General features: G+C 43.2%; 2 protein-coding genes across 5 annotated transcripts; one reads left to right on the top strand and one right to left on the bottom strand.

The window, feature by feature from the left end:
* Positions 1 to 7602: 7602 nt before the first annotated feature.
* LOC135577080 (uncharacterized) lies at positions 7603 to 34751 on the bottom strand. 4 transcript variants are annotated; one of them, XM_065044760.1, is made up of 4 exons: positions 33226 to 34743; positions 13519 to 23697; positions 8996 to 11996; positions 7603 to 8904 (listed from the first exon to the last, which is right to left on the bottom strand). In XM_065044760.1, exons 3-4 carry the CDS (start codon positions 11832 to 11834, stop codon positions 8837 to 8839), a joined length of 2907 nt encoding a protein of 968 aa, XP_064900832.1. In that variant the 5' UTR covers positions 11835 to 11996; positions 13519 to 23697; positions 33226 to 34743; the 3' UTR covers positions 7603 to 8836. The 4 variants fall into 4 exon arrangements, with proteins under 4 accessions (XP_064900832.1, XP_064900831.1, XP_064900829.1 ...); XM_065044759.1 differs by having other exon boundaries at positions 8996 to 23697; positions 34656 to 34751; XM_065044757.1 differs by having other exon boundaries at positions 8996 to 23697.
* Positions 34752 to 39866: 5115 nt separating this feature from the next.
* LOC135577079 (uncharacterized) lies at positions 39867 to 45905 on the top strand. The gene is given in 2 exon segments (XM_065044756.1): positions 39867 to 45619; positions 45683 to 45905. A coding segment is annotated over 1 exon segment (2016 nt). The 5' UTR covers positions 39867 to 41470; the 3' UTR covers positions 43487 to 45619; positions 45683 to 45905.
* The last annotated feature ends 11419 nt before the right edge of the window (positions 45906 to 57324 follow it).

Genomic DNA, 57324 nt, shown 5'->3' with positions numbered 1-57324 from the left:
TGCTTTCTCCATAGTAAGCACATAGCACTTGACATTTCAAGTTTCTGGGAGTGTAATACAGTCAATTTGCCAGGCCTCCCCATATTTATGCTTTAGGCATCAACCCCATACCACACAGGCTTTAACTGCTTGGCTTGCTTGAGCGTAGTGCATGTTTCACAATCGTGAATAACCTGTGCAGTAGTGTCCATGGTCAAGTCCACCCCTCGATCATGAGCCCATCTATATGTTGCATCTCTTCCTTGATGACCTGAGGCATCATGGGCCCACCGAGCTATAAATAATTCGCCTTTGTGTTGCCAGTCCAAATCTACCTGAGCCACTTAAATCTCGGCAGCTTGGTCCACCTGCTGTTTGTTTTGATGTTCTTCAGTGGACCGACTTTTAGGCACATGGGCATCTATGTGGCGCAGGCAGGTTCTCAAGCCAGGCAGCAATATCTCACCACAGTTCAGCAGCCCTAATGGGTTTGCCTCTGTGCTGCCAGTTACTCCTCTTCCATTGCTGTAACCACCCACACAGAGCATTTGCCACCATCCATGAGTCAGTATAAAGCCCCAGCCACTTCTCTCATTCAGCAATGTCTAAAGCCAGCTGGGTTGTTTTTACCTCCACAAACTGACTCGATTCACCCTGTCCTTCAGTGGCTTCTGTGACTCGCCATGTGGGACTCCACAAAGCAGCTTTCTACCTCCGATCCTTTCCCACAATAAGACAGGACCCATCAGTGAACAGGGCATATCGCTTCTCATTCTCGGGTAACTTATTATATGGTGGGGCCTCTTCACAGAATGGCTGTGGTTGGAAGGGACCTCTGGAGATCATCTAGTCCAACCCACCTGCTAAAGCAGGTTCACCTAGAGTAGATTGCACAGAAATGTGTCCAGGAAGGTTTTGAATGTCTCCAGAGAAGGAGACTCCACAACCTCTCTGGACAGCCTGTTCCAGTGCTCTGTCACCCTCAAAGTAAAGAAGTTTCTTCTCATGTTTAGATGGAACCACCTATGCTTCAGTCTGTGCCCATTACCCCTCATCCTATCATTACGCACCACTGAAAAGAGTCACTCTTAAGATATTTATAAGCATTGGTAAGATCCCCTCTCAGCCTTCTCCAGGCTGAACAGACCCAGCTATCTCAATTTCTCCTTGTAATAAAGATGCTTCAGACCCCTTATCATCTTTGTAGCCCACCTGGCCACAAGGCCACAGTGCTGGCTCATGGTCATCCTGCTGTCCACCAGGACCCCCAGGTCCCTTTCCCCTACACTGCTCTCTAATAGGTCATTCCCCAACTTATACTGGAACCTGGGGTTGTTCCTACCCAGATGTAAGACTCTACACTTGCCCTTGTTATATTTCATTAAAATTTTCCCTGCCCAAATCTCCAGCCTGTCCAGGTCTTGCTGGATGGCAGCACAGCCTTCTGACATGTCAGCCACTCCTCCCAGTTTGGTGTCATCAGCAAACTTGCTGACAGTGCACTCTGTTCCCTCATCCAAGTCATTGATGAATATATTGAAAAGTACTGGTCGCAGTACTCACCCTTGAGGCACTCCACTGATACAGGGAATTGACAACTAATTTATTAACACTTAATAACTAACACTTAAAGAACTAACCCTACCCCACATCACTAAAGACACTGAGAGAGCTAACCCTTTAACCCACATCACTATTGCCTAGCCTTGCTTAGCTCTGTGTAACTTATTATACAAAAACCAAGACTTCACTGACGCCTTGCAAAAATAATAATCCTTGGTGCATCCTTGGGTGAACTAGATAACAGAAACTTGGGCACAGGACAGGAGATATGCCAGTTATAACCAACTCAGCAGTCTGAGACCTAACCAACTCATCACACTGGACCAAAGGTGACCGTGTACAGAGAAAGAGGACCCGGGTTCACGATCACTGCGCAGCTGCAACCAGGAGGAGCCAGAGGTGGAGACAATGGAAATGGTCTCCCGGAACTCATTGTAATAAGAACCGCCTTCTCAGGGACAGGTTATGAATATGTATAGGCGTTCCTAAAACTTTCATGAATATGTAACACTTTACTGCATTTAACCAAACTCACGGCTACTGTAATTTTACATGCGCATTAGATGAAATGATTCCCCATGTGTCCCCATGCGTCGTAAATAAATGCATACCTTCCTTATAACTTCAAGGGTTGTAAGGTCATTCCGCGCCTCATTTTGGCGAGCCAGCCAGGAGGGTGTTCTGCTTGCCTTTTTGAACAATTCGGAAGGGATGTCTTAGGCGCACCCCAAAGATTTTTTTTGGAAAGATCTCCAGTCCCCGTTGTTCATTGCAGGAGCAGACAAAAGACCTCCATCCACGATAGCGGATAAGGTATGTTGTAATAAATTTAATTGAAATGCATTTAATTGCATTTGGCGGCGAGCCAGTAAGGCGTGGAGAGACGTCTCACGCGTGGCCACAGTTCCGCAGTGGGAAGAGGTACCTGGAAAATGGGGGGAGTTGCTGTCTGGGGTACAGCTGCTAGCGATCTTGGGGGTAGATCGAGCAACTCCGCAATTTCTGCGTCTCGATTCCGAGAGCCAGGATGGACTTTTGCTAATGACTAGTTTAGCAAGAGTGAAGGGTAATGCAGAAATCTTTATTTCAGCTGCTGAAAAAGGTAATGGTGAAAAAGGAATAATTGGTCTATAACTGCGTGTTATCTTTTGTAAGTGCCCGGGCATTCCATGCATTCCATTCTAAATCGTAAAGTAACTCGTAAATCCTAAGACCAACCAGCCGTGTCTGTGTGAGCTGTGTGAGTGTGTGCTACTTACAGTAATTGCTGTTTATGGTGGTACGCTTTAGCATGTGATCTGTATAAAGCAGAATATGAGCTTAAAACACATTGATTTAAGTCACGTGACATACGAGTTAAAATTACAGTGCGCACAATGTAAGAAAGCATATGCAGATATGTTTTTCACCCTCTGAAATTGGGGATGTAATAACAAAATGGGAACCGGTTCCGTTAAAATACTAAAATACCGTCTTGCTCTTTTTAGGATGCATTCTTACACATTAGAGTAACTTAGTGGGGAAACCTGATAAAAGAAAGTTTGAAACAATATTGTATTCTCTTGTGGTTTGAATGTGGGGTTATATCAATTAGTGGCAATTAAATGTTGTTCTGCAGAACTTGGAAAATAGGACGAGATACAGTACTTTAAGATAATTTGCTTTTATTGTTATCTAATAATTTTGGGACCAGGAAAGGATTTAAGTTGTGAAACTCTGATCCGTATTGAATTTATGTGCTAGTCGGAGATATGGAAAAAGAACAAACTAAATGTTATGATGGATGTGAGCTGGAGAGTTTGTATTTAAGAGTGGTTTTAAAGTGGCTAGAATATGAACTGAATCGGATCTAGTAAAACAGAAATAATGGACTTATGTTTAATATGTTGTTTTTCTGACATCTGCAAAAGGTAAATGGGACTGAGGAACGTAACTATCGCTGAGCTAATTGGAATTGCATATGAAGTGTATTATGACTGGAATTAAATGGAAAAACAAGAAAGCGAAATATCCCAGGCCTGTGTTGTAACATAAATCACAAGCCTGTGCTAAGCTATAAGATAAACTTAACCTCCCCCGTCTGCGTGGCCTTGCCTGTGTCTAAACTGCAGCAAGGGGAGAAAGAAAAATACAGAGAAAAAAAAAAAAAGAAAAAAACGTTGCTAGAAGCGGTGGAGGGGGAAGGAGGGGGGGGAGGACAAGCCCCTCGGGGTAGCCTGACACCTGAAATGGTGCGAGCTCCCCTAGAGAAGTTATAGAAACTGAGGGCAACAGAAAGTAGAGAGGGCAACGGAAAGTAGAAATTTGGAAATGTTGTTAGATGAAGCTTGGAGAGTATTCAGGAACAGGGAAAAGGAAGATTGTTGAAAGGATAAGAAAGTATGGAACTGAAGAGGTTGGAAGGCTTTGGAAGCCTTTAAAGAGAGGTCAGTATATATATTGGAAAAATGCATGTTGGGAATGGTACAGAGGAAGTAGGCAGAGAGAAACGGACAGTAGCAAGTTTTGAAAAAGACTGATGGGAACCTGGAATGAACAGAAACAAGTGGAATTTTTGATGAATGGACAATAAGTAACAATTACATAGTAGGTAAAGGGAGTCACTGGCCAAAGTGAAAGGGCTTATTTTTGTGAACCTTTGAAATACAAATTGGGTAAACAAGTAGGTATTGATAAATTTCTATATATATCCAATTCCTTGAAACCTTTTTGGGAGAAATTTGTTGGAACAAATGGGTGCAGTAATCAGATTCAAAAAAAGGAGAAATTACTCTGGAGGTAAATGATCAGCAATATATGAAAATAATGGGCTTGCTTTTAGCAACTGTTCCCACAGAAGGCAAGATTAATGAAGAAGTCGTGAACCAAGTGTATCCCGGGATATAGACTACTGATGTACCTGGAAGGGCAAAAATGCTGTACCCGTCAAGGTAAAAATCAAGGAAGGAGAAAAGCCGTTACGGATAAAACAATACCCTTAGAAAAGGGAGGACAGGGAAGGAATTCAGCAAGTAATAGAGAAATTCATACAAATCAGGTTATAAACAGAATAACAAAGGACCTCTACCAGTGGTAGCAAACACTTTTCTGACTGTATTAACTCTAATTTGATTTGGTTTACTGTTTTAGATTTAAAAGATGCTGTTTTGCCTCTCTCTCTGTGAAGCCAACCAGACAATATTTACGTAAAACCCAGCTCACATGGACGGTGTTGCCACAAGGATTTAAAAACAGCCCAACAATATTTGGAAATCAGCTCGCTAAAGATCTTGAATCTTGGGAAGCCCCATTTGAAGAAGGGCAGATGCAACAATATGTGGATGATCGCTACCAGGACACAGAAGACGTGCATAACCAGAACTGTAAGTTTATTGAACTTTTGGGGGCTCCAAGGATACCGGGTATCACAGAAGAAAGTCCAGATGATACAGCAACAAGTAACTTATTTGGGCTATGAAATTAGTGCAGGGCAGAGGACCCTGGGACAGGCTCGAAAGGAGGCTGTATGCCTAACTCCAAAGCCTCAAACTATAAAAGAATTACGGACCCTTTTTGGGCATGACAAGGTGGTGCCGGTTGTGGATTTATAATTATGGATTGTTTGTCAAGCCATTGTATGTACTAGCAGCCACAGATCAGGAATACCTGCAATGGAATAAAGGAGCTACACGAGCCTTTGAAGAACTTGGTGAGGCTTTCATGACAGTGCCTGCTTTAGGACTCCCAGATGTGAGTAAACCATTTTTTTTCTATTCTCTCACGAGAAGCAGGGAACAGTCTTGGGTATACTGGCACAGGATCTTGGCCCGTACCGACGATCAGCGGCCTATTTCTCCAAACAATTAGATGCAACTGCAAAAGGGTGGCCTGGATGCCTGCGGGCAGTTGCAACAGTGGTACTGAACATACAGGAGGCCCGGAAATTTACCATGGGTCAGAAAATGACTGTGCTAGTATCCCGCACTGTGTCTACAGTTCTAAAAGAAAAAGGGGGACACTGGCTTTCCCCACAAAGATTTCTCAAATATCAAGCTAAATCATCGTCACTAACATTGTCAATCCAGCTTCTTTCCTCAGTGATAACATTGGAAAACCAGTTCATCATAATTCCCTGGAAACCATCGAAGCAACATACTCCAGCCGACCGGATCTAAACGACAATCCTATGGAGAACACTGAGAACTGTTTTACGGACAAAAGCAGCAATATTCTGAACGGTGAAAGGCATGCTGGTTATGCTATAACTACTAGCCATGAAGTGATGGAATCTGGACCTCTGTCTAAAAGTACTTCAGTGAAAAAGGCAGAAATAATCGCCCTTACTTGTGCTCTGGAACTAGCTGAAGGTAAAACTGTGAACGTTTATACGGACTCTAAGTATGCTTTCAGGGTTGTGCATGCGCACGGAACAATTTGGAAAGAAGAAGGACTCTTGAACTCTCAAGGCAAACGTGTCAAACATGCAGAAGAAATATTGGCAGATCAACTTCCTAAGAAGGTGGCAACCTTGCATATAAAGGCGCACCAGAAAGTGAGCTCGGAATTGAAAAAAAAAAAGGAAATGAGCTGGTGGACAGAGAGGCAAAACTGGTGCCTAAGCAAAAGGTAAAAGTGAAAAGTGCCCTAGTCCCCGACGGGCAGGTTATTTTAGAAGGTAAGCCAGAATATACTAAGGAAGACCAGAAACTTATTACAAATTTAGATGAATCATGTAATGAAGAAGGGTGGGCTCACACCCCACAAGGGAAAACTTATTGTTACCCCCTATTTAGTTTGGCCTTTAGTAGCAGAAGCATTATATAAACATTTGATCAAAAATAGTAACTACAAATTTGTATACTACTGAAAGACAGGTGACACAGTGTCCTGGTTTTGCTAAAAACAAGTTTCTCTTTTAGTGAATTTGCCTGTCAGCTAAAGCCTTCATATTAACTGCATTTTACTGGAGAACCAGACACATGTTTTGGTAAACCTAGCAATGGAATGCAAACTTATTGATAAGCACGGATGGACATGTCGCGAGAGGGGCGACGAGAAACAAGTGAGCAAGAAACTGACCAACTGTGTATAACATTCCATTCACATGAATACTTCATATAAAAGTGGGAGATCACGAGGATCTCGTGTGCTTTTCCCTTTTCCCTTCTGCTTATGGCCGACATTAGGAGAGGACCTTGCTAGTCATCCCTGCGAACTGAGGCCTAGTGAGAGACTGAATCCAGCTCCGATTGGCTGCAGAGTCTAATCCAGGACTTCGGTTGCCGGCTCTGCAGTTGCTGAAACTTTCAAGATTGGTTTTGTATATTTCGTATTATTTTCTCTATTCTTATTAGTAGCATTAGTAAAACATCTTTAATTTTTTTTTTCCAACTCTCTTCACTCTGTGCTTCTTTTCCTCCCAATCGCCTCTCCTTAGTGAAAAGGGGGGAGAGGGAGGGGGAAGTGTGGGGGGAGAGGGGGTTAACAATACATTTGCCAGGGTTTTATTGTCACCCCGCAATCTTAACCCTCGACACACAGCAATGTGATTTTTGCCTCCAGACTAATCCTAAGAATATACCTGAAAAAAGGTCGTAGGTAGGCACTGGATAGAGACTCAAACTCTTGTGGGTTACTCTGAGCAGTATTTATTGTAGAAGATTCGCAGGAACAGCAGCGTTGCGTCACCTCCTCAGAGAGTGACAATCATACAGCAGTATAACTAGTCATTATATAGGGTTCTAACAGGTATTATGCAACTAAGCAAAATTTATCACTGTCTATCACTGTCGATATCTATCACTGTCAATATCCTCAGGTTCCTTCCGTTCCAGTGGTCTGCGGGTTCCACTTCTTCTTTCTTGGCAAGTACCGAATGAAACGTCATCAGGTTGCAGGGCTAGCTTCTTTTGAAGTTCCACCTGTCTCATTTGTTATCCATATTTCATCAGTCTAGCATAGAAATCAGCAACCCTAAGAATAGCATTTATCAATGTCTTAACTAAGGGTACAAAGCAAGCATAAGGTAACTGAAAAAAAGGTCGTAGGTAGGCGCTGGGTAGAGACTCGAACTCTTGTGGGTTACTCTGAGCAGTATTTATTGTAGAAGATTCACAGGAACAGCAGCGTTGGGTCACCTCCTCAGAGAGTGACAATCATACAGCAGTATAACTAGTCATTATATAGGGTTCTAACAGGTATTATGCAACTAAACGAAATCTATCACTGTCTATCACTGTCGATATCTATCACTGTCGATATCCTCAGGTTCCTTCCGTTCCAGTGGTCTGCAGGTTCCACTTCTTCTTTCTTGGCAAGTACAGAACGACAGGTCATCAGTCGCAGGGCTGGCTTCTTTTGAAGTTCCACCTGTCTCATTTGTTATCCATAGTTCACCAGTCTAGCATAGAAATCAGCAACCCTAAGAATAGCATTTATCAATGTCTTAACTAAGGGTACAAAGCAAGCATAAGGTAACCACGCTCGTGGTTCTGGGTAAGGACTGTACAGGGGACAAGCTGAGACTTTCAGCTTTAGCAGCACAGCTTATAACACTGATATAGGCCTAAAATCCTAATTTCCTATTTCCCTACAACAGTCCCCCATTTTCTCTTTAAAATTTCCCAATTTACTGATAACGATAATAAAGCTTCTGTTGATTCAAGACATTACAGCAACAATTACAAAACATTGACATACATTGAATCAAAACAAAAATGATCACAAAGACAATTACAATGACAATGACAATCATCAAAATCTTCTTCACTAAGTTCCGAGATCAGGAAACCAGGAAGTCATCCATTGCCACAGGTCTGCGACACCCCAGTTAGCGTCATCTCGTTGAATTTGCTGCATAACATGACTAACTTTCCAGATTTTATCCACTTCAGTAATCAATTGCTTACTCTGATCGATATACATACAGCAACTGGAGTTTAGCATGGTACAGACGCCTCCTTGCAAAGCTAACAGGATGTCTAAAGCCATTCGATTCTGTAAAACAATCTGAGATAGGTTACGCAATTCTTGAATTTCTGGTGTCACTCCTTGATACCAATGCATATAATTTCTGATCTGAGTAAAACTGTTTTGCAGATAGAGCAAGTACTGCGTTACTGCCTCGTCCCCTTCCAGGAGGGCAGTTTTGGCAGACATAAAGGTAAACGGAACTGCCAAAACTCGCCCGAACAAAACTTCAGCAGGGCTGAGTTTAGTAGTAGCATGAGGAGTTGTACGAAGATCCCATAAAACAAGCGGTAATGCTTTAGGCCATTTGAGACCTGTGTCTGCAGTGACTTTTGCCAAACGATCTTTAATAGTGCGATTCATCCGCTCTACCTGACCAGAAGATTGTGGATGGTAGGGCATGTGAAAGGCAGCCTGTATATCAAGAGCAACATAAACTTGCATTAGAACAGCAGCAGTAAAGTGCGGTCCCCTATCAGAATCAATAATTTCAGGGATACCGTACCTCGGAATGATATCACGAAGCAGGTCTTAACCACAATTTTCGAATCGTTCTTGCGAGTAGGAAAGGCTTCCACCCAGTGCGAAAGTTGATCAACAATAACAAGAATGTACTTATATCCCATAGAAGGGGGGAGTTCTGTGAAATCAATTTGCAGTTTCTGAAAAGGAAAGTAAGCACGCGGACGCTTGCCAGGGACTGTTGTGACCTTTGTGACCCCATATTTCTTGCAAAGAGTACAAGAGTCAGTCAGGCGTTTCGCAGCACTGTAAACTCCAGGCGCTGCCCACAACTGTTGGATTTTAGAAGCTACAGCTTCAGGCCCCCCATGAGTACGATCGTGAATCCAGCGAGTTAGAGGAAGGACATACCTCATAGGCAATAAGGGTTTATCACCTAGTTTCCAGATGCCGTCCTGTTGCGTTGCTTCCCAGCGTTTCCATTTGTTGAGCTCTTCTTCATCCAGTTCATCATAAAGGGCAGGACCAACGGGAAAAGGAAGAAGGGTAGCAACCACAATTGTAGCAGGAGATGCATCGTGGACTGCTGCCGCTCTCGCCGCGGAGTCGGCCAAGGCGTTGCCATGAGCGAAAGAATCAAGGCGTTTAGTATGAGCAGGAATGTAAATAACAGCAATTTCTCGTGGTTCCTGGATAGCGAGCAGCAAATCATGAATTAATTGTCCATGAGCAATAGTACGACCGGCGGAGGTCAAAAAAACGCGTTCTTTCCAAAGTGCGCCAACAGAATGACAAATGCCAAAAGCGTACTTAGAGTCTGTATAGATATTAACTCGGAGACCTTTAGCAAACGTTGCAGCACGAGTCAAGGCAATTAGTTCTGCGGCTTGTGCTCCAAGTGCTGGAGAGAGAGGTTCAGCAAAAAGTACGCGATTTTCAGTGGCAACAGCAAAACCAGTAAAACGCTTACCATGCAGATAGTAACTTGATCCATCTGTGAACAGGTTAAGGTCAGGGTGGGCGAGAGGAACATCTTGCAAATCTTCTCTGGTTTTAGAATAAGTGGTGACGAATTGCACACAGTCGTGTGGGTCATTGGAAAGGTGCACCTCAGGTAGAAGGGTAGATGGGTTTAAGGGTTTTGACCGTTTTAAAGAGATATTATCAGTCAGTAACAGGATGGCTTCGTATCGATGTGTGCGCTGCGGTGAGAGAGACTTGGTAGCATATCGGGTTAGTAAAAGTTCAACTTCATGAGGCACGGCAACAATCAATTTGTGACCCAGAACAAGTGGGCGAACTTTTTCCACTAATTCCGCAGCTGCTGCTACTGATCTAAGGCAATGTGGCGACCCTTTGATAACTGGGTCAAGAGCAACTGAATAATAACCCACAGGTCTTTCATAGGGTCCATGAGGTTGTACTAGGACCCCCTTTGCAATGCCACCCTTCTCGGTAGCATACAAAGTGAAAGGTTTTGAGTAATTTGGCAGGCCTAAAGCTGGGGCTGTGACTAAGGCTTGCTTCAAAGATGCAAAGGCATCGGACAATTCTGGCGTCCAGACAATTGGCTCTGGAGCTTTGTCCTTTGTAGTTTCAATAAGTGGTCTAGCTAGTTCGCTAAACCCTAAAATCCATGGTCGACAGAACCCAGCTTGGCCAAGGAAAGCTCTCATTTGTTTTTTAGTAACAGGTGGTGTAATTTGAAGAATAGCATTGATTCTGTCGGGATCAATCTTTCGAACTCCTCCTGCTAAAACAAAGCCCAAATATTTTACCTCTGGTTCACAGAATTGTAACTTAGCTAATGAGGCACGATGACCCTTATGATATAGTCGAATGCAAAGGTGCTCTGTATCAATTGCACAGGCCTCCCGAGTTCGGCTAGCAACAAGCAAATCATCAACATATTGAATCAGTGCAGATTTGTTTGGCAATTCAATATCTTGGAGATCATATTTGAGAATTTGCGAAAACAAGGTAGGGGAAGCAGTAAAGCCTTGAGGGAGCCGAGTCCAAGTCAATTGGCGACCTTCCCAAGTGAAGGCAAACAAAGGTTGGCTTTCTTCTGCTACAGGTATGCTAAAGAAAGCTCCTGTCAGATCTAAAACAGTGTACCAGTGCGCCCAAGATGGAATTTCGGTTAAAATTAAACTTGGATCTGGTACAACTGGGTGCGGAGCTTCAACATAACCGTTGATAGCCCGTAAATCTTGTACAAAACGGTACTCAGGATCTCCATCCTCATCTAGTCGATTTTTACTAACTGGAAGAATTGGGGTATTAAATGGACTCATAATAGGTTTTAGAATCCCTTCATCGAGAAAGGTTTGAATTTGTTTTCGCAAACTCGGTAATGCAACAGCTGGTATTGGATATTGCTTAATAGCAGGAGGGGGACCACCTTTAGTTTTAATAACAACCGGCAGCGCAGACTTCAAAAGACCAATATCTTTAGTTGTACGACTCCAAAGTCCAGAAGGGACATTCCTCAATTCCCAGGGAATGGCCACTTCTTTCTTCGGAGTATGATCTAGAGTGAAAACACTTCCAATAAAAATCAATTTAGCTTTACCTTTACCATAGGTCAATTGAGTACCAAACTCTTGTAAGAGATCTCGTCCCAGCAAAGAAGTCGGTGCCCCCGGTGCAACAATAAAGCGAGCCCATGTAACTTTATCGCCTAAAGTAACAGGGAGTGGTTTAGAGAGAGCATGGTTAAGCACAGAGCCTGTAACACCCTTGATAGCAATCATTTCCTGCGATGTTTGTGGCACATCAAAGTTGAGAAGCGAGAGTGTAGCCCCAGTATCTAAGAAAGAGACTGATTTTCCATTAACATCAGCTAAGACATGGCCTGTAGAGGAAATTTCTAAGGTCATTATGCAATGCTTACTGAGAGTAGCTACGACGATATGGAGGCGGCGGAGCAGAAGGGGCGTCAGTAATACCACCAAGTTGACTACCAGCAGTGGCAGCAGGTGCAGGTAGAGTAGCTCCTGGTTGATATTGGGGTCGCAACGGGCATTCACGTTGCATGTGTCCTAAATTACCACACCAAAAACAGGTTAATTGCATTGCGTCATTCGTAGGGTTGGTAACAGCAGGGTTTGTAACAGGGAAAGAACCCCCCATGGGTGGAAAGGAACTTCCCATCCCGATTCCTCTGCCGAGGAGTCCCCGGCCCCGAGGGAAGCGAGCTCGGAATACCCCTCGGACTCCTCGGGGATACCCACGTCCCCGAGTTGCAGAAACCCCCTGAGCTATGGCTACAGCTAGTAAGTTCATATCTTCCTGTCTTTCTCTCCGATACCGTCTACATTCGACCTCACGTTCTTTCTCCTGCCGAAGGCGCTCAGCCTCCCTTTCTAATTGTAGCTTACGCTGTTGCTCTTCTGTACGGCCATTATACACAAAATTAGCAACAGAGAGAACTTTTTGTAAATTCTCTGCTTGCCAGCCAGGCATATGTTTTTGAAAATGTTTTCGAATATCAGGGGCTGACTGATTGACAAAAATGCTAATAGCCAATGGTTCCTGAAAATTATCTTCGGTCATTCCTCCATACTGTATTAAAGCTTTTCTCAAGCGGTGCCAAAAGCCTCCCGGGTGTTCATCAGGAGCCTGTTGGCACTCTGTAACTTTTGACCAATTAGTCACTTTTTCATCACACTTTCGAATTGCTTCAATCAGATTATCAATTGCAACTAAATAGGTAGCTTTTTGGTCCTCCTCATGTAAGTTCCAATTTGGATCTTGTTCTGGCCAGGGATTACGTCCCTGTATCTGTTCAGCCAATTCTTTATCTTTGGCCAGGATCTTTTGTTTCTCCTCATGTGTAAATAATTCGGACAAAAGTGTTTGCATATCATTCCAGCTGGGAGAGTAATCTCGGGCAATGGTTCGAATTATTTTAGAACATCGCTCCGCGTCATCACGGAGTCGCGGCATTTTATCATGCCAGAGTAAAAGATCACCTGGTTTCCAGGGGTAATGTGTAGTTACCCCGAGAAGCAGTGGCTGGTTGCCAGCGTTACTATGACCAGCTCTAGGATTAGCCACATAGGATAAAGTCATAGGGAAAATACCTGCAGGTGAATCAGTTTTGGGCTTAGAATTGTCACTTATTTCATCATCCAGATAAGCAAGTAATTGGTGTTTATTCATGCTCTTCTGGAGTTGTTTTCGTTTTCGTATATCAGCATAGTCAAACCACAAATACAAATAGTCCATTTGTTGGGGCTGGCGGTCCTCCAGGATTTTACGGAGAGACTGCAATTTAGTTTCTTCAAATGAGCCATAAATCGGCCACCGATCATCAAGGGAAGCCCCAGCCACTCTGCTTATAAAAGGCCAATCATCTTGGCAGAGGGCAATTAATCTTTTTATGTGCAACCCTGCGGTTCCTGACAATCTTCCCCAATTTGAAATCATTTCAGCCAAAGGAGTATTTTTAGGAACTGAGGGTCCAGCCCCCATCCTTGTAAATATATTTAGAGACTTGAACTCTAATAAAAATATAAAGAAAAGAAACAAATCGGGAGAACAGGAGAGACTCGAACTCACCTGTCCCTGGCCAGGTCCCGTTGTTTCAGTTTATGCTGCAGAGTCCCATCTGTGGGGTGCCAACTGAAAAAAAGGTCGTAGGTAGGCGCTGGGTAGAGACTCGAACTCTTGTGGGTTACTCTGAGCAGTATTTATTGTAGAAGATTCACAGGAACAGCAGCGTTGGGTCACCTCCTCAGAGAGTGACAATCATACAGCAGTATAACTAGTCATTATATAGGGTTCTAACAGGTATTATGCAACTAAACGAAATCTATCACTGTCTATCACTGTCGATATCTATCACTGTCGATATCCTCAGGTTCCTTCCGTTCCAGTGGTCTGCAGGTTCCACTTCTTCTTTCTTGGCAAGTACAGAACGACAGGTCATCAGTCGCAGGGCTGGCTTCTTTTGAAGTTCCACCTGTCTCATTTGTTATCCATAGTTCACCAGTCTAGCATAGAAATCAGCAACCCTAAGAATAGCATTTATCAATGTCTTAACTAAGGGTACAAAGCAAGCATAAGGTAACCACGCTCGTGGTTCTGGGTAAGGACTGTACAGGGGACAAGCTGAGACTTTCAGCTTTAGCAGCACAGCTTATAACACTGATATAGGCCTAAAATCCTAATTTCCTATTTCCCTACAACAGTAACCATGCTCGTGGTTCTGGGTAAGGACTATACAGGGGACAAGCTGAGACTTGCAGCCTTAGCAGCACAGCTTATAACACTGATATAGGCCTAAAATCCTAATTTCCTATTTTCCTACAACAGTCCCCCATTTTCTCTTTAAAATTTCCCAATTTACTGATAAAGATAATAAAGCTTCTGTTGATTCAAGCAACAATTACAAAACATTGACATACATTGAATCAAAACAAAAATGATCACAAAGACAATTACAATGACAATGACAATCATCAAAATCTTCTTCACTAACGTTCCGAGATCAGGAAACCAGGAAGTCATCCATTGCCACAGGTCTGCGACACCCCAGTTAGCGTCATCTCGTTGAATTTGCTGCATAACATGACTAACTTCCCAGATTCTATCCACTTCAGTAATCAATTGCTTACTCTGATCGATATACATACAGCAACTGGAGTTTAGCATGGTACAGACACCTCCTTGCGAAGCTAGCAAAATGTCTAAGGCCATTCGATTCTGTAAAACAATCTGAGATAGGTTATGCAATTCTTGAATTTGTGGTGTCACCCCTTGATACCAATGCATATAATTTCTGATCCGAGCAAAACTGTTTTGCAGATAGAGCAAATACTGCGTTACTGCCTCGTCCCCTTCCAGGAGGGCAGTTTTGGCAGACATAAAGGTAAACGGTACTGCCAAAACTAGCCCGAACAAAACTTCAGCAGGGCTGAGTTTAGTAGTAGCATGAGGAGTTGTACGAAGATCCCATAAAACAAGCGGTAATGCTTCAGGCCATTTGAGACCTGTGTCTGCAGTGACTTTTGCCAAACGATCTTTAATAGTGCGATTCATCCGCTCTACCTGTCCAGAAGATTGTGGATGGTAGGGCGTGTGAAAGGCAGCCTGTATATCAAGAGCAACATAAACTTGCGTTAGAACAGCAGCAGTAAAGTGCAGTCCCCTATCAGAATCAATAATTTCAGGGATACCGTACCTTGGAATGATATCACGAAGCAGGGTCTTAACCACAATTTTCGAATCATTCTTGCGAGTAGGAAAGGCTTCCACCCAGTGCGAAAGTTGATCAACAATAACAAGAATGTACTTATATCCCATAGAAGGAGGGAGTTCTGTGAAATCAATTTGCAGTTTCTGAAAAGGAAAGTAAGCACGCGGACGCTTGCCAGGGACTGTTGTGACCTTTGTGACCCCATATTTCTTGCAAAGAGTACAAGAGTCAGTCAGGCGTTTTGCAGCACTGTAAACTCCAGGCGCTGCCCACAACTGTTGGATTTTAGAGGCTACAGCTTCAGGCCCCCCATGAGTACAATCGTGAATCCAGCGAGTTAGAGGAAGGACATACCTCATAGGCAATAAGGGTTTATCACCTAGTTTCCAAATGCCATCCTGTTGCGTTGCTTCCCAGCGTTTCCATTTGTTGAGCTCTTTTTCATCCAATCATCATAAAGGGCAGGACCAACGGGAAAAGGAAGAAGGGTAGCAACCACAGTCGTAGCAGGAGATACATCGTGGACTGCCGCCGCTCTCGCCGCGGAGTCGGCCAAGGCGTTGCCATGAGCGAAAGAGAAAGAGCGCTGGAGAAAGAGGTTCAGCAAAAAGTACGTGATTTTCAGTGGCAACAGCAAAACCAGTAAAACGCTTACCATGCAGATAGTAACTTGATCCATCTGTGAACAGGTTAAGGTCAGGGTGGGCGAGAGGAACATCTTGCAAATCTTCTCTGGTTTTAGAATAAGTGGTGACAAATTGCACACAGTCGTGTGGGTCATTGGAAAGGTGCACTGTCGGGGATTGGCTCAAGGAGCACGGACATGAGTCCACCAAGCAACTGTACGAGCAGAGCCCATTTTAGTTGACATAAGTAGGCCTTAGTTAGCTTGTCTATTAGGCCGTGGGAAAGGGGGGAACGGAAAAGTACTAAGGCAGGGTCAGGATATCCTTGAAGAGATAAGAGTCAGAAGAATGCGGGATGCGCATAGCTAGCTAAACCCAAGTAGGTGGAGTAAGTAAATGTAACCTTTTAGTGCTTAGCCTATTAGATAGAGACAAGTATGCATAATTATGGTATTTGGTATAAATGCACCTATCTCGGGCAATAAAGTTGAAGTATGCTTTATCACTCATATTGAGTCGGCTGCATTTCTTCCTCCGTCCGCTCAGGTCTGGAACTCTGATGGGATTTCTCTCTGCAGTGCACCTCAGGTAGAAGGGTAGAGGGGTTTAAGGGTTTTGACCGTTTTAAAGAGATATTATCAGTCAGTAACAGGATGGCTTCGTATCGATGTGTGCGCTGCGGTGAGAGAGACTTGGTAGCATATCGGGTTAGTAAAAGTTCAACTTCATGAGGCACGGCAACAATCAATTTGTGACCCAGAACAAGTGGGCGAAATTTTTCCACTAATTCCGCAGCTGCTGCTACTGATCTAAGGCAATGTGGTGACCCTTTAATAACTGGGTCAAGAGCAACTGAATAATAACCCACAGGTCTTTCATAGGGTCCATGAGGTTGTACTAGGACCCCCTTTGCAATGCCACCCTTCTCGGTAGCATACAAAGTGAAAGGTTTAGAGTAATTTGGCAGGCCTAAAGCTGGGGCTGTGACTAAGGCTTGCTTCAAAGATGCAAAGGCATCGGACAATTCTGGCGTCCAGACAATTGGCTCTGGAGCTTTGTCCTTTGTAGTTTCAATAAGTGGTCTAGCTAGTTCGCTAAACCCTAAAATCCATGGTCGACAGAACCCAGCTTGGCCAAGGAAAGCTCTCATTTGTTTTTTAGTAACAGGTGGTGTAATTTGAAGAATAGCGTTGATTCTGTCGGGATCAATCTTTCGAACTCCTCCTGCTAAAACAAAGCCCAGGTATTTTACCTCTGGTTCACAGAATTGTAACTTAGCTAATGAGGCACGATGACCCTTATGATATAGTCGAATGCAAAGGTGCTCTGTATCAATTGCACAGGCCTCCCGAGTTCGGCTAGCAACAAGTAAATCATCAACATATTGAATCAGTGCAGATTTGTTTGGCAATTCAATATCTTGGAGATCATATTTGAGAATTTGCGAAAACAAGGTAGGGGAATCAGTAAAGCCTTGAGGGAGCCGAGTCCAAGTCAATTGGCGACCTTCCCAAGTGAAGGCAAACAAAGGTTGGCTTTCTTCTGCTACAGGTATGCTAAAGAAAGCTCCCGTCAGATCTAAAACAGTGTACCAGTGCGCCCAAGATGGAATCTCAGTTAAAATTAAACTTGGATCTGGTACAACTGGGTTCCGGAGCTTCAACATAATCGTTGATAGCCCATAAATCTTGTACAAAACGGTACTCAGGATCACCATCCTCATCTAGTCGATTTTTACTTACTGGAAGAATTGGGGTATTAAACGGACTCATAACAGGTTTTAGAATCCCTTCATCGAGAAAGGTTTGAATTTGTTTTCGCAAACTCGGTAATGCAACAGCTGGTATTGGATATTGCTTAATAGCAGGAGGGGGACCACCTTTAGTTTTAATAACAACCGGCAGCGCAGACTTCAAAAGACCAATATCTTTAGTTGTACGACTCCAAAGTCCAGAAGGGACATTCCACAATTCCCACGGAATGGCCACTTCTTTCTTCGGAGTATGATCTAGAGTGAAAACACTTCCAATAAAAATCAATTTAGCTTTACCTTTACCATAGGTCAATTGAGTGCCAAACTCTTGTAAGAGATCTCGTCCCAGCAAAGAAGTTGGTGTCCCCGGTGCAATAATAAAGCGAGCCCATGTAACTTTATCGCCTAAAGTAACAGGGAGTGGTTTAGAGAGAGCATGGTTAAGCACAGAGCCTGTAACACCCTTGATAGCAATCATTTCCTGCGATATTTGTGGCACGTCAAAGTTGAGAAGCGAGAGTGTAGCCCCAGTATCTACTAAGAAAGAGACTGATTTTCCATTAACATCAGCTAAGACATGGCCTGTAGAGGAAATTTCTAAGGTCATTATGCAATGCTTACTGAGAGTAGCTACGACGATATGGAGGTGGCGGAGCAGAAGGGGCGTCAGTAATACCACCAAGTTGACTACCAGCAGTGGCAGCAGTTGCAGGTAGAGTAGCTCCTAGTTGATATTGGGGTCGCAACGGACATTCACATTGCATGTGTCCTAAATTACCACACCAAAAACAGGTTAATTGCATTGTGTCATTCGTAGGGTTGGTAACAGCAGGGTTTGTAATTGGGAAAGAACCCCCCATGGGTGGAAAGGAACTTCCCATCCCGATTCCTCTGCCAAGGAGTCCCCGGCCCCGAGGGAAGCGAGCTCAGAATACCCCTCGGACTCCTCGGGGATACTCACGTCCCCGAGTTGCAGAAACCCCCTGAGCTATAGCTACAGCTAGTAAGTTCATATCTTCCTGTCTTTCTCTCCGATACCGTCTACGTTCGACCTCACGTTCTTTCTCCTGCCGAAGGCGCTCAGCCTCCCTTTCTAATTGTAGCTTACGCTGTTGCTCTTCTGTACGGCCATTATACACAAAATTAGCAACAGAGAGAACTTTTTGTAAATTCTCTGCTTGCCAGCCAGGCATATGTTTTTGAAAATGTTTTCAAATATCAGGGGCTGACTGATTGACAAAAATGCTAATAGCCAGTGGTTCTTGAAAATTATCTTCGGTCATTCCTCCATACTGTATTAAAGCTTTTCTCAAGCGGTGCCAAAAGTCTCCCGGGTGTTCATCAGGAGCCTGTTGGCACTCTGTAACTTTTGACCAATTAGTCACTTTTTCATCACACTTTCGAATTGCTTCAATCAGATTATCAATTGCAACTAAATAGGTAGCTTTTTGGTCCTCCTCATGTAAGTTCCAATTTGGATCTTGTTCTGGCCAGGGATTACGTCCCTGTGTCTGTTCAGCCAATTCTTTATCTTTAGCCAGGATCTTTTGTTTCTCCTCATGTGTAAATAATTCGGACAAAAGTGTTTGCATATCATTCCAGCTGGGAGAGTAATCTCGGGCAATAGTTCGAATTATTTTAGAGCATCGCTCCGCGTCATCACGGAGTCGCGGCATTTTATCATGCCAGAGTAAAAGATCACCTGGTTTCCAGGGGTAATGTGTAGTTACCCCGAGAAGCGGTGGCTGGTTGCCAGCATTACTACAACCAGCTCTAGGATTAGCCACATAGGATAAAGTCATAGGGAAAAATACCTGCAGGTGAATCAGTTTTGGGCTTAGAATTGTCACTTATTTCATCATCCAGATAAGCAAGTAATTGGTGTTTATTCATGCTCTTCTGGAGTTGCTTTCGTTTTTGTATATCAGCATAGTCAAACCACAAATACAAATAGTCCATTTGTTGGGGCTGGCGGTCCTCCAGGATTTTACGGAGAGACTGCAATTTAGTTTCTTCAAATGAGCCATAAATCGGCCACCGATCATCAAGGGAAGCCCCAGCCACTCTGCTTATAAAAGGCCAATCATCTTGGCAGAGGGCGATTAATCTTTTTATGTGCAACCCTGCGGTTCCTGACAATCTTCCCCAATTTGAAATCATTTCAGCCAAAGGCGTATTTTTAGGAACTGAGGGTCCAGCCCCCATCCTTGTAAATATATTTAGAGACTTGAACTCTAAAAAAAAATATAAAGAAAAGAAACAAATCAGGAGAACAGGAGAGACTCGAACTCACCTGTCCCTGGACAGGTCCCGTTGTTTCAGTTTGTGCTGCAGAGTCCCATCTGGGGGGTGCCAACTGAAAAAAGGTCATAGGTAGGCGCTGGATAGAGACTCAAACTCTTGTGGGTTACTCTGAGCAGTATTTATTGTAGAAGATTCACAGGAACAGCAGCGTTGGGTCACCTCCTCAGAGAGTGACAATCATACAGCAGTATAACTAGTCATTATATAGGGTTCTAACAGGTATTATGCAACTAAGCAAAATCTATCACTGTCTATCACTGTCGATATCTATCACTGTCGATATCCTCAGGTTCCTTCCGTTCCAGTGGTCTGCGGGTTCCACTTCTTCTTTCTTGGCAAGTACCGAACGAAACGTCATCAGGTTGCAGGGCTAGCTTCTTTTGAAGTTCCACCTGTCTCATTTGTTATCCATAGTTCATCAATCTAGCATAGAAATCAGCAACCTTAAGAATAGCATTTATCAATGTCTTAACTAAGGGTACAAAGCAAGCATAAGGTAACCATGCTCGTGGTTCTGGGTAAGGACTATACAGGGGACAAGCTGAGACTTGCAGCTTTAGCAGCACAGCTTATAACACTGATATAGGCCTAAAATCCTAATTTTCTATGACTTACGCACCGGCCAGATTGGGCTGTTAAAAGGTGAGCGAGTCTTACTGATCACACCCTGGCTTTCCAATTGACGGATCAACTTCTGGATCGGAATCAAAGAGTCTCGGTTTGTGCGATATTGCCGGCGATGCACTGTCGTGGTAGCAATTGGCACCTGCTGATCGTCAACCATCAGCAGTCCTACAACAGAAGGATCATCTGAAAGACCAGGCAAATCAGACAGCTGTTCAATTTTCTCAGTGTCCACAGCTGCTATACCAAATGCCCACCTATACCCTTTTGGGTCCTTAAAATACCCTCTCCTGAGGTAGTCTATGCCAAGGATGCACGGGGCGTCTGGACCAGTCACAATGGGATGCTTTTGCCAGTTTTTTCCACTTAGGCTCATTTCAGCCTCTACAGCAGTCAGTTCCTGGGATCCCCCAGTCACTCCAACAATGTTGATGGATTGCGTTCCTTTATAATTAGAAGGAATTATCGTGCACTGAGCACCAGTGTCCACTAAAGCTTTGTACTCCTGGGGGTGTGTTGTACCAGGCCATCGTATTTGTACAGTCCAATAAACTCTGTTATCCCTTTCCTCCACCTGGTTGGAGGCAGGGCACCTCTAATTTCTGTTTTGCACAGTCTCTGGGTGTGAATTAGAGGTTCCTTCAAGAGCATCAGAATCTCTTCTGCTCCTTTTGTAAACTGGAGCAGCCGCCTTCCTAGGAGTTTTTCTTTTTAGCTCACGTACTCATTCCTGAAGTTCTGAGGTAGGTCTTCCATGCCACTTATTCATGTTTTCTCCCTGCTCATGTAGGAAGAACCACAGTGAACCTCTTTTTGTGGGCTACCTCTGTCCTCTCTCTCGAGATTGGAAACGCCTTTTCCTAATAGCTGAAACATAGGTTTGTGCAGGTCGTGAATGGTACGTGCTTCTCTGAGTTCTTTGATTTCTTGCAACAGCTTTTCAAAACGGTCATCAGATTTTTCACACAGTTTCTCTACAGCAGAGACACAAGCCCGTAGAGAACCAGCAAGGCTGTCCTCAAAGTTCCGGAGCTGCTCAATCACTTCATTAATCTCTTGTAGACCTCTAGCTGACCAGACCATTCCTGCCAATGCCTTGGCATATGCAGGGGGTGCACTTTGTACAAATCTGCACCACAGAGATCATGTACAATTGATTCTATCTGGGTCTGTCCCCTCTTGGTTGTCTGATCCAAAATAGATGATCTCTCGCACAGCTAATTCTCTCAGGAACTGAATACCTCTCTCCATAGTATTCCATTTCCCTAACTTGGATATACAATCTTCCTTGTAGGGAAATCTTACTTTCATAGCTGCCAGGAGTCGGGTCCAGAGGGTAGTGGCATTAGACTCTCTTGAAATTGCCCTATCAGTGGTGGAATCTCTTGACAGAGATCCCAGATGCCTGGCTTCACCACCTTCCAATTCAATTGTTTTTGCCCCATTGTCCCAGCATCGGAGCAGCCAGGTTAAAATATTCTCGCCTTCATGACGACTGAAGTCTTTTCGCAGATCTCTCAGTTCACCTGGAGAAAAGGACCGAGTGGTGGTCACTTCATCTCCTCCCTGTCCTGATGATGCCCCTTGGGTTGATGTTGGCCCTGTGCCATCATCTGCTGCACGGGTAGTCTTTCTAGTGACTTTCTTACAACCAGCAACTGATGCTGATATGGGTTCACCATCATTTGATTTATTTCCAGAGTCTGAATGACTGTCACAGTGGCTACAGCAGCAACAGTGCCCAGTGTGTGAAGAAGGGGGGGCTGCCTTGTTAGCCTTTGAGGCTGGAGAAGTAATGTTATCTGCAGCGACCTTGGCAGAGGAACTCTGCGGAGGAGCTGTAGCTTCAGCCTGAGAAGCCGCCGTTGGAGGGGCAGTGGCTGCAGCGGCAGCTTTTGCTGTTTTGCTCTTTCTCGAGCGGCTCGGAGTGCTTTTTGCTAAAGCTTCCGAAGATGCACCGCAAATCTCAGGACAACAAAGAGACGCAAACCTCCTGTTGAACGCCATTTCTCTTAACAGAAACACAAACTGAAACACATTCAGCAAACCAGATAACACCATCACAGTTCTATCAAAACTCCAAGGATATGCAAAGTTCTCTAAAACGTTTGCGAACTGTCCTAGCGAAAAAACGAAAGTATTGTTAGTCAGCCTTTCTAAAGATTCGCTCGACCAATTAGCAAACACAGAGCCGTACTGCTCTTTAATCTCTCCTGGAGGCTTTTCAAGGTAAAGCAGAAGCGAGTAGAAATTCATTAGCGGCTGCAGTATAATGAAATAAACCAGTGACAAACCACACAGTATCATCATGACCATTGTCCAGTTCCTTGTTGTTATATAATGAATACTTCGATTTAAAAAGAAAGCCCAACACAGATATGGAATCAGTGAGCACAGTGTAGAAAATAACTGATACAACTTATGCCATAACATCTTTAAATCAGTGTAATTCACTTTGCCTTAATACAACTAAATAATATCCAAAGCAAACGGACGCGCGAGTATCACAACTCTATGAGTTGGCACCGTGCCAAGAAAACTGAAAGGTACGTCAGAGCAGTGGAAAAGCCAAAAATCTTCAAATTTACCCCTTTCTCTTGCCCCACGTTGGGCGCCAATTATCTGTCGAGGGTTAAGATTGCGGGGTGACAATAAAACCCTGGCAGATGTATTGTTAACCCCCTCTCCCCCTCCCACACTTCCCCCTCCCTCTCCCCCCTTTTCACTAAGGAGAGGCGATTGGGAGGAAAAGAAGCACAGAGAGAAGAGAGTTGGAAAAAATTAAAGATGTTTTACTAATGCTACTAATAAGAATAGAGAAAATAATACAAAATATACAAAACCAATCTTGAAAGTCTCAGCAACTGCAGAGCCGGCACCTGAAGTCCTGGATTAGACTCTGCAGCCAATCGGAGCTGGATTCAGTCTGTCACTGGGCTTCAGTTCACGACTAGCAAGGTCCTCTCCTAATGTCGGCCATAAGCAGAAGGGAAAAGGGAAAAGCCAACGAGATCCTCGTGATCTCCCACTTTTATATGAAGTATTCACGTGAATGGGATGTTATACACAGTTGGTCAGTTTCTTGGTCTCTTGTTTCTCGTCGCCCCTCTCGCGAGATGTCCATCCGTGCTTATCAATAAGTTTGCATTCCATTGCTGGGTTTACCAAAACATGTGTCTGGTGCTCCAGGAAAATGCAGTTAATATGAAGGCTTTAGCTGACAGGCAAATTCACTAAAAGAGAAACTTGTTTTTAGCAAAACCAGGACACTACAACATACCTAAACCAGAAATGGCTCAAATTGGGAAAGGAAATGGACCTGGGCAATAACGGCAAATTGATTTTTCGGAACTCCCAAGAAAAGGGGGGTGCTGATATTTGTTAGTACTAACTGATACCTTTTCAGGTTGGCCAGAAGCACTCCCTACCAGAACAGCAAAAGCTCGGGAGGTAACTAAAACATTAGTACAAGAAACAATACCAAGGTTTCATGTTCCAGCTGATATATCCTCTGATAAAGGGCCACATTTTAAATCAAAAATTGTACAGCAAATCAGTCAGTACTTGAGAATAGACTGACAACTACATACACCTTATAATTCTTAATCCAGTGGCCAGGTAGAAAGAAAACAAAACAAAACAAAAAAGAAATGAATCATCTAATTAAACAACAAATTGTAAAATTGGGGCAGGAGGTGAATTTGACCCAGTCTCAATCTTTGCCTTTAGCCCTCTTGCATATGAACAAGGCCAAGGGCAAAGGAAGGGTTGAGTCCTTTTGAAATCCTGTATGGGAGACCCTATAGTGTACAGAAAGGGATATCTGCACAAGTGGGGGATGAGATTATGACTTCTTACATGGTAGCATTGGGTAAACAACTTAACAAAATTGGGAAACGTGTTTGGAACTCGGAGTAGGGGTTTGGATGGACCAGTACATAACATCCAACCAGGAGATTATGTGTATGTGAAGTCTCTTGCAGAAAAGACTTCGGAACCACAATGGGAAGGTCCATTTCAAGTCCTCCTGACGTCCTTCACTGCTATCAAGATTAAAGAACAGAACGCCTGGATTCATCATTCTAGAGTGAAGAAGGCCTGGAAAACACCATGGAGGGTAACTCAGGTGCAGCCTGGAAAGTTGTATTTTTCACGATTATAGCTTTAGGACACAGTTGGCATACAAAAATTGGCATGTAAAGCTCACCCAAATGATTGGGAACAATTTGAACCTTTCAGATTGTTGGATATGCACGGCCCTTCCAAGAGGAATTGAATTTCCACTCTTCGGAGTACCCCATCCAGACTGGAGTAGGGAAGGGGGTGGAGGGGGAAACTTGGATGCAAATCAGAAGCAAACCTGCCTTTATGGGCAGGACCTGAGTAAAATGATAGGAAGACATTTCAAATTGGTACCTTGGAATCAGACTGAAATCATGATTTATTCTAGATGTATGAACTCCATAGATAAAACCACCAGTTGGGAAAAACTTCCAAATGACAGTGAATGTAGTCAATCACAAGGTGTTGGAATCTTTGATATAACTAAGCTGAAAGAACTGGGGTTTAATTACAGCATACAAAACATTGAGAACTCTAGTTTCTCTTCCAACATAGCAACAAATTGCAATCTAGCTCCTGGGTGGTGGCGGCTTTGCGGAGATAGACGAGCCAGGAAAAGCCTACCCAAAAACTGGCAAGGCCATTGTACACGTGGATACATAGTACCTCAAGAAAAGGGGTTTAACCATTCATACCCACCCCCAGGTATTGTCAGAACATTATGGAGAAAAATGCGTTCAGTGCCAAGTAACCCTCTTGTAAAGAGGCCCTCGCAATTTCATAGTTTTACTAGATGGTTTATTCCCCAACTAGGAGTTAGTGAACTAGAAAAAGCCATAGTAAATATATTGGCCACAATCGAGAAAATCGAAAATGCCACTATGGATGCTCTTCAGGGGCTCCAGGAAGAGATATCATCACTAAGCAAGATAGTCCTACAAAATCGCATGGTTTTAGACCTCCTGACTGCAAAAGAAGGAGGGGTTTGTGTGGTGATAAACCAAAGCTGTTGCTCATACATTAATCAGGAGAAACAGGTAGAAACAGATATTCAAAAGATATGGGAACAATCTCAAATCCTCCATCTAGTTACTAGAGACAATCCAACATGGGAATTCTCTAATTTATGGGAAGGCCTTACTTCCTGGCTTCCCAATTTGGCCTGGTTACGATCCTTGTTTCTAGCTTTAGTGGGAATATTAGCTTTAGGGATACTGGTCTGTATGATGATGAGGTGTTTCTTGTGGTGTTGCCAGAGTAACGGGAATACTGTAAAGGGTTAAGATTGTGGGGTGACAATAAAACCCTGGCAGATGTATTGTTAACCCCCTCTCCCCCCTCCCACACTTCCCCCTCCCTCTCCCCCCTTTTCACTAAGGAGAGGCGATTGGGAGGAAAAGAAGCACAGAGTGAAGAGAGTTGGAAAAAATTAAAGATGTTTTACTAATGCTACTAATAAGAATAGAGAAAATAATACAAAATATACAAAACCAATCTTGAAAGTCTCAGCAACTGCAGAGCCGGCACCTGAAGTCCTGGATTAGACTCTGCAGCCAATCGGAGCTGGATTCAGTCTGTCACTGGGCTTCAGTTCACAGGGACGACTAGCAAGGTCCTCTCCTAATGTCGGCCATAAGCAGAAGGGAAAAGGCAAAAAAGGGAAAAGCCAACGAGATCCTCGTGATCTCCCACTTTTATATGAAGTATTCACATGAATGGGATGTTATACACAGTTGGTCAGTTTCTTGCTCACTTGTTTCTCGTCGCCCCTCTCGCGAGATGTCCATCTGTGCTTATCAATAAGTTTGCATTCCATTGCTAGGTTTACCAAAACATGTGTCTGGTGCTCCAGGAAAATGCAATTAATACGAAGGCTTTAGCTAAAAGGCAAAATTCACTGAAAGAGAAACTTGTTTTTAGCAAAACCAGGACAAATACTTATAGCAACTGGAAGAAACATCAACTAAGACAGGAGCTAGAATCTAACAGGTACTTTGTAAAGACATTAGGTAAAGAATCATATTAGTAAAATAATTTACTAACTTCTTAGAAAAGGGGGGAATGATACAGGGAATTGACAACTAATTTATTAACACTTAATAACTAACACTTAAAGAACTAACCCTACCCCACTAAAATTGGGGCAGGAGGCGAATTTGGCTTGGTCTCAACCTTTGTCTTTGGCCCTCTTCCATATGAACAAGGCCAAGGGCAAAGGAAGGGTTAAATCCTTTTGAAATCCTGTATGGGAGACTCTGTAGTGTACAGAAGGGGATGTCTGCACAAGAAGGGGATGAAATTATGACTTTTTATATGGTAGTATTGAGTAAACAACTTCACAAAATTGGGAAACGTGTTTGGAACTTGGAGTAGGGGTCTGGATGGGCCAGTACATAACATCCAATTGGGAGATTATGTGTATGTGAAGTCTCTTGCAGAAAAGGACTTTGGAACCACAATAGGAAGGTCCATTTCAAGTCCTCCTGACATCTTTCACTGCTATCAAGATTAAAGAATGGAATTCCCGGATCCATCATTCTAGAGTGAAGAAAGCCTGCAAAGCACCATGAAGGGTAACCCAGGCGCAACCTGGAAAATGGTGTTTCTTACAGTCATAACCTTAGCACACGGGTGGGATGAAAATTGGCATGAGCAAGATCTGAATAAAACCACGGGGGGGGAACTTTAAATGGATGCTTTGGAATCAGAGTATATATATTACATTGCCCACTTCTGCAGGAGAGTTTTAAATTTGTAGTAATTAACCAAAACCTTTCTGAAATTCTATCAAATAAATTAGGTTATGTCCACCTTGACATGTTCTGGTCCTTCTGGACCTTCTCGGTGACCTTTTGGTCCCTGTGGTCCTTTTGGTCCTTCTGGGTGACTGGCCCGGGCGGCACTTACTACCTCAGCAAGAGGAAACCCAAAAGAGAAGACAAATGCCACAGCTGCAGTGAGCGGGGTCACCACGCCAAAGAATGCAAGCTCCCGTTGCAGCCCAGAAGATGCCATTTCTGATGGAGCACCAGTTATATGGTTGTCAGCTGCCCAAAAAGAGCTCAGCAGCGCAGGGGACAAACACCGGAAGCCTGACTTTTGCATTAACATTAAAAATCTGTTTAAGGATAGAGATGGGTTTTCTCAGGTCAAAGTAGCCTTCTTACCTGTGGCCAGAGAAAACATAGATATAGAATCATCACGTTAGTAAAAGAATTTACTAACTTCTTAGAAAAGGGGGGAATGATACAGGGAATTGACAATTAACTAATTAACACTTAAAGAACTAACCCTACCCCACATCACTAAAGACACTTGGAGAGCTAACCCTTTAACCCACATCACTATTGCCTAGCCTTGCTTAGCTCTGTGTAACTTATTGTACGAGAAACAGGACTTCACTGACACCTTGCAAAGATAATAATCCTTGGGTGCATACTTGGGTGAACTAGATTACAGAAACTTGGGCACAGGACAGGAGATAAGCCAGTTTTAACCAACTCAGCAGTCTGAGACCTAACCAGCTCATCACACTGGACCAAAGGTGACCGTGTACAGAGAAAGAGGACCTGGGTTCACGATCACTGCGCAGCTGCAACCAGGAGGAGCCAGAGGTGGAGACAATGGAAATGGTCTCTCGGAACTCACTGTAATAAGAACCGCCTTCTCGGGGATAGGTTATAAATATGTATAGGAATTCCTAAAACTTTCATGAATATGTAACACTTTACTGCATATAACCAAGCTCACAGCTACTGGAATTTTACACACGTATTAGGTGAAATGATTCCCCGTGTGTCCAGCGTCGTAAATAAATACATACCTTCCTTATAACCTCAAGGGTTGTAAGGTCATTCCACGCCTCGCACGATCCATCAATATTGTTGGAGTGACTGGGGGATCCCAGGAACTGACTGCTGTAGAGGCTGAAATGAGCCTAAGTGGAAAAAACTGGCAAAAGCATCCCATTGTGACTGGCCCAGATACTCCGTGTATCCTTGGCATAGACTACCTCAGGAGAGGGTATTTTAAGGACCCAAAAGGGTATAGGTGGGCATTTGGTATAGCAGCTGTGGACACTGAGAAAATTGAACAGCTGTCTGATTTGCCTGGTCTTTCAGATGACCCTTCTGTTGTAGGACTGCTGATGGTTGACGACCAGCAGGTGCCAATTGCTACCACAACAGTGCATCACTGGCAATATTGCACCAATCGAGACTCTTTGATTCCTATTCAGAAGTTGATTCGTCAATTGGAAAGCCAGGGTGTGATCAGTAAGACTCGCTCAACTTTAAACAGCCCAATTTGGCCAGTGCGTAAGTCTAGTGACGAGTGGAGACTAACTGTAGACTATCGTGGCCTGAATGAAGTTAGGCCACCATTGAGTGCTGCTGTGCCTGACACGCTAGAACTGCAATTTGACCTGTAGTCAAAGGCAGCCAAGTGGTATGCCACAACTCACATTGCTGATGCGATTTTCTCTATTCCTGTAGCAGCAGAGTGCAGGCCGCAGTTTGCTTTCACCTGGAGGGGCACCCAGTACACGTGGCATTGCTTGCCCCAGGGTGGAAACACAGTCCTACCATCTGCCGTGGACTGATCCAGACCACGCTGGAGCAAGGTAAAGCTCCATAACACTTGCAATATATTGATGATATCATCCTATGGGGCGACACAGTGAAAGGAGTCTTCGAGAAAGGTGAGAAAATAATTCAGATTCTTTTGGATGCTGGTTTTGCCATAAAACGAAACAAGGTCAAGGGACCTGCACGAGAGATCCAGTTTTTAGGAATAAAATGGCAAGATGGGCGTCGTCAGATCCCAATGGATGTGATCAATGAAACTGCAGGTATGTCTCCACCTACTAATAAAAAGGAGACACAGACTTTCTTGGGCGTTGTAGGTTTTTTTAGAATGCATATTCCTGACTACAGCCAGATTGTGAGCCCTCTCTATTGAGTGACTCATAAAAAGAACCAATTTGAGTGGGGCCCAGAACAACGACAAGCCTTTGAACAAATTAAGCGTGAGATAACTCATGCGGTAGCCCTTGGATCAGTTTGGACTGGACTAGATGTTAAAAATGTGCTCTACACTGCAGCCGGAGATAATGGACTTACCTGGAGCCTCTAGCAGAAAGCACCAGGAGAAACCCGAGGTCGACCCTTAGGTTTTTGGAGTCGAGGATACAAAGGATCTGAGGCCAACTATACTCCAACTGAAAAGGAGATACTAGCAGCATATGAAGGAGTTCGAGCTGCTTCAGAAGTGATCGGTACTGAAACACAGGTCCTCCTAGCACCTCGACTGCCGGTGCTGAGCTGGATGTTCAAAGGGACGGTTCCCTCTCCACATCATGCAACCAATGTTACGTGGGGTAAATGGATTACATTAATCACGTTACAAGCTCAAATTGGAAATCCCGATCACCCAGGGATCTTAGAAGTGATTACAGACTGGCCAGAAAGTAAAGACTTTGGGATGTCTCCAGATGAGGAGGAAGTAAAACGTGCTGAAGAAGCACCACCATATAATACTCTTTCAGAGACTGATAAGCAGTATGCACTGTTCACAGATGGATCTTGTCGTCTTGTAGGAAAACATCGAAGGTGGAAAGCTGCTGTGTGGAGTCCCATATGACAAGTTACAGAAGCCACTGAAGGACAAGGTGAATCTAGTCAATTTGCAGAAGTGAAAGCCATCCAGCTGGCTTTGGACATTGCTGAACGAGAGAAGTGGCCAATACTTTATCTCTATACTGACTCATGGATGGTAGCAAATGCCTTGTGGGGGTGGCTACAGCAATGGAAGAAAAGCAACTGGCAGCGCAGAGGTAAACCCATTTGGGCTGCCACACTGTGGCAAGACATTGCTGCTCGACTAGAGAGCCTGCCTGTGAAAGTTCATCATGTAGATGCTCATGTGCCTAAAAGTCAAGGCACCGAGGAACATCTAAACAACCAGCAAGCAGATCAAGCTGCTAAGATTAAAGTAGCTGAGGTGGATTTGGACTGGCAACATAAAGGTGAACTTTTCCTAGCTCGGTGGGCCCATGATGCTTCAGGGCATCAAGGTAGAGATGCAACATCTAAATGGGCTCACGATCGAGGGGTGGATTTAGTTATGGACACTATTTCACAGGTTATTCATGAATGTGAAACTTGCACCAAAATCAAAGAAGCTAAAAGGTTAAAGCCTGTATGTTATGGGGGGCGATCGTTAAAGTAGAAGTAAGGAGAAGCTTGGCAGACTGATTATATTACACTTCCACAAACACGTCAAGGTAAGTGTTATGTACTTACAATGGTGGAAGCAATCACCGGACGGTTGGAAACATATGCCGTACCTCATGCTACAGCCCAAAATACTATCTTGGGCCTTAAAAGCAAGTACTTTGGTGACATGGTACGCCAGTAAGAATTGTATCAGACAGTGGTACTCATTTCAAAAACAGTCTTATAGACAATTGGGCCAAAGAACATGGTATTGAGTGGGTATATCATATTCCATATCATGCACCAGCCTCTGGGAAACTGAAAGGTACTATAGTCTGTTAAAAACTACACTAAAGGCCCCTTGTGGTGGAACCTTTAAAACTGGGATTCACATTTAGCAAAAGCCACTTGGTTGGTCAACATTAGGAGATCAACGAATTGAGCCGGGCCTTCCCAATCAGAAATTCTACGGACTGTGGAAGGAGATAAAGTCCCTGTAGTACACATGAAAAACATTAGGAAAGGCAGTCTGGGTTACTCCTGCCTCAGGCAAAGGCAAGCCCATTTGTGGGATTGTTTTTGCCCAGGGACCTGGCAGCACCTGGTGGGTGATGCTTAAGGATGGAGAAGTTTGGTGTGTACCTCAAGGGGATTTGATTTTAGGTGAAAATATTCAATACTGAACCGCATGATGTGAATTGCCTCACTAACAGTATTTAGTAAGTCTTTCAGATTAAGACAATGATGATGAAACCAGAGCTAGCTTCTTCGAGTGGTGCCTGACAACTTCTTTGAAGTTGATCTCTTTAACTCACAAACAGTGGTCATGAGATGCACTTGATGTACCATTTTTCCTGCCCTGGGAGACTGTTGTGACAAAAGTAGCTTAATGAACTTTTTCAAAGGACGGTCCACTGATTAAGATGAATTACTCCTGTGTATATATGTACATATGTGTGCATATATATATATACACATATATATAGAGTAATAGTGATTAATTAGATTGTATTGATAGATTGTATTGATAAGGTTTAAGTATACTGTTACTGGCATATTATAAGGGGTGGAAGGGGTGGAATTATAAGGGGTGGAATGTCCTGGTTTTGTTAAAATCAAGTTTCTCTTTTAGTGAATTTGCCTGCCAGCTAAAGCCTTCATATTAGCTGCATTTTCCTGGAGAACCAGATACATGTTTTGGTAAACATAGCAATGCAATGCTAACTTATTGATAAGGACAGATTCACATCTTGCGAGAGGGACAACGAGAAACAGGTGACCAAGAAACTGACCAACTGTGTATAACATTCCATTCACATGAATACTTCATATAAAAGTGGGAGATCACGAGGATCTTGTCCCTTTTTCCTTTTTTTTCCCTTTTCCTTATGGCCGACATTAGGAGAGGACCTTGCTAGTTGTCCCTGCAAACTGAGGCCTAGTGAGAGACTGAATCCACCTCCGGTTGGCTGCAGAGTCTATTCCAGGACTTCGGGTGCCATCTCTGCAGCTGCTGAGACTTTCAAGATTGGTTTTGTATATTTTGTATTATTTTCTCTATTCTTATTAGTAGCATTAGTAAAACATTTTTAATTTTTCCAACTCTCTTCTCTCTGTCCTTCTTTCCCTCCCGATCGCCTGTTCTTAGTGGGAAGGGGGGAGAGGGAGGGGCAAAAGGGGGAAGCGGGGGAGGAGAGGAGGTAAACAATACATCTGCCAGGGTTTTATTGTCACCCTGCAATCAAAACCCTCGACACATAGTCATGCAGGAAAAACCACAGGGTGCCCTGTTTTGTATACACTTTATATTCTCTCTCTTTATCAGAGAGACACTCATTCCAAATAGGTGAGACCCTTGGCCATAGAGGTGGGGAGCAGAACCTGTCTTTGAAATCCTGGAACTCTCAGGATAATTTTTCAGCTAGCGTGTATGGCAGTTTCTCCACAGCCGAGATGCAGGCCCACAGGGAGAAAGACAGACTTCCCTCTTATTGCCAGAGCTGGCCAGGCAATTCATCCACCATTTGCTCCTCATCTTCTTTCCAGAACATTACTGCCAATGAACTGGCATAGGACAATGGTGCACTCTGCAGTAACTTCCACCACATGGGTTGTGTTCATTGGACTTAATCTGGATCTGTGGGTAAATACTCGTTATTTAGGTCATTATAAATCACCTCCAGAACAGATAATTCCCTCAAGTACTGGATACCTTTCCCCATGATGGTCCACTTGCCTGGGTGACAGGAAACATCTTCCCTGAAGAGATAGCTTTCCTTCACACCCGACAGAAGTCACCTCCAAAGCCTGAAGGTTTGTGTCTTTTTTCCAATCACCTTGTCAATGCCCTCTTCCCTAGTTGATTTGCTTTCCTACCCTCTAATTCCAAGCTACCAGCCCTGTTAACCCATCATTGGAGCAGCCAAGCAACTATGTGCTTGCCATCCCAGCAGCTGAAACCCTTTCACATATCTTGCAGCTCACCTGGGGATAGAGATGGGATGATTATCTCTGGTTCTGCCTCCTCCTCCTCCTGTTCTTGTGATGGGGCTGGGTCATCATGTTCCCTCATTAAGTGAACTGATTTCTTAATGTATTTCTTTTTCTGTATAGGGGTAACTGATACAGACACAGGTTGGTTCTCTGATTCAACTGCAGCACCTGTTGCCTGGATCTGGGTATCCACAGTGCCTGTCACTGGGGTTTGAGCAGCTGCAGCTTTTGGTGCAAGGGTAGGAGTAGCCATAGTGCCTACTGGCTTGTTATTCCTTTCTTTGCTGTGGGGGTGCTGTATGGTGTTGAACAGTGTTTGATACTGGCCAGGGCCCAGCACGGTGCAGTAAATTGTGCTTCTCTGGAGTAGCCAGAGCATTTTCCTTTTAAACATTCTATCACCTCATCAGGGGTCTGCAGTTGTTCAGGAGTGAAAATCCAAACCACCAGAGGCAAGAAATTCTCTAGGTACCTGCCCATGTTTTCCCACATGCCATTCCACCCATGACCATCGGGGCAAATCTATGAGTGATATTCTTAAAACACAATTTTGCAATTCTGTATGTGACCTGAGACACATTCAGGTGACACAACAACAAGAGCATGCTAGCTTGAATATCGCTAAGGTGTTCAAAATCCTCAAAAACCACTGTACCTAAACCAGAGGAGAAAAGGGAAGTGAAAAAGTGGGGGAAAATTCCCCCCTCCATCTTCTCCATAGACTGAGTGAGATTACTAATTAATTCTGAGAGATGGTGCCCGAGCTATGGAAATAACATGATCTTATAAAGATGCCAATAGAGACATGTAAAAAAAGAAATCACGATCTCATAGGCTGATATTCCCAGATGTAATAAACAGCATGGCAGAGAACACATAAGGCATGTAGGAAATCAGATGACACAGCCACATGGACTAACAAAGAAACACTGTGATCACTAATATAGTAAATTTTAAGACAGTCTGGTCAGCTCTGTCGTTATCCCAACCCTTCACCTCTCCTGCCTGGCTCGCCAAAAAGGACTGTCATAGTTTAGCCCCACCTCCCCTCCAACGGCAGCTAAAATCACGTGCTACTCGTTCACCCCTCCCCCACCCCCGGTGGGATGGGGAAGAGAATGAGAAAACAAAGGCAAAACTCGTGGGTTGGGATAAAAACCAAAAAAGCAAACAGCAAAACTAATGAAAGAACCTACAAAAAAAAGTGATGGGCACACAGCACAACCCGATCCACTCGGCTGTTCCACCAAGTGTCAGTCCGTTGCGTCAGCCCCCCTCTCTCTGAAGAGACAAGTGGGCTCTCAACTGCAGCTCGTGCTGAAACTCTCCCGTCGCCCCGGCCACAGCTGGCACCGAAACTGCCCCCCCTTCCCCCAGCGAGCCACAGCTCGGCACCCGAAATACAGAAAAAAAAAAAGCACCAAACCGCGTGAACGAGAAGTAGCCGACCCAGTCTGCCCAGCTCCCGGCAGTGTGAGCAAGAACAAGAGATACTGCCCCCTTAACTCCTCCCCTTTGTAAATGAACATGACCTTATATGGTATCAAATGCCCCTGTGGTTACTTCTGGGTCAGTCATCCTGGCAGTGTAGAAATTAACCCTATCTCAGCCTTGCAAAAAAGCTTGCTAACATACTGATGAGGACTGTAAGCTAGGTATGTTGCTGGAGGGTTATTATAACCTGAAGAGAAATGAAGGTACAAAAGGCAGAGCAGATGTGTCTAGGGGACAACATGACAGGGGAGGCTATCATACTTTGATTTCTCAGTAAAGGGCTTAAGGCAGTCCTACCAGGTTATAGGTTTGGGATATGGTTAATATGGTGAGTTAGCTTTGGCTAACAGCCAAATGCCCACTCAGCTGCACCTTCATACTCCTCTGTCACAGTTTAAGGTAAGTTGGCAATAAACCATGATAGACACTCCCTTTTTCCCTCTCCCTTTCCTTTATATTGGAAAGATCTTATATAGGGGGTATGACAATTATGGGATGGAATACTTAATTGGTCAACTTAAGTCACCTGTTCCATCCACCCCTCCTTAAACACACCCCTCTCACAACAGAATGTGGGAAAACTTAGCAGTCTTTCTTGGCTACTATAGTAATAAATCTAAACATGAACTTCTTCAGCATTCTGTTGGTCTTCTTATCAGCACCAAGTACAGCATCCAAGGAAAAATACGCAGGCAAAAACTCAGAAAAGTACAGCCACCTAGAAGAACTTAACTGAAAGAAAAATCACTAAAAGAGAACTGGTCTTGTTTTTAACAAAACCAGGACACCCTCATCAGCAGGATGGGGGAGAAAATAGGATGAGAAAGCTTGCAGGTTGAGACAAAGAAAGGGAGATTGTTTACCAATTACGATCATGGACAAAACAGACTCAACTTGAGGGATGGGGGGGGGAAATGACAAAAACACAAGCAAAACAAACAAACAACAAAAAATTAAAATATATCTTGGTAGTGAGAAACAAACATTAAAACAAAACCTCTCCTCTCCTAGACTCAACTACTTCACTCTGCTGAGTGTTGCAGGGAGATATTGGGGGGTTACAGTCAGTACATAGCAGTTTGTCTCTGCTACTCCTTTCACGCTTTTCCCCTGTTCTGGTGTGGGCTTTCCCACAGGATGAATTCCTTCAAGGAAAAAAAAAATCTCCTTGGGCTGCAGTTCCTTCAGAAAACATCCATCTTCTCAAGTATTGGTCCTCTGCCCCCTTTCCCTTTCTTTTTTTTTTTCTTTCTCCCCTCCTCATCTCTCTGGCCTAACCTACTTGCCTCCTCCCCTCCCCCAGCCTTCTTAAATGTGTATTCAGATTGATTGGCTCAGCTTTGACCTGTGGTGGGTCTGTTGCTGAACCAGCTGGAACTGGCTGGTTAGAACTGGCTGGAACCTTGATGTTGTAACTGATTAAGGAGCCCCTACAGTAGAAGAAGGCTCAGAGAAGATAGGCAAGGATGATGAACTCATGAAGCTCAGAAAATAATGCAGGAAATAACCACAGCTATTATAAAGAAAGCTGAACTTATCTGAAATTGTCTTAAGACCAGAGAGTCACCTTTGCTCGATAAATGACTGTATCAGGTAAGTGGGTCAACTGGTTATGTAAATGGCCTTCTCTAAAGTAATCAATAGAAAGTATTATCTTCCTGAGCCAGACAGACCAACATGGGGGAAGTGTATATGTGTTTCAGATCAGCATAGTATAAAAATCAAAAAACTAGCAAGATGAACTTTGAAGAGAGCAACCGTCATGAGCTGCCTTCAACCCATGTATTCCTTTCCAGCAACTGGGGATGCCCAGTACTGTGACAATCACAGAATCACAGAATGTTAGGGATTGGAAGGGACCTCAAAAGATCATCTAGTTCAATCCCCTGCTGGAGCAGGAACACTTAGATGAGGCTACACAGGAAGGCATCCTGGCGGGTTTTGAATGTCTCCAGAGAAGGAGACTCCACAACCTCCCTGGGCAGCCTGTTCCAGTGTTCTGTCACCCTCACTGAGAAGTTGTTTCTTCTCAAATTTAAGTGGAACCTCTTGTGTTCCAGTTTGAAGCCATTACCCCTTGTCTTACCATTGGTTGCCACTGAGAAGAGCCTGGCTCCATCCTCGTGACACTCACCCTTGACATATTTAAAAACATTAGTGAGGTCACCCCTCAGTCCCCTCTTCTCCGAGCTAAAGAGACCCAGCTCCCTCAGCCTTTCCTCATAAGGGAGATGCTCCACTCCCTTAATCATCTTTGTGGCTCTGCACTGGACTCTCTCCAGCAGTTCCCTGTCCTTCTTGAACTGAGGGGCTCAGAAACGGACACAATATTCCAGATGTGGTCTCACCCAGGAAGAGTAGAGGGGAAGGACAACCTCTCTCGACCTACTGACCACACCCCTTCTAATACATGCCATTGGCCTTCTTGGCTAAAAGGGCACAGTGCTGGCTCATGGTCATCCTGCTGTCCATCAGGACCCCCAGGTCCCTTTCCCCAACTTATACTGGAACCTGGGGTTATTCCTACACAGATGCAAGACTCTACACTTTCCCTTGTTATATTTCATTAAATTTTTCCCTGCCCAACTCTCCAGCCTGTTTAGGTCTTGCTGGATGGCAGCACAGCCTTCTGGCATGTCAGCCCCTCCTCCCAGTTTGGTGTCATCAGCAAACTTGCTGATAGTACACTCTATTCCCTCATTCAAGTCACTGATGAATATATTGAATAGTAATTGTCCCAGTACTGACCCTTGAGGCACTCTACTAGATACAGGCCTCCAACTAGACTCTGCCTCATTGACCACAAATGAGCATAAAGAAACCGGTAATGAGGATTGTCGTGGTTGAGACAGACAAATGACAATGTTACTCTTTTACTCCTTTCTCTCTCATGGGTACATCCTTAACATCTCCTTTACTCCCATCTTTCTCACGGGTAGGCCTTAATGTCTTCAAGGCTAATTTTTGTTTCCATGCCCTCCATCAGAGAATCCAAGGATCCACCGTAGTCCCACAGTTCCCCCTTTTTGTATTTTTTGTGCTAAAAAAATGCCTTCATTGTCCACTGCAGGGCCCTTTGCAGCAGAGAAATCATGCATGGCAACATTAGTAACACAACCACAGCAATCATCAAGACAATCAGTCCCGTTTTCACTACAGATTACAACCACCCTGAAAGGCCCCCAGCCAATACAAAATTTATTTAACAAATCCCATCAAAATCTTCACACCCATGTCCTTGATCTAATAACAAAAAGTCTATTGCGGCTCTATTCTGCAGTGTAGCATGTCTTACAGAATCTATATCTAACAAAAGTCCACTTAAAGCCTTAGAAGTTCTTTTAGTTTTAAAACACCTCCCAATACCCATTTCTTAGGAACACGACTGAAAACAGTCATTTCTAACCCCATCTCGTAAGTAAAAACCATGAGAAGATGTGAGGGTGAAAAATCATGGACTCCACACAATCCAATATGAATTCAAGTGAAGCCATTTATTACAGAAACAAGCCTCCTTATGTTATAGTTGAATTGAATTTTGTGGGCTGTGTTTTGATTCTGTAGACCGTATCCAAGATTCTTAGCTTTGATACTGTATCCAGGTTCAGAGTGTGCATTCAAGCATGATTTCATATAATCATACCCCATTCTTAAAATTGACATAGATTTATGACATATTCTTTAGAACAGGTAACTTAAACCATACCCTATTCTTAAGATTGATATAGATTTAAGACATATTCTTTAAAACAGGTAACTTAGAAATAACTGATAAACATGCGAATGTTACTTAGCATTGCTTAGATAGATAATTTGTGTTAGAATAGGTGTGGGATATGCTAATGGTTGTCAAGAATTGTAATGCATATGTATGTGATCAAATTGTATAAATATGATGTAGTCTGAATCAGTGGCTGAAGCCAGCTTTGGGTGCGAACCCCTGGTTTCCCAGCGCTGAAATAAAGCACCGCATATAACTGCACCTGTGGTTATGTGTCTTGAATGCTAACATTTTTGGCGACCCAGATGGGACCTCGCGAGCATTGCTGAGGCGGATCGCGTCTTGATCCTGCTCCAGCTAGCACTGAGGTATTCTTGGGGAGCGCATCGGACGCGACCGACCCTCTGCTGCTCACGACGGACCTCTGACTGGTAAGAAGGTGCTTTATCTGGATTGTTGGGTACCCACTTGGTCTGGTTCTGGTCTGGTAGCCTGCTGGTCAGGCATCTGGTAGCCTGCCGGTCAGACGCGGCGAAAGCCACGCTCGGTTGGGCAGGGAGCTCCCGTGGTATTGCCTAGGCAGCCGTCCGTCAGACAGAGGGAAACCTCTGCAGGTTCGGCATCTGGTCTGGTTATTTGTGCCGCAGGCTCGGCACCTGGTCTGGTTATTTGTGCGCACCTGGTCTGGTTATTTGTGCTACTCAGCACCTGGTCTGTAGTTCTGGTGATTTAATCTGTATTTACTGTTGAAACCGGTGATTTGATCCTGTTTACTGTTGTTCTGGTAAAGTTACTGTGTTATCTTTCTGTGTTAGTTATCTGTATCCTTCTCTGTTGATATGTCCAATTCAAACGTATTGCCGTCAAATTGCTTTCTGAAACATTAGAAGAAGGCTGGGTTTGGACAGTTTATGCATAAAAGAAGTGTGATTGTGATCTGTTTGCATATTTGAACTCGGTATTCAGTTTGCATGTCTGAGCTCAGTATTTTAGTTTGTATGTTTATATTTGGTACCAAAAGAATTTGTTTGGGGAAATAATTACAAAATAAGAACCGTTTCCGTTACTAAAGTGCCACCTTGCTCCCCCTTCAGATGCATCTGTACACATGAAAGTAAATTGAGTTAGCTGTATTGCAGTTAGTGTTGTTTTGTGGATAGACTGATTTGGATTTTATCTAAAATTAATGTCAGGGATTGATGTTTAGTATGCTGTTTATTGACATCTGTAAGAAGTTACAAAAGGGTAGGAGCTGAGGGATGTAACTATTGTTCAGCTAATTGGAATTACATATAAAGTTTATAATCACAGGAATTAAATGAAGAGAGAAAAAGGGCAAAAGGAGCCCAAACCTGTGCCCGGCAGCTTCTCCTTGATAAGCTGCAGAGAGAAAAAAAAAAAAAGGTGAAAAGCTGACTGTCTGCTAAAGCGGTGGGAAAAGGGGGGGGAGCGGCGGCTGCTAAGGCTGAAGCTGCAGCTCCTCTCCTCCAAGCTCGCCGCCCGCGGGGGATCATCAAACGTAATAGCACCCCTGCGGCAGGCAGTAGGTGTTGGGGGGGGAACCAGTCTATGTAAAAGTCCCGTTTTCGCCGGGGGATTTAGTGATCTGGAAGCAAAAGATGATAATTAAGACGCAGAATCCTGATTGGGATGATTTACAAGTCATTTTAGATACATTAATGGACTCTACAGAAAAATATGTGGTTATACAGGTTGCGAGGGATAAGGTGAGAGAAGATATTCGGAATGGGAAAGTAGAGGCTAACGTTGATGAGAACTTTCCAAAAGAAGATCCCCGATAATACAGGAGATACAGACAATACAGGAGGCGGGTTAAGCCGTCTCCGGAGGTATCAGGATTGGTTATTGATTGGCGTTTAAACTGCTATACCGAAGCAAATGAATTGGTCAAAATTGTATGATGTGATGCAGGAAAACAATGAGTCTCCCTCGGCCTTTTTAGAAAGATTAAAAGAAGCTGCCAAAACCGGGATGTAAAATTTTTAGTAGACACAGGGGCTATTTATAGTCTCTACTGAATTCCTTACAGGGGGCGGTAGGTCACAGAGCTACAACAATTGTTGGTGCCACGGGGAAGGAGGAAGTACGGCCATTCCTGCAACCTTTGGATTTGTGTTTTGGAGAAAAGGAGCTAACCCACGAGTTCTTATATGTTCCAGATTGTCCAGTTTCTCTTTTAGGACGAGATTTGCTGACCAAATTAGATGCCACAATAACATTTGAGGATGGAAATTTGGTAATGAAAGTTCCGGAGTCAAAGGTAGGACAAATTTTACTATTAAAGGAAAATCCAATTGTAAAAATACCACAGGCAATAGAAGATGCAGTGATTCCCACGGTATGGGAAACTGACATACCTGGGAAGTCAAAGGCAGCTAAACCTGTGAAAGTAGCGCTGAAGGAAGGTGCTGAACCGGTACGATTAAGACAGTACCCATTGAAATTGGAAGCCAGATTAGGAATAGTATCTTTAATTGAGAAATTTTTGAAATATGGAATTCTAGAAGAATGTGAATCAGAATACAATACTCCAATTTTTCCAGTAAAGAAACCTGATGGTAACTATCGACTAGTCCAAGACTTATGAGCAATAAACCAGATCACTAAGGACATACATCCAGTAGTTGCAAATCCGTATACCTTGTTAACATCTGTGAAAGAGAAATATAAATGGTTTACAGTACTTGATTTAAAAGATGCCTTCTTCTGCATACCCCTTGACCAGGAAAGCAAAAGCTATTCGCTTTCGAATGGGAGAATTCACACAACAGGAGAAAGGCCCAATTAACCTGGACACGCCTTCCACAAGGATTTAAGAATAGTCCAACTATCTTCGGAAATCAACTAGCCAAAGAGCTTGAGGAATGGACTACAAGAGGCTATATCGGAATTCCTCGACAATGGTATTTGTTGCTGCAATATGTGGATGATATTCTGATTGCTGCTGAGACCCAAGAACTTTGCATTCAGGTAACAATTGAAATATTGAATCAATTAGGAATGAATGGATATAAAGTGTCAAAAAATAAAGCTCAGATTGCATCCACAACTGTGATCTATCTAGGATGCGAGCTTTCTCAAGGACAGCGAAGACTAGGTATAAACCGTGTACATGCTATCTGTGCGATCTCAGAACCGCGTAACTTACATGAATTAAGATCTTTTCTAGGAATGGCAGGATGGTGCAGGCTCTGGATCATGGACTATGGACTTATTGCCAAACCTTTATACGAGGCACAGAAGAATAAGACCTTGGTGTGGGAAAGACCACAACAAGAAGCTTTTCAAAAATTGAAACAGGCCTTAATGCAAGCGCCTGCTTTGGGCCTACCTGATCTGAGTAAAGACTTTCAGTTATTTGTACATGAATGACAGAGACTTGCTCTAGGGGTATTAACCCAACGGCTGGGATCTTGGAAAAGGCCCGTCAGTTATTTCTCTAAACAACTTGACCCGGTAAGTGCTGGATGGCCGGCGTGCTTGCGGGCGGTGGCTGCTACCGTGATATTAATTCAGGAAGTCCGGAAACTGACTATGGGGAAAAGGATCGAAGTGTTTGTATCCCATATGGTGACTACTGTATTGGAACAAAAGGGGGGCCATTGGCTTTCCCCAAGTAGGATGATGAAATATCAGGCAATTTTAACAGAGCAGGATGATGTTACCCTAAAAACAACTAACCTAATGAATCCAGCTGTGTTTTTAAGCACAGAGACTGAAGAAGAAAATCTGGAACATGATTGTGTGGAGGTCATTGAATATACCCACGCAAGTCGACCTGACCTGAAAGATACCCCATTGGAGAAGACGGATTGGGAGCTTTTTACTGACGGCAGTAGTTTTGTGGAAAGCGGAGTGCGGTATGCAGGATATGCGATTACTACTGCCAAAACAGTAATTGAAGCTAAATCCCTACCACCAAACACATCAGCACAGAAAGCTGAGTTGATAGCCCTAACTAGGGCATTAGAGCTCAGTGAGGACAAAAGGGTCAATATTTGGACCGACTCAAAATATGCATTCGGGGTTGTTCATGTACATGGAGCTCTTTGGAAAGAGCGTGGACTACTCTCCTCCCAAGGAACAAACATCAAGTACCAAAAAGAAATATTGAACTTGATTAATGCCGTTCAAAAGCCATCACTAGTTGCCATCATGCACTGTAAAGCTCATCAGAGTGGGACATCGACAATTATTGAAGGAAACCGACTTGCTGATCAAACAGCCCGATCAGTGGCACGACGAGTCTGGATGATGGTGGGTCTTGTCTCCCAAAAGGTAAGAGCAATTGATTTATTACCTACACCTTCAGAGGCACCTGAATATTCTACAGAAGATGAGAAACTGGCAAGACTAGTAAAAGCCGTCAAGGGTAATTCTGGATGGTATGTAACCACCAACGGACAAATTGTGGTCCCAATCACAATTATGAGAGGGATACTTCAAGCGGAGCACCAGAAGTGTCATTGGGGTGCAGAAGCATTGGTAACTTATCTAAGAAAACAAATTATCTCGGTCCAGATGTTAACAATGGCAAAATCTATCACAGCTAAGTGTGAAATTTGCTTGAGAAATAATCCTTTAGTTAAAAGGAAAGTAGATATGGGAAAAATTAGGACAGGTGTACAACCAGGGGATTGTTGGCAAATAGATTATGTGGAACTCCCCAAAACTCGAGGATTCAGATATCTGCTAGTTGGGGTATGCACCTTTTCAGGATGGCCAGAAGCCTTCCCTTGTCGCACCAACCAGGCACAAGAAACTGTAAAATGGTTACTGAAGGAAATAATTCCTAGATTTGGAGTACCATTGGGAATATCATCTGATAGGGGACCGCATTTTGTTGCTCAAGTGGTAAAGGAAGTCAGTAGATGTTTGGGAATTAAATGGGAATTACACACCCTGTGGAGACCCCAGTCTAGTGGCCAGGCGGAGAAAATGAATCAGACGTTAAAACGACAACTTAGCAAAATTTGCCAAGAAGTAAAATTTAATGGCCCCAGGCCTTACCAATAGCGTTATTGCGAATTAGGATTAAACCTAGGAGTGGAATGTCGGTAAGCCCATACGAAATTCTGTATGGCAAACCATATGAAGCACCTGATCCGAATCCAAGTGTACATGTAAAAGGTAATCGGGATGTGTACAATTATGTGTTGTCTCTCGGCAGGACATTGAATCGACTCAGATCCGTATTAGTGTGGAATCGCCCACTAGCACTTGAGAATCCGGTACATGATATAGAACCTGGAGACATGGTGTATATAAAGACTTGGAGAGAAGATCCTTTAAAAGAACGTTGGGACGGACCTTATCAAGTACTTTTAACTACATTTACCGCAATTAAGGTTGCTGAAATAGACTCCTGGATACATTACACCTGAGTGAAGAAAGTCCCAAAACTGTGGCAATCACGATTAGTGGGTCCAACCACACTTAAAATCACAACGCAGGATGTCTAACTTTTGTTACCGTTTTGTTTTTATAGTAGTTTATGTACCCAGACTGTATGCCACACTGATTTGCAAAGTCACTGGAGAACAATTATGTAAAACACGAAGGGCTATAGGAGATAGTGACGATACTCAAATGCCACAAGTAGTACAGAGTGTACAGAATCAGGCAGAGAATCTGATGATAGGACTAATTCGAGATTTTGCACAAACCCAAAATGTCAGTAGCATCACTGCTTGTATTCCCATCCCGAAATCAGCTGAAGATCCGGTACAGTGGGGAATAATATCTACGACCTTACCAGAAGTAAATAAGACTGGTAAGATAGTGTGTGAGTCCCATACTAAAATAGAGCAAGTACCAATTGAACAACGGACAAAAGAGCTTGTTAAGAATGCCATGATAAAAAGAGGTGACTGCTTAAAGTTACCAGGAGCAGAATTTGTAAAGATATGACGATTTCATAATATTGGGTATTGCACGTATGAAAAGTGGACCACCAAAACAGTGTATGAAAAGGTTGAGCGAGCCTATTGGGAATGTAAAGATCAGGATAATCAGAACATAACTGAATCATGGTATAACATGTGGACGTTGAGTATAGTACAGCAATATCAATATAGCGAAGCATTTCCATGGTGTATACGATGGACCAATGTAACAAGAGGAGTAACAGTACCGTGGTGGAATTGCTCTCAAGTAATGACCTGCCAGACAGATGTGAAAGAAATACCATTGTCCATCATTAAAGTTGCAGTAATCATTTGTCAGAAACAATTGGATCCAAAGGAAGCAATCAAAATAGGCATTGATGGAGATAAGATAGATTGTAGAGGAACTATAGGTAGTGTGGGACATTTGGTTTGGGCCTTAAGTGATGGAACCTGGACAGCACATTTACCGATAGCAGGACCTGTAAGGGAGGTTACTTTGGGGTTACCAACCCTATGTCCCATTTGGAAAACGTCACCCTTGAAGAATAGGCAAGAACTCCTACAAGTTAGGCACAAACGAGAGATAGATGAAGATGATGTGTGGCACGAGCCATCGGGTAGTGTTAAATTCGGCTGGGCATTAGAATCTTTCTTTGCACCAATCGCAGCCTATAGAAACAGAGAAATGATTGACAGATTAATTGGACAGATGGATCGATTGGCAAGGGTAACCAAAAAGGGTTTTTAAGAATTCAGTATACAATTGCAAGCTACGACCAAAATGACTTTGCAGAACAGAATGGCACTTGACATAATGTTGCTAAAAGAAAATGGGGTTTGTGAATATTTAAAAGATAGGGTTGATCATTGCTGCATTCATATCCCAAACGTAACCTCTGAAGTGGAAAAGGATATTTCCCAATTAACCCAAACAGAAGAAGAACTGCAAGCGGAAAAACAAGATGTAGAGCAGAGCTGGGTTGGGGCCTTGCTAGGCAAATTGAACCTGAACCTCCAGCTTATAAGGAAAATATAATGTAGTGAAAATGCATTGTCTAGGAATAGAAAAGCATTTTCAAAGGGGGGAAATGTTATAGTTGAATTGAATTTTGTGGGCTGTGTTTTGATTCTGTAGACCGTATCCAAGATTCTTAGCTTTGATACTGTATCCAGGTTCAGAGTGTGCATTCAAGCATGATTTCATATAATCATACCCCATTCTTAAAATTGACATAGATTTATGACATATTCTTTAGAACAGGTAACTTAAACCATACCCTATTCTTAAGATTGATATAGATTTAAGACATATTCTTTAAAACAGGTAACTTAGAAATAACTGATAAACATGCGAATGTTACTTAGCATTGCTTAGATAGATAATTTGTGTTAGAATAGGTGTGGGATATGCTAATGGTTGTCAAGAATTGTAATGCATATGTATGTGATCAAATTGTATAAATATGATGTAGTCTGAATCAGTGGCTGAAGCCAGCTTTGGGTGCGAACCCCTGGTTTCCCAGCGCTGAAATAAAGCACCGCATATAACTGCACCTGTGGTTATGTGTCTTGAATGCTAACATTTTGCACCTGTGGTTATGTGTCTTGAATGCTAACATTTATATATGCAGTTATTTCCTGATCACGCGTCCACGCTCTAAGCATGCATTAGCTGATTGGATATTGTCCATATTCACGAGCTGTCCACGCGCCCGAGTCTCACTGCTAATAGGTCTGTTGATTTACGTTGTGTTTTCAGCTTTCCGAGGTGGCCTTGAAATTCTTTTGGGCCTGACTAGTTTAATAACAAATCTCCATCTAATAGAAACCCATCCACACGTTAGCTTCAAGAAAATCCCTCAAATCTCCCACAATTCCCCCTTTTTGTTCTTGAACCAGCCAGGCCTTGTTTACAACCCGCTGAATCATCTTTGAAATACACTGCAGCATACAACATATGATTAACAACAATGATTACAGTTACATATAATGTAGCTAAGCCTTACATAATAAGATCAAACAACTACCCACCTATTTCCAAGCTTTTAAGCCATTTTTCAAACCTTAATTCTACTATGACAATCTTATTAATGTGCTGTTTTAGTTTGTCTAAAGTACTATGAATAGATTCAGAAGGATCAGACAAGTTAATACAACATATGCTCTCAAATTCTTCACAACCACCACCTAGTGTTAAAAGTAAAAGATCTGTAACTGTGCAATTTTGTAGAATAGTATGCCTAATACCATCAACATCTACTACTGAGTTAGTATCTCAGAAGTTAGATTAGCCTGTTTAAAAGACCAATAGCTTAACTTTGATATGTCTCCTAAAGCTTTACCAGCTGCTAGACTAGGGAAAAAGAGTGCAGTAGATAGTACGGTAGGAATGTCTCATAATTTTACCTCATTTTTGCACTGACTATCTAAGTGTAATATCACCCTTTTGGCTCTCCTGCTGTTTGTTCAAATTGCCATTTTCCACAAAAGGAGCAACCACCTGCTTGCTAACAGGCTTCTAGACCACCAGGTCTGTGAGCATCTATAACACTGAATTAGGATCCACGGTTTACATCTGAAACAGTCCTCACAAACTGTCTCCCTCCTGTCCATCTCCATCTGTTAAATCTTTGTTGTCTTTATTCAGCCATGTCTTGACCTATTTTGCAGGAATCCACTTCAATCTTTGGCCTGTAATGACGCAAGCATAACCTTTTCCCCAGGTTATCAATTGATGTGGCCTTTTCCATTGACCATTAACTAGTGATTTGACCATAACTAATGTAGGTTCTTTCTGATTTAGCATGTTTTTGGGTCATACTTGCAAAGTGTTTCATCACAGGGCAAATTTGGGCTGCACCACTTATATCTAAGTGATTCATCACATACAATGCTTTTGACAATTGGTTTTCTGGTGTCTCCCCTACTTCTTCCCCTTTTTGTTTTTGAAAAAAAAAAAAAAAACAAACAAAAAAAACCCCCAAAAAAAAACAAAAAACCAAAAAAAACACTTCAGAATCAGATAAGATCAGATACATGCATTGGACCTTGACTACGTACTCAGAATCACAAATCAAATTTAGAGGTTCCTCCTTAAAAAGCTCTAAGTAATGTAAAGCTGCACCAAGTTCTGCTAATTGGGTTGAACCTTCAATAATTTTTTACAGAATGATGCCAATTGTTATCTTCACACCAGACCACTTCAGCTTTATGAGACTTCCCAGAACCATCAACAAAAACTGTGCAAGTATGTAGGATCAGACCAGATACAATTATGGTCTGTGACCTGATGTTAAAGACTTGCAGGTTCTGCAGCAATTTACATTTATGCATGCCAAAAGCTGTGCTGTTAAGAAAACCAGTTAGTGCAATTTACAAGGACGTAGATTGCAAATAAAAAAATCAAAATTAAATTTCAAAAATGGTACATACATGACAAAAGGATCATGGCCTCTTAAGATAAATTAATTCCCTGCATTTCTAGATCAGAGTAACAATCGGTATATCAGTCTATTAGCAATCTCATCTCTCAAATTTCTAACTCCATTTTGGCTGTTATATTTATTGGATATTGTTTTCCCTTACCGGATCGAAGTCTGGTTTCAGTTCTATCAGTGTAGTGTTTGCTTTATCGAAACATTGGCTGTTAATACTAGTGGAAATACAGCATTCAAAATTTCCTTGGAGATTTCTCACTTGCAGCAAGCAGATCTGCACCATCCAAGCAGCTTCTTGTAGGACATACAATTAAACAGAATTCTCAGAAAACGTTATTTGAGCTTACAATTTACTTAACAAATCTTGACCCAGGAGAGGTATAGGGCTTTCTGGCAAATACAAGAATTCATATGGTAAAACTTTGTTCCAAATTTGGCATTCCATTGGTCTCAAAAAATGGCCTTTTTTTCATTCTCTCCCATGACCTCAAAAACTAGCACGGTGAATTTACTGAGAAGTCACTTACAACTAGTTACCACAGAATAAGTCTATTAAAAAAAAAAAGAAATTGGTTTAATTTCCCAGCTTCATTAGAACTATGGATCCACTGGCAATGCCTTTAAATTTCACCCTCAGACTCCTTGATGCATGTCCTGGTTTTGCTAAAAACAAGTTTCTCTTTTAGTGAATTTGCCTGTCAGCTAAAGCCTTCATATTAACTGCATTTTCCTGGAGCACCAGACAAATGTTTTGGTAAACCTAGCAATGGAATGCAAACTTATTGATAAGCATGGATGGACATCTCGCGAGAGGGGTGACAAGAAGAAAGCGACCAAGAAACTGACCAACTGTGTATAACAACCCATTCACGTGAATACTTCATATAAAAGTGGGAGATCACGAGGATCTCGTCCCTTTGCCCTTTTCCCTTCTGCTTATGGCCGACATTAGGAGAGGACCTTGCTAGTCGTCCCTGCAAACTGAGGCCTAGTGAGAGACTGAATCCAGCTCCGATTGGCTGCAGAGTCCAGTCCAGGACTTCAGGTGCCGGCTCTGCAGTTGCTGACACTTTCAAGATTGGTTTTGTATATTTTGTATTATTTTCTCTATTCTTATTAGTAGCATTAGTGAAACATCTTTAATTTTTTTCAACTCTCTTCTCTCTTTCCTTCTTTTCCTCCCAATCGCCTCTCCTTAGTGAAAAGGGGGGAGAGGGAGGGGCAAAAAGGGGGAAGTGGGGGGGAAGAGGGGGTTAACAATACATCTGCCAGGGTTTTATTGTCACCCCGCAATCTTAACCCTCGACAGATAATTGGCGCCCAACGTGGGGCAAAAGAGAGGGGTAAATTTGAAGATTTTTGGCTTTTCTACTGCTCTGACGTACCTTTCCATTTTCTTGACACGGTGCCAACTCATAGAGTTGTGATACTCGTGCGTCTGTTTGCTTTGGATATTATTTAGTTGTATTAAGGCAAAGTATATTACACTGATTTAAAGATGTTATGGCATAAGTTGTATCAGTTATTTTCCACATTGTGCTCACTGATTCCATATCTGTGTTGGGCTTTCTTTTTAAATCGAAGTATTCATTATATAACAACAAGGAACTGGACAATGGTCATGATGATACTGTGTGGTTTGTCACTGGTTTATTTCATTATACTGCAGCCACTAATGAATTTCTACTCGCTTCTGCTTTACCTTGAAAAGCCTCCAGGAGAGATTAAAGAGCAGTACGGCTCTGTGTTTGCTAATTGGTCGAGTGAATCTTTAGAAAGGCTGAGTAACAATACTTTCGTTTTTTCACTAGGACAGTTCGCAAATATTTTAGAGAACTTTGAATATCCTTGGAGTTTTGATAGAACTGTGATGGTGTTATCTGGTTTGCTGAATGTGTTTCAGTTTGTGTTTCTGTTAAGAGAAATGGCGTTCAACAGGAGGTTTGCGTCTCTTTGTTGTCCTGAGATTTGCGGTGCGTCTTCGGATGCTTTAGTAAAAAGCACTCCGAGCCGCTCGAGAAAGAGCAAAAGCTGCCGCTGCAGCCACTGCCCCCCCAACGGCGGCTTCTCAGGCTGAAGCTACAGCTCCTCCGCAGAGTTCCTCTGCCAAGGTCGCTGCAGATAACATTACTTCTCCAGCCTCAAAGGCTAACAAGGCAGCCCCCCCTTCTTCACACTGGGCACTGTTGCTGCTGTAACCACTGTGACAGTCATTCCGACTCTGGAAATAAATCAAATGATGGTGAACCCATATCAGCATCAGTTGCTGGTTGTAAGAAAGTCACTAGAAAGACTACCCGTGCAGCAGATGATGGCACAGGGCCAACATCAACCCAAGGGGCATCATCAGGACAGGGAGGAGATGAAGTGACCACCACTCGGTCCTTTTCTCCAGGTGAGCTGAGTGAGAAAAGACTTGAGTCATCGTGAAGGCGAGAATATTTTAACCTGGCTGCTCTGATGCTGGGACAATGGGGCAGAAACAATTGAATTGGAAGGTGGTGAAGCCAGGCATCTGGGATCTCTGTCAAGAGATTCCACCATTGATAGGGCAATTTCAAGAGAGTCTAATGCCACTACCCTCTGGACCCGACTCCTGGCAGCTATGAAAGTAAGATTTCCCTACAAGGAAGATTGTATATCCAAGTTAGGGAAATGGAATACTATGGAGAGAGGTATTCAGTTCCTGAGAGAATTAGCTGTGTGAGAGATCATCTATTTTGGATCAGACAACCAAGAGGGGACAGACCCAGATAGAATCAATTGTACACGACCTCTGTGGTGCAGATTTGTACAAAGTGCACCCCCTGCATATGCTAAGTCATTGGCAGGAATGGTCTGGTCAGCTAGAGGTCTACAAGAGATTAATGAAGTGATTGAGCAGCTCCGGAACTTTGAGGACAGCCTTGCTGGTTCTCTACGGGCTTGTGTCTCTGCTGTAGAGAAACTGTGTGAAAAATCTGATGACCGTTTTGAAAAGATATTGCAAGAAATCAAAGAACTCAGAGAAGACACATATCATTCACGACCTGCATAAACCTGTGTTTCAGCTATTAGGAAAAGGCGTTTCCAATCTTGAGAGAGAGGACAGAGGTAGCTCACAAAAAGAGGTTCACTGTGGTTCTTCCTACATGAGCAGGCAGAAAACATGAATAAGTGGCATGGAAGACCTACCTCAGAACTTCAAGAACGAGTACGTGAGATAAAAGGAAAAACTCCTAGGAAGGTGGCTACTCCAGTTTACAAAAGGAGCAGAAGAGATTCTGATGCTCTTGAAGGAACCTCTAATTCACACCCAGAGACTGTGCAAAACAGAAATTAGAGGTGCCCTGCCTCCAACCAGGTGGAGGAAAGGGATAACAGAGTTTATTGGACTGTACAAATACGATGGCCTGGTACAACACACCCCCAGGAGTACAAAGCTTTAGTGGACACTGGTGCACAGTGCACAATAATTCCTTCTAATTATAAAGGAACACAATCCATCAATATTGTTGGAGTGACTGGGGGATCCCAGGAACTGACTGTTGTAGAGGCTGAAATGAGCCTAACTGGAAAAAACTGGCAAAAGCATCCCATTGTGACTGGCCCAGATGCTCCGTGCATCCTTGGCATAGACTACCTCAGGAGAGGGTATTTTAAGGACCCAAAAGGGTATAGGTGGGCATTTGGTATAGCAGCTGTGGACACTGAGAAAATTGAACAGCTGTCTGATTTGCCTGGTCTTTCAGATGATCTTTCTGTTGCAGGACTGCTGATGGTTGACGATCAGCAGGTGCCAATTGCTACCACAACAGTGCATCGCCGGCAATATCGCACCAACCGAGACTCTTTGATTCCTATCCAGAAGTTGATCCGTCAATTGGAAAGCCAGGGTGTGATCAGTAAGACTCGCTCACCTTTTAACAGCCCAATCTGGCCAGTGCGTAAGTCTAGTGACGAGTGGAGACTTACTATCGTGGCCTGAATGAAGTTACGCCACCACTGAGTGCTGCTGTGCCTGACATGCTAGAACTGCAATTTGAACTGGAGGCAAAGGCAGCTAAGTGGTATGCTACAATTGACATTGCTAATGCCTTTTTCTCTATTCCTGTAGCAGCAGAGTGCAGGCCGCAGTTTGCTTTCACCTGGAGAGGCATCTAGTACACTTGGAATCGCTTGCCCCAGGGGTGGAAACACAGTCCTACCATCTGCCGTGGACTGATCCAGACCACGCTGGAGCAAGGTAAAGCTCCAGAACACTTGCAATATATTGATGACATCATCATATGGGGCAACACAGTGAAAGAAGTCTTCAAGAAAGGTGAGAGAATAATTCAGATTCTTTTGGATGCTGGTTTTGCCATAAAACGAAGCAAGGTCAAGGGACGTGCACGAGAGATACAGTTTTTAGGAATAAAATGGCAAGATGGCCGTCGCCAGATCCCAATGGATGTGATCAACAAAATTGCAGCAATGTCTCCACCTACTAATAAAAAGGAGACACAGACTTTCTTGGGCGTTGTAGGTTTTTGGAGAATGCATATTTCTGACTACAGCCAGATTGTGAGCCCTCTCTATCGAGTGACTCGTAAAAAGAACCAATTTGAGTGGGGCCCTGAACAACGACAAGCCTTTGAACAAATTAAGCGTGAGATAACTCATGCAGTGGCCCTTGGACCAGTTCGGACTGGACTAGATGTTAAAAATGTGCTCTACACTGCAGCCGGAGATAATGGACTTACCTGGAGCCTCTGGCAGAAAGCACCAGGAGAAACCCGAGGTCGACCCTTAGGTTTTTGGAGTCGAGGATACAAAGGATCTGAGGCCAACTACACTCCAACTGAAAAAGAGATACTAGCAGCATACGAAGGAGTTCGAGCTGCTTCAGAAGTGATCGGTACTGAAGCACAGCTCCTCCTGGCACCTCGACTGCCGGTGCTGAGCTGGATGTTCAAAGGGACGGTTCCCTCTCCAAATCATGCAACCGAAGTTACGTGGAGTAAATGGATTGCATTGATCACGCAACGAGCTCGAATTGGAAGTCCCAATCGCCCAGGGATCTTAGAAGTGATTACAGACTGGCCAGAAAGTAAAGACTTTGGGATGTCTCCAGATGAGGAGGAAGTAAAACGTGCTGAAGAAGCACCACCATATAATACTCTTTCAGAGACTGATAAGCAGTATGCACTGTTCACAGATGGATCTTGTCGTCTTGTAGGAAAACATCGAAGGTGGAAAGCTGCTGTGTGGAGTCCCATATGACAAGTTACAGAAGCCACTGAAGGACAAGGTGAATCTAGTCAATTTGCAGAAGTGAAAGCCATCCAGCTGGCTTTGGACATTGCTGAACGAGAGAAGTGGCCAATACTTTATCTCTATACTGACTCATGGATGGTAGCAAATGCCTTGTGGGGGTGGCTACAGCAATGGAAGAAAAGCAACTGGCAGCGCAGAGGTAAACCCATTTGGGCTGCCACACTGTGGCAAGACATTGCTGCTCGACTAGAGAGCCTGCCTGTGAAAGTTCGGCATGTAGATGCTCATGTGCCTAAAAGTAGAGCCACCGAGGAACATCTAAACAACCAACAAGCAGATCAAGCTGCTAAGATTAAAGTAGCTGAGGTGGACTTGGACTGGCAACATAAAGGTGAACTATTCCTAGCTCGGTGGGCCCATGATGCTTCAGGGCATCAAGGTAGAGATGCAACATATAAATGGGCTCGCGATCGAGGGGTGGATTTATCTATGGACACTATTTCACAGGTTATTCATGAATGTGAAACTTGCGCCGAAATCAAACAAGCAAAACGCTTAAAGCCTTTATGGTATGGGGGGATGACAACACTTCAGGAAAAAAAAGACAGAGCGGGGGGAGTAAAGCCCCCCTTTCTCCTTTTAGCAGCAGGCAACTAGGTTTTTCTATTTTTTTTTTTCTTTCTCTTCTTGATGCAGTTGAGATGTAGCCAAGGCCACGCAGGTGGCATAATCGCTGATACAAAGTGGGAGGCTCTGGCAAACTCCTCAGTTACAATGAGTTGAGTTTATCTTGCAGCTTGACACAGGCCTGAAAATTATGTTCAAGCACAGGCCTGGGATATTTTGCTTTTTTGTTTTCCCATTTCATTCCAACCATAATACACTTTATGTGCAATTCCAATTAGCTCAACAGTCGTTACATTCCCCAGCCCCATTTACTTTTTACAATTTACAGATGCCAAAAAACAGTATATTAAACATCAATCCATTATTCCATTTTCCTAGATCCAAATCAGTTCATATTCTAGCAACTTCTAAATACAACTTCATACAATACCAAGTTCACATCCATCACAGCATTTAGGTGTTTTGGGTTTTTTTTTTGTGTTTTTGTTTTTTTTTTTTAACAATTTAAATTATTTTCTGGTATCAAAATTATTAGATAACAATAAGAGCAATTACTCTAATGTGTAAGGATGCATCCTAAGGGGGAGCAAGGTGGTATTTTAGCAGTGGAACTGGTTCCCATTTTGTAATTATCTCCCCAAACAAAATTCTTTTGGTACCACATATAAATATGCAAATTAAAATACTGAGCTCAGATATGAAAACCAAATACCAAGTTCAAATATGTAGACAGATCACAGTTACACTAATTCAAGACAGTATCTCAATTTTTGCATTGCACCTTTGGGCTGCTTACTGCTCAGCCAGGCAAAGGTACCACTGGGTCTCCCTGACAAAACAGTTCAGTGCGCACTGGAGCCCAATCGGCATCTGCCCCCCCGCCGCCACAGCAAGCTGGACTGGGCAAGGCTTTTATTAGTGTCTCATCTGGTGTGCTACAACTGTTATCCCAAAACCAGGATTCTTTACTTGATGTGCATACCAAAGAGCCAAATCCAGCACATTGAGATGAGACAGCCTATCACAGAGTTGCGCAAGTCTGGATATTGGAACAAAGCTAGCATGCTAGAAAGAAAAATAACAGCTACTACACACAAAATTTTACCATCACATTCACGCAGTAAAGAACTAAATTACTCATGATCTTCTGTATTATCACAAAACGCACATTTTGAGTCCATGGATTCTCATTATTTAACAGTCTATGAACTTACTGTACCATATAACAGACAAAGACCTATTAAACTGTAATATGCTTAAACAGATACCTACAAAGAAAAGAGGTTAACAAGGAAAGCATCTTGCAGACTTCAGCAAGTTTTCTATGACCTATGTGTTATCATTTAATTCTCAGCTTGTTGAAGTTCAAACCGTTCCACCTGTAAAACTGTCTAAAATGATTTAATGATTTCTTGTAGAGATTTATTTTGTCCTGCTCTTCTCACCTTAAAAACAACATTAATTGCAACAAAGTGTTATACTTCAAGATTCTATTCTCTGGACACTTTTCCCAATCATTTAACTTATACAGCAGCCAACACCGTTTTCAATATTTAACAAGATCTTCCTTCCTCATAACTCCGGGTGTTTTCCTATGTTTTAAAACACCTCCCAGTACTGATTTCTTAGGAACAGGACTGAAAACAGTAATTCCTGACCTCATCTCCTAAGTAAAAACCATGAGAAGAGGAAGGGAGGGGGTGAAGCACAGGGCTCCTTGCAGCGGGAGTGGGAAAAGTGGGGAGAAGGTTTTACAGTGTACTTATACCACAAAGAAACAATTCTAACAAGAACCAGTAAAACAATTAACTCACATTTCTGACAAGCTGCTTGATTTTCAGAGAGGCAATACACTGAAACACGTAATATGTACTGTAAAACTTGCAGATAACACATTGATAGTAAACATTAGCATTCTCAACAGCTAATTTCAACACTAGTGCTTCCTTAGCTTCTAAGTTTTCAACCTGCTTGTTGATGGCCTCTTGAAGATGGTCAATAAATTGCATGTAATTCTCATTGGGACCCTGATAATAATTGTAAATGATTTGGCTGCTTTGTTGGTTTCCGGCACCTCTATCATAGCTTGATATGCAAGGTCTGTTGACTGCCTCAGGATTTCAGAAACTAATAGCGCCTGTAATTGTGGTGTGTCAATTAGTGTCTGTTCCAAGAGTTTGGGGATACCCGCCCCTTTAAATGAGTCCCCATCATTCCGTCCTAAATGATCTATAGCTGTTACATTGCATAGGTCTAATTTTGCTTGAGTCTTTCATGGTTTTTATCTGATCTTGGGTCAACATGTACACATACTCGTTTTCCTTTTAGATTTTCAAAATAATGCTGCAAGCCCTCATCCTCATCTGAGTCGTCAGATAACGCAGACTTGAACGGTGCTGGAGAATCACTAGTAACAGGGGGGTTCAGAACAGTGCACATTCTCGCCAATACTTTCTAGCATCATAATTATTCGTATAACCTGAGTCCCCAGGAGCACCCCCTTTCCCATCACGATCAGCACGACCACATTGCCGACTGCTGGATTCACTCACTATTAGCTGGTCCAATCTGTCACACAGTTCTTTTGTCCAGTTCTTATCCAGTGAGTCCTTGTACTCTCTTGTGGAAGTTGGAGGGTTAAAAGGCAGTAAAGGCAGATACAAATTGGTAAAAGGACTGGTAGTACACTGGTTTACAACTTTAGCATTCTCAGCTTTCCAGGTTCCTTGGGCAAGTTGTCTGACTCCAGTCCTCCGGACTTGTCCTCATCAGAATTGGGCAATGGTACAGGAGGCCACCCGCTCAGCATTTTTCCTCCCCCTGCTCCGGACTGCTGAACCATCAGGGGTGCCAAAGGCACAGCAGGGGATGGAACAGGGAGGGTATCAAAGACACGAACCGGGTAAACTTCACAGCGACTTTCAGGATACTTATCAGGCTGCAACGCTGCAAAAATTCCGGCAGCAGCAGATAGTTCAGCCTTAAGATCTTTTAAAGTGGTAATTATAAACTTCCATGTAGTTGCTAATGATTTAGCTTCTTTATCTCCATTGCTGACTTTATCCCATAATTTCTGCCCTATATAATCCCAAAGTTCAAGTTTAAGTTTTGAATCACTAATGCTCATAACAGTCTTTTCAGGTTATAACTGCTTCAGTGTAGTAATTATCGGTTGCCAGGCGGTTACAAGGCCGAGAATATCTTTTTCACTGCTACTGATCACCTTCCACAACACAGTTCCCACTTTTTCCCAAGTCTCTATTTGAAAAGCTCCTGACAGGTCAGCAGGAAACCCATTGCCTCTGCAACAAATTAATAGTCTTTTGAGGTTACTCTCCTCATACTTCACCCTTCTCATAGAGAGGATATTCAAGAGGAGCCGCAGTATTTCTTTTTCTTTAAAAATATTCCACCCCATCTCCTCTTGCCCCCAGCTGCTCACCTCTTTGGGTGTCCGTTGCAACGATATTGGATCCTTTATCCCTCCTCTGTCGCTTCTGTAGCAATCAATCAGGAGTCACGCAGCCCGCAGACTACGTCCTGGTCACGGTCCAGCCGAGCCGTATCCGGCTGGGGCTCATTCCTCATAGCAGTCATTCCCTTGCCGTAAATTCTCCTTGCGAATCACGTCAGAATCACCACTTGTGAGGGCAAAAAATCATGG

This window comes from Columba livia, chromosome W (genome assembly GCF_036013475.1).
Source record: "Columba livia isolate bColLiv1 breed racing homer chromosome W, bColLiv1.pat.W.v2, whole genome shotgun sequence".
Taxonomy (NCBI): Eukaryota; Metazoa; Chordata; class Aves; order Columbiformes; family Columbidae; genus Columba; species Columba livia.
The sequence above is the reverse complement of the archived record's forward strand: the minus strand, read 5'-3'. Positions and strand labels throughout refer to the sequence as shown.

Coding starts and splice junctions, on each gene's coding strand:
- LOC135577080 (XM_065044759.1), bottom strand. CDS start 11,834: ATGACCTTAGAAATTTCCTCTACAGGCCATGTCTTAGCTGATGTTAAT. Junction 8,905..8,995: donor CTTCGTGATATCATTCCGAG/GTACGGTATCCC, acceptor CTTGATATACAG/GCTGCCTTTCACATGCCCTA.